The sequence below is a fragment of the Oncorhynchus keta genome, chromosome 4, assembly GCF_023373465.1.
Source record: "Oncorhynchus keta strain PuntledgeMale-10-30-2019 chromosome 4, Oket_V2, whole genome shotgun sequence".
In the NCBI taxonomy this organism is placed as follows: domain Eukaryota; kingdom Metazoa; phylum Chordata; class Actinopteri; order Salmoniformes; family Salmonidae; genus Oncorhynchus; species Oncorhynchus keta.
This window is the reverse complement of record NC_068424.1, coordinates 264,124-336,212: the sequence shown is the minus strand read 5'-3', so window position 1 is coordinate 336,212 and position 72,089 is coordinate 264,124. Positions and strand designations below refer to the sequence as shown.

General features: G+C 42.7%; 1 protein-coding gene across 2 annotated transcripts; it reads left to right on the top strand.

Annotated features, from left to right (window-relative positions):
* Positions 1 to 33,167: 33,167 nt before the first annotated feature.
* On the top strand, positions 33,168 to 67,581 carry LOC127916502 (LIM domain and actin-binding protein 1). Of its 2 annotated transcripts, none has more exons than XM_052498500.1 (10): positions 33,168 to 33,273; positions 36,923 to 37,103; positions 37,545 to 37,605; positions 37,709 to 38,464; positions 46,399 to 46,465; positions 56,643 to 56,785; positions 58,113 to 58,160; positions 65,014 to 65,144; positions 65,335 to 65,519; positions 67,005 to 67,581. In XM_052498500.1, exons 2-9 carry the CDS (start codon positions 36,967 to 36,969, stop codon positions 65,504 to 65,506), a joined length of 1,515 nt encoding a protein of 504 aa, XP_052354460.1. In that variant the 5' UTR covers positions 33,168 to 33,273; positions 36,923 to 36,966; the 3' UTR covers positions 65,507 to 65,519; positions 67,005 to 67,581. The 2 variants fall into 2 exon arrangements, with proteins under 2 accessions (XP_052354460.1, XP_052354469.1); XM_052498509.1 differs by having other exon boundaries at positions 33,201 to 33,273; positions 36,921 to 37,103; positions 37,712 to 38,464.
* Positions 67,582 to 72,089: the final 4,508 nt, after the last annotated feature.

Here is a 72,089-nt window from a genome sequence, read left to right as displayed (position 1 = left end):
GATGTCCTGGTTAACTGGAGGATGTCCTGGTTAACTGGAGGATGTCCTGGTTAACTGGAGGATGTCCTGGTTAACTGGATGTCCTGGTTAACTGGAGGATGTCCTGGTTAACTGGATGTTCTGGTTAACTGGAGGATGTTCTGGTTAACTGGAGGATGTCCTGGTTAACTGGATGTCCTGGTTAACTGGAGGATGTCCTGGTTAACTGGAGGATGTCTTGGTTAACTGGAGGATGTCTTGGTTAACTGGAGGATGTCCTGGTTAACTGGATGCCCTGGTTAACTGGAGGATGTCCTGGTTAACTGGAGGATGTCTTGGTTAACTGGAGGATGTCTTGGTTAACTGGAGGATGTCCTGGTTAACTGGATGTCCTGGTTAACTGGAGGATGTCCTGGTTAACTGGAGGATGTCTTGGTTAACTGGATGTCCTGGTTAACTGGAGGATGTCCTGGTTAACTGGAGGATGTCCTGGTTAACTGGAGGATGCCCTGGTTAACTGGAGGATGTCCTGGTTAACTGGAGGATGTCCTGGTTAACTGGATGTTCTGGTTAACTGGAGGATGTCTTGGTTAACTGGATGTTCTGGTTAACTGGAGGATGTCCTGGTTAACTGGAGGATGCCCTGGTTAACTGGAGGATGTCCTGGTTAACTGGAGGATGTCCTGGTTAACTGGATGTCCTGGTTAACTGGAGGATGTCCTGGTTAACTGGAGGATGTCCTGGTTAACTGGAGGATGTCCTGGTTAACTGGATGTCCTGGTTAACTGGAGGATCTTAAACCACATCAGACCACAGTAATGCTTAAACCACATCAGACCACAGTAATGCTTATGAGTTTGAGTTTTTACTTTACCTAAGATATTTCAATGTTTGGTTTGTTAAATGCAACTCCGGTGTATAATGTTTTTATAGTTTGCTTCTTGACTCATCTCTGTCCTGCTGCATGTCTCTAACCACACCAATCCCTGCCCAGTCACTGAAGGAGAGAGCAGGTACTGTACTGGCTCGTTGGCGATTAGCGGACAAACACTCATTATCTAAGCAACACATTCCTAACACAAACTAGCAAAACAGTAGATGGCAGACAGACAGTAAGATGCAAAAAAAGAATAGTGTAATTTGTTTTTACCTTTATTTAACTAGGCAAGTCAGTTAAGAACAAATTCTTATTTTCAATGACGGCCTAGGAACAGTGGGTTAACTGCCTGTTCAGGGGCAGAACGACAGATTTGTACCTTGTCAGCTCGGGGGTTTGAACTTGCAACCTTCCGTTTACTAGCCCAACGCTCTAACCACTAGGTTACCCTGCTGCCCCCATTGTAGAAGGCTTGTGGAAAGCAACATTGTTGGATCCATCGGATCGTGAGGAGTGTTTGAGTTGCTGCTCTCTGGTGTGGTTCGAGAGACAAGGAGTCTAAACTAGTTTAAGGAGTCTAACATTTAATTATGGTCACCTGGAAACACGGACGAAAACTTTAGTTCCTACACTGTCAATTATTCATTTGTTGTCATCTCAACCATTAATGTATTCAAGGTGCAGCCGACTACATTCCCACTATATCCATCCGGTTAGCCAGCGGTAGACCCGGTTAGCCAGCGGTAGACCCGGTTAGCCAGCGGTAGACCCGGTTAGCCAGCGGTAGACCCGGTTAGCCAGCGGTCGACCCGGTTAGCCAGCGGTCGACCCGGTTAGCCAGCGGTAGACCCGGTTAGCCAGCGGTCGACCGGTTAGCCAGCGGTAGACCCGGTTAGCCAGCGGTAGACCCGGGTAGACCGGTTAGCCAGCGGTAGACCCGGTTAGCCAGCGGTAGACCCGGTTAGCCAGCGGTCGACCCGGTTAGCCAGCGGTAGACCCGGTTAGCCAGCGGTAGACCCGGTTAGCCAGCGGTAGACCCGGTTAGCCAGCGGTAGACCCGGTTAGCCAGCGGTCGACCCGGTTAGCCAGCGGTAGACCCGGTTAGCCAGCGGTAGACCCGGTTAGCCAGCGGTAGACCCGGTTAGCCAGCGGTAGACCCGGTTAGCCAGCGGTAGACCCGGTTAGCCAGCGGTAGACCCGGTTAGCCAGCGGTAGACCCGGTTAGCCAGCGGTAGACCCGGTTAGCCAGCGGTAGACCCGGTTAGCCAGCGGTAGACCCGGTTAGCCAGCGGTCGACCCGGTTAGCCAGCGGTAGACCCGGTTAGCCAGCGGTAGACCCGGTTAGCCAGCGGTAGACCCGGTTAGCCAGCGGTAGACCCGGTTAGCCAGCGGTAGACCTCATAGTGCCCTTGCTGTCCGGTCCCACCGGGAAGGCAGAGTTTGTAATATAGTGCAGCCCACTACATTCCCACTATACAATGAGACCGGGAAGGCAGAGTTTGTAATATAGTGCAGCCCACTACATTCCCACTATACAATGAGACCGGGAAGGCAGAGTTTGTAATATAGTGCAGCCCACTACATTCCTACTATACAATGAGACCGGGAAGGCAGAGTTTGTAATATAGTGCAGCCCACATTTTATGTGTTGCCACATTCCCACTATACAATGAGACCGGGAAGGCAGAGTTTGTAATATAGTGCAGCCCACTACATTCCTACTATACAATGAGACCGGGAAGGCAGAGTTTGTAATATAGTGCAGCCCACTACATTCCCACTATACAATGAGACCGGGAAGGCAGAGTTTGTAATATAGTGCAGCCCACTACATTCCCACTATACAATGAGACTGGGAAGGCAGAGTTTGTAATATAGTGCAGCCCACTACATTCCCACTATACAATGAGACCGGGAAGGCAGAGTTTGTAATATAGTGCAGCCCACTACATTCCCACTATACAATGAGACCGGGAAGGCAGAGTTTGTAATATAGTGCAGCCCACTACATTCCCACTATACAATGAGACCGGGAAGGCAGAGTTTGTAATATAGTGCAGCCCACTACATTCCCACTATACAATGAGACCGGGAAGGCAGAGTTTGTAATATAGTGCAGCCCACTACATTCCTACTATACAATGAGACCGGGAAGGCAGAGTTTGTAATATAGTGCAGCCCACTACATTCCCACGATACGATGAGAATAACCAGAAGATTTCCTTGATTCCAACAGTTCAGTTAACTAGGCCTCGATGTGTTTGCCCATATAGTTAAATAAATATATCATGCTGCTTGGCACAACGTGGAAATAATAAAACGCAGAAAATAATTTTAGTGTCAAAGTCTCATTGAAATCACTTATAATGTATGTGTTGCCACCCTAAGGTCATGAACTACTCAGAAAGCAGATCTACTACTTGTATTATTCAAAAACATAAAATACCATAGAATTTGAAAAATATCATATGAAATTTTGTCCATATTGCCCAGCCCTATAACACTTACATACACAGGCAGACACACACACTGAATACACCACTGCCAGCTGACTCACACACTGAATACACCACTGCCAGCTGACTCACACAGTGCCAGTTCTGTCACACACATCACTCACAGACACACTCATGACTGCCTGACCTTCTGCCTGTGTGACACGGACACACCCACACAAACACACCGCTCAGTCCAGTAGATTCACACATACTAATTTCCCCACCCATCTGCCTTCTGGGTGAAACAAGACTAGAGGGGGCAACGAGAAGGTAGCAGCCAATCTGTCACGTGTATTAAGCCACATCAAACTAGATAAAACACCAGATAGACTAGGAAGATGAATAAAAGTATTCATTTGTTTTACTGACTATTTTCAGAACTATTTGGGAATTTCCAAACTCGTAAGTACTCCAAACGGGTAACACTTGTATCACAGTCAGCCTTACATTCAAAACAACCATTGATACAAAATACACAGTAAATGTACGTTTACTGTGAAATATAATGGGTACATTAATCACCAAAATACAACATAATGATATCTTCTCAATTATTTTAACAACTAGTTAATCCAATAACTAAACATGTAAGACACTATTTCAAAATGGCCTTTTGAATGTGGTAAACTACAGTACTGTAAATCCCAGTAGTTTACACTGTTTTCACATTCAATAAAACATATATATTTCTCCTTTATTTAACTAGGCAAGTCAGTTCACAACAATTCTTATTTACAATGACGGCCTAGGAACAGTGGGTTAACTGGTCTAGGAACAGTGGGTTAACTGGTCTAGGAACAGTGGGTTAACTGGTCTAGGAACAGTGGGTTAACTGGTCTAGGAACAGTGGGTTAACTGGTCTAGGAACAGTGGGTTAACTGGTCTAGGAACAGTGGGTTAACTGGTCTAGGAACAGTGGGCTAACTGGTCTAGGAACAGTGGGTTAACTGGTCTAGGAACAGTGGGTTAACTGGTCTAGGAACAGTGGGTTAACTGGTCTAGGAACAGTGGGTTAACTGGTCTAGGAACAGTGGGTTAACTGGTCTAGGAACAGTGGGTTAACCGGAAAAACACTTGCACTACCCATTTAAAATTGACTGAACAACAAACGTCCATAATTTCTAAACCATGTGTGATCATTGAAGACATCTTTCATAATGTAATCAAATGAAAGAAACCATGTTTACCAGGCACCGAGCCTGGGATCTCATCGACATCCCAGAAAATATCCTCGTTGTTCACGCACCTGGGTGAAAAACCTTTCGTTGTGGGAAATTCAAGCCTGACTTCCAACAGGTCTGGACTGATGTCTCATCTGTGGCCTGGAGGAAGGTGGTACACTCATGGGGATGGCAAATCACACATCTTCCACCTGGATTGTCACCTGTAGCTCAGTTGGTAGAGCATGGCGCTTGTAACGCCAGGGTAGTGGCTTCGATTCCCGGGACCACCCATACGTAGAATGTATGCACACATGACTGTAAGTCGCTTTGGATAAAAGCGTCTGCTAAATGGCATATACTATATACTTGTATTGTATTATACTTACTGTATGTAGTGTAGTGTAGTGGTCCTGTACATTGCTCAGATCATAAGCGCGGGGCACTAGCAACACCAGGGTTGTGGGTTCAATTCCCACTGGGGTCACATAACAAAATGCGTGAACTGTTGCCACTTTGGATAACATTGTCTGCTACGTAAATGGCATGTATTACAATATTACAGTACTCTAGTGGCCTGTATTACAGTACTGCGTTGGTCTGTATTACAATATTACAGTACTCTATTGGCCTGTATTACAGTACTGCATTGGTCTGTATTACAATATTACAGTACTCTATTGGCCTGTATTACAGTACTGTATTGGTCTGTATTACAGTACTGCATTGGTCTGTATTACAATAGTACAGTACTCTATTGGCCTGTATTACAGTATTGTATTGTCCTGTATTACAGTATTACAGTACTATATTGGCATATATTACAGTACTGCATTGGTCTGTATTACGCTATTACAGTACTGCATTGGTCTATATTACAGTATTACAGTACTGCATTGGCCTGTATTACGCTATTACAGTACTGCATTGGTCTATATTACAGTATTACAGTACTGCATTGGCCTGTATTACAGTACTGCATTGGCCTGTATTACGCTATTACAGTCCTGCATTGGTCTATATTACAGTACTATATTGGCCTGTATTACAGTACTGCGTTGGTCTGTATTACAATATTACAGTACTCTATTGGCCTGTATTACAGTATTACAGTACTGCATTGGTCTGTATTACAATATTACAGTACTCTATTGGCCTGTATTACAGTACTGCATTGGTCTGTATTACAATATTACAGTACTCTATTGGCCTGTATTACAGTACTGCATTGGTCTGTATTACAGTACTGCATTGGTCTGTATTACAATAGTACAGTACTCTATTGGCCTGTATTACAGTACTGCATTGGTCTGTATTACAATATTACAGTACTCTATTGGCCTGTATTACAGTACTGCATTGGTCTGTATTACAGTATTACAGTACTGCATTGGTCTGTATTACAATATTACAGTACTCTATTGGCCTGTATTACAGTACTGCATTGGTCTGTATTACAGTATTACAGTACTCTATTGGCCTGTATTACAGTACTGCATTGGTCTGTATTACAATATTACAGTACTCTATTGGCCTGTATTACAGTACTCTATTGGCCTGTATTACAGTACTGCGTTGGTCTGTATTACAATATTACAGTACTCTATTGGCCTGTATTACAGTATTACAGTACTGCATTGGTCTGTATTACAATATTACAGTACTCTATTGGCCTGTATTACAGTACTGCATTGGTCTGTATTACAATATTACAGTACTCTATTGGCCTGTATTACAGTACTGCATTGGTCTGTATTACAGTATTACAGTACTGCATTGGTCTATATTACAATATTACAGTACTGTATTGGCCTGTATTACGCTATTACAGTACTGCATTGGTCTGTATTACAATATTACAGTACTCTATTGGCCTGTATTACAGTACTGCATTGGTCTGTATTACACTATTACAGTACTGCATTGGTCTGTATTACAATATTACAGTACTCTATTGGCCTGTATTACAGTACTGCATTGGTCTGTATTACAGTATTACAGTACTCTATTGGCCTGTATTACAGTACTGCATTGGTCTGTATTACAATATTACAGTACTCTATTGGCCTGTATTACAGTACTCTATTGGCCTGTATTACAGTACTGCGTTGGTCTGTATTACAATATTACAGTACTCTAGTGGCCTGTATTACAGTACTGCATTGGTCTGTATTACAGTATTACAGTACTCTAGTGGCCTGTATTACAGTACTGCATTGGTCTGTATTACAATATTACAGTACTCTATTGGCCTGTATTACAGTACTGCATTGGTCTGTATTACAATATTACAGTACTCTATTGGCCTGTATTACAGTACTGCATTGGTCTGTATTACAATATTACAGTACTCTATTGGCCTGTATTACAGTACTGTATTGGTCTGTATTACAATATTACAGTACTGCATTGGTCTGTATTACAATATTACAGTACTCTAGTGGCCTGTATTACAGTACTGCGTTGGTCTGTATTACAATATTACAGTACTCTAGTGGCCTGTATTACAGTACTGCATTACTGTATTACAGTATTACAGTATTAGTGGCCTGTATTACAGTACTGCATTGGTCTGTATTACAATATTACAGTACTGCATTGGTCTGTATTACAATATTACAGTACTGCATTGGTCTGTATTACAATATTACAGTACTCTATTGGCCTGTATTACAGTACTGCATTGGTCTGTATTACAATATTACAGTACTCTATTGGCCTGTATTACAGTACTGCATTGGTCTGTATTACAATATTACAGTACTCTATTGGCCTGTATTACAGTACTGTATTGGTCTGTATTACAGTATTAAAGTACTGTATTGGCCTATATTACTGTATTGGCCTGTATTATAGTACTGTATTGGTCTGTATTACAGTATTAAAGTACCGTATTGGCCTATATTACAGTATTACAGTACTGTATTGGTCTGTATTACAGTATTAAAGTACTGTATTGGCCTATATTACAGTATTACAGTACTGTATTGGTCTGTATTACAGTATTAAAGTACTGTATTGGTCTGTATTACAGTACTGTATTGGCCTATATTACAGTATTACTGTATTGGCCTGTATTACAGTACTGCATTGGCCTGTATTACAGTATTACAGTACTGTATTGGCCTATATTACAGTATTAAAGTACTGTATTGGCCTGTATTACAGTATTACTGTATTGGCCTGTATTACAGTACTGCATTGATCTATATTACAGTACTATATTGACTGGTATTACAGTACTATATTGCCCTATATTACAGTACTCTATTGGCCTGTATTACAGTATTGTATTGGCCTGTATTACAGTATTACAGTACTGCATTGGTCTATATTACAGTACTATATTGACTGATATTACAGTACTATATTGCCCTATATTACAGTACTCTATTGGCCTGTATTACAGTATTGTATTGTCCTGTATTACAGTATTACAGTACTATATTACCCTATATTACAGTACTGCATTGGTCTATATTACACTATTACAGTACTGCATTGGCCTGTATTACGCTATTACAGTACTGTATTGGCCTATATTACGATATTATAGTACTGTGTTGGCCTATTACAGAACTATATTGACCTATACTACAGTATTGTATTGGCCTATATTACAGTATTATATTGACTGATATTACAGTACTATATTGACCTATACTACGGTACTGTATTGACCTTTTACAGTACTACAGTATTGTATTGGCCTGTATTACAGTATTACTGTATTGGCCTGTATTACAGTACTATATTGGCCTATATTACAGTACTATATTGGCCGATATTACAGTACTATATTGGCCTATATTATAGTAATGTTTTGGCCAATATTACAGTATTACAGTACTGTATTGGTCTATATTACAGTACTATATTGGCCGATATTACAGTACTATATTGGCCTATATTATAGTAATGTTTTGGCCAATATTACAGTATTACAGTACTGTATTGGTCTATATTACAGTACTATATTGTCCTATATTACAGTATCACAGTACTGTATTGGTCTATATTACAGTACTATATTGTCCTATATTACAGTATCACAGTACTGTATTGGTCTATATTACAGTACTATATTGTCCTATATTACAGTATCACAGTACTGTATTGCCAATGCAATGTTAGTAAAGCAGTGTGAAGCCACATACTTGTGAGAATATCACCCAAGCAATAAAAATCCCAGACAGTCTGTTATGCTGTTATGTCACAGCCCTAAGGATAGGTATGTGTCATTCAGGCTGGTTATTACCGTGAGATGATGTCAGCGTTAGATGAGAAGAACAGTAGCTTCTTTATGAACTTCTTCACATCACCCAGGGCTGTTTTCTCTGCTCTCACACATCACACTCTTTCCTCTCGTCTAATCTCCGCTCCTCTAGTCTCCTATCCTCCACTCCCTTTCCTCCTCTTGTCTCTTCTCCTCCCTTCCTCTCTCTTCTAATCTCTTCTCCTCTCCTGATCTCCTCTCTTCTAATCTCCTCCCTTCACTTCTCCTCAAATATCCTCTCTTCTAATATCCTCTCTTCTCCTCTATTCTCCTCTCTTCGAATCTCCTCTCTTGTCTTCTCTTCTAATCTCCTCTCTTCTAATCTCCTCTCTTGTCCTCTCTTCTAATCGCCTCTCTTCTAATCTCCTCTCTTCTGATCTCCTCTCCTCCTCTCGTCTAATCTCCTCCCTTCTCCTCTCTTCTAATCTCATCTCTTGTAATATCTTATCTTGTCCTCCCTTCTAATCTCCTCCCTTCTCCTCTCTTCTAATCTCCTCTCTTCTAATCTCCTCTCTTCTAATCTCCTCTCTTCTAATCTCCTCCCTTCTAATGTCCTCTCTTCTAATCTCCTCCCTTCTCCTCTCTTCTAATCTCCTCCCTTCTCCTCTCTTCTCTCTCTCTTCTAATCTCTTCTCTTCTAACCTCCTCCCTTCTAATCTCTTCTCTTCTAATCTCCTCTCTTCTAATCTCTTCTCTTCTAATCTCCTCTCTTCTAATCTCCTCCCTTCTAATCTCCTCTCTTCTAATATCCTCCCTTCTAATCTCCTCTCTTCTAATCTCCTCTCTTGTCCTCTCTTCTAATCTCTTCTAATCTCCTCCCTTCTAACCTCCTACCATCTCCTCTCTTCTATTCTACTCTCTTCTCCTCTCTTCTAATCTCCTCTTTTCTAATATCCTCCCTTCTAATTTACTCTCTTCTAATCTCCTCCAAACTCCTCACTCTAATCTCCTCCCTCTAATCTCCTCCTCTCGTCTAATCTCCTCCCTTCTCCTCTCTTCTAATCTCATCTCTTCGAATATCTTCTCCTCCCTTCTAATCTCCTCCCTTCTCCTCTCTTCTAATCTCCTCCCTTCTAATCTCCTCTCTTCTAATAAATATATTCTCTTCTCCTCCCTTCTCCTCTCCTCCTCTTGTCTAATCTCCTCCCTTCTCCTCTCTTCTAATCTCTTCTCTTAATATATATATATGCCATTTAGCAGACGCTTTTATCCAAAGCGACTTACAGTCATGTGTGCATACATTCTACGTATGGGTGGTCCCGGGAATCGAACCCACTACCCTGGCGTTACAAGCGCCATGCTCTACCAACTGAGCTACAGAAGGACCATCTAATCTCATCTCTTCTAATATCTTCTCTTCTCATCCCTTCTAATCTCCTCTCTTCTCCTCTCTTCTAATCTCATCTCTTCTAATCTCTTCTCTTCTAATCTCCTCTCTTCTAATCTCTTCTCTTCTAATTGCCTCTCTTCTAATCTCCTCTCTTCTAATCTCATCTCTTCTAATATCCTCTCTTCTAATCTCCTCTCTTCTAATCTCTTCTCTTCTAATTGCCTCTCTTCTAATCTCCTCTCTTCTAATCTCATCTCTTCTAATATCCTCTCTTCTAATCTCCTCCCTTCTAATCACCTCTCCTAATCTCCTCGCTTCTAATCTCATCTCTTCTAATCTCTTCTCCTCTCCTCTAGCCTAATCTCCTCCCTTCGCCTCCCTTCTATACTCCTCCCTTCTCCTCTCTTCTAATCTCCTCTCTTCTAATCTCTTCTCCTCTCCTCTCTTCTCTTATAATCTCCTCTCTTCTCCTCTCTTCTAATCTCCTCTCTTCTAATCTCTTCTCTTCTAATCTCATCTCTTCTAATATCTTATCTTCTCCTCCCTTCTAATCTCCCCCTTCTCCTCTCTTCTAATCTCCTCCCTTCTAATAAATATATTCTCTTCTCCTCCCTTCTAATCTCCTCTCTTCTCCTCTCCTCCTCTTGTCTAATCTCCTCCCTTCTCCTCTCTTCTAATCTCTTCTCTTCTAATATCTTCTCTTCTCATCCCTTCTAATCTCCTCTCTTCTAATCTCCTCTCTTATCCTCTCTTCTAATCTCCTCCCTTCTAATCACCTCTCCTAATCTCCTCGCTTCTAATCTCATCTCTTCTAATCTCTTCTCCTCTCCTCTAGCCTAATCTCCTCCCTTCTCCTCTCTTCTAATCTCCTCCCTTCTAATCTCCTCTCTTCTAATAAATATATTCTCTTCTCCTCCCTTCTAATCTCCTCTCTTCTCCTCTCCTCCTCTTGTCTAATCACCTCCCTTCTCCTCTCTTCTAATCTCTTCTCTTCTAATCTCATCTCTTCTAATATCTTCTCTTCTCATCCCTTCTAATCTCCTCTCTTCTAATCTCCTCTCTTCTAATCTCTTCTCTTCTAATTGCCTCTCTTCTAATCTCATCTCTTCTAATCTCCTCTCTTCTAATCTCATCTCTTCTAATCTCCTCTCTTCTAATCTCCTCCCTTCTAATCACCTCGCTTCTAATCTCATCTCTTCTAATCTCATCTCTTCTAATCTCCTCTCTTCTAATCTCCTCCCTTCTAATCACCTCTCTTCTAATCTCATCTCTTCTAATCTCCTCTCTTCTAATCTCCTCTCTTCTAATCTCCTCCCTTCTAATCTCCTCTCTTCTAATCTCCTCTCTTCTCCTCTCTTCTAATCTCCTCCCTTCTAATCACCTCTCCTAATCTCCTCGCTTCTAATCTCATCTCTTCTAATCTCTTCTCCTCTCCTCTAGCCTAATCTCCTCCCTTCGCCTCCCTTCTATACTCCTCCCTTCTCCTCTCTTCTAATCTCCTCCCTTCTAATCTCCTCTCTTCTAATAAATATATTCTCTTCTCCTCCCTTCTAATCTCCTCTCTTCTCCTCCTCTTGTCTAATCACCTCCCTTCTCATCTCTTCTCTTCTCTTCTAATCTCATCTCTTCTAATATCTTCTCTTCTCATCCCTTCTAATCTCCTCTCTTCTAATCTCCTCTCTTCTAATCTCCTCTCTTCTAATCTCCTCCCTTCTAATCACCTCGCTTCTAATCTCATCTCTTCTAATCTCATCTCTTCTAATCTCCTCTCTTCTAATCTCCTCCCTTCTATACTCCTCCCTTCTCCTCTCTTCTAATCTCCTCTCTTCTAATCTCTTCTCCTCTCCTCTCTTCTCTTATAATCTCCTCTCTTCTCCTCCCTTCTCCTCACTTCTCCTCTCTTCTAATCTCCTCTCTTCTAATCTCTTCTCCTCTCCTCTCTTCTCTTATAATCTCCTCTCTTCTCCTCCCTTCTCCTCTCTTCTAATCTCCTAATCTCTTCTCTCTCCTCTCTTCTTCTTATCCTCGTCTAATCACTTAATCACTTCTCTCTTTTCCTTTCCTCTCTTCTTCTTTCTCCTCTTCAGTCTTCCTTGCACTGTTACACTCTTGTCTCCAATTGTGACAACAATACAAAGGGTGGCAGCGTAGCCTAGTGGTTAGTGTGTTGGACTAGTAACCGGAAGGTTGCGAGTTCAAACCCCCGAGCTGACAAGGTACAAATCTGTCGTTCTGCTCCTGAACAGGCAGTTAACCCACTGTTCCCAGGCCGTCATTGAAAATAAGAATATGTTCTTAACTGACTAGCTTCCCAGCCTCCTCAGGAGAAGTGTGTGTCAGACAGACAGACAGTCTGGATCCCAATAGACAGACAGACAGACAGACAGACAGACAGACAGACAGACAGACAGACAGACAGACAGACAGACAGACAGACAGACAGACAGACAGACAGACAGACAGACAGACAGACAGACAGACAGACAGACAGACAGACAGACAGACAGACAGACAGACAGACAGACAGACAGACAGACAGACAGACAGACAGTGTGTGTAAGGCAAGGATTGTCTGAGGGTCCCCCTAGCTGGCACTACCAGGGACCAAGAGAGAGTATGTGTCTACTGTAGACGATGTTATTGGGATCCAGAGTGTCTGTCTGTCTCCCTAGCTGGCACTACCAGGGACCAAGAGAGAGTATGTGTCTACTGTAGACAATGTTATTGGGATCCAGAGTGTCTGTCTGTCCCCCTAGCTGGCACTACCAGGGACCAAGAGAGAGTATGTGTCTACTGTAGACAATGTTATTGGGATCCAGAGTGGCGCAGTGGTTTAAGGTACTCAGTGCCAGAGGTGTCACTACAGTCCCTGGTTCAATTCCAGGCTGTATCACAATTCCAATCCCATAGGGCGGTGCACAATTGGCCCAGTGTCATTAGGGTTTGGCTGAGGTAGGCTGTCATAGTTAATAAGAATTTGTTCTTAACTGGCTTGCCTAGTTAAATATAATTTATCATTTTGTTTTCAATGGAGAGGCTTGTCTTTTTGATAGAGAATCAACAGTATTTGTTTGATACATATTATCACTGCAGGAAAATAAATCCCTTTGTTCATACTATTGTTTCCTTGTTCTCAGCTAACTTCAGTAAAGGACTGAGAGAGAGAGACCGAACCCAGCTGTAGCGTTACATGGGTTTTACTGCCCTCTGCTGGTTATAATGAGCCAATACAATTTTTATTAAAGGCAAACGTGACATCAGGCATGCAGAGGAGACTTCCCCCAGTCACACACAGGGTTCCCAGTCAAACACATTGCTCTGTTCTCTACCACTGCCTAGAGACAGGGGAGGGGAAGAAAAGGGGAGGGGTGTTATGGTGAGAGGAGGATTAGGCAAGGGGCCCGCTGTGAAGCAAGCAAGAATAACTCAGTACTTATGAGTCATGGATTTTTGGAGTCTTTTCAGAATAAGAGTCCCATCCCCTAAGCTTTGTAAATTAATAATTAGGGCAAAAGTGATGGGAAATGTGCAGAATTATTCATATATTTCATACTAGTTATCATGCAAAGAAGAATTCAAGTATTTATATCAAATTTGCTTTAATTTTTCAAGCCTAAATGGTGTGTACTCTTATAATTTATTGTGCCGTACATAATTGTCATTGTTGTGTCACAGTAACAAAACAAAAGGGGGGTCCATTCTACTCAGGAGCTAGTTCACACCCAGAATAAAAACGAAATAAGCATCATGAAACTCCAGTCAATTTGGTGAAAGCCTATGTTCAATCGGTGTTTAAAATAAACACTTTCCCCGTGATGTAAATCAAATGTTTCCGTGATTTAACTTAACTGAAGTGGTCCTTCTGTGAAGTAAATCAAATGTTTCCGTGATTTAACTTAACTGAAGTGGTCCTTCTGTGAAGTAAATCAAATGTTTCCGTGATTTAACTTAACTAAAGTGGTCCTTCTGTGAAATCAGGAAATCATAGCTATATTATGGGGTCAATTTCACAACATGTGTATGGATTCAAAATCAAATACATTGTGAACATGAAAAATAAAGTTGAGAATGTAAACATTATTTTTTTATTTAATTTATTTCACCTTTATTTAACCAGGTAGGCTAGTTGAGGACAAGTTCTCATTTAAAACTGCGACCTGGTCAAGATAAAGCAAAGCAGTTTGACACAAACAACACAGAGTTACACATGAACAAACGTACAATAACACAATAGAAAAAATGAAAGTCTATATACAGTGTGTGCAAAAGGCGTGAGGAGGTAGGCAATAAGTAGGCCATAGGAGCAAGTAATTACAATTCAGCAAATTAACACTGGAGTAGAAATATTGGTGTGCAAAAGAACAGAAAAGTAAATAACAACAGTATGAGGATGAGGTAGGTAGATTGGGTGGGCTATTTACAGATGGGCTGTGTACAGCTGCAGCGATCGGTTAGCTGCTCAGATAGCTGATGTTTAAAGTTGGTGAGGGAAATAAAAGTCTCCAGCTTTAGCGATTTTTGCTATTTGTTTCAGTCATTGGCAGCAGAGAACTGGAAGGAAAGGCAGCCAAAGGAGGTGTTGGCTTTGGGGATGACCAGTGAGATACACCTGCTGGAGCGCGTGCTACGGGTGGGTGTTGTTATCGTGACTTTACCTTGCAAAGACTTGTCAATGACTTTGGAACGAATATGTAATGAGGGCCAGTCGATTAGAGCATACAGGTCGCAGTGGTGGGTAGTATATGGGGCTTTGGTGACAAAACGGATGGCACTGTGATAGACTGCAGCCAGTTTGCTGAGTAGAGTGTTGGAGGCTATTTTGTAAATGACATCGCCAAAGTCGAGGATCGGTAGGATAGTCAGTTTTACGAGGGTATGTTTGCGATAGAGGGTGATGAGAGTTCTTCTTGGTCTTCATGGTGCTTAGTGGTGTTAACTCTGGGGCCTTTCAGAACAGGTGTATATATATACTGAGATCAAGTGACACTTAGATTGCACACAGGTGTTTAACTAATTATGTGACTAATTATAATTATTTAATTAATTATGTGTCTTCTGAAGGTAATTGGTTGCACCAGATCTTATTTAGGTGCTTCGTAGCAAAGTCTCATACATACACCACTTTTCAGTTTTTAATTTTTTAGAATGTTTTGAAAATATATATTTTTTTAAATTTCGCTACACAAATTTGGACTATTTTGTTCATTATAGGAAATCCAAATATATATATATATTTTAATTACAGGTTGTAATGCAACAAAATTGGAAAAACGCCAAGGGGGATGAATACTTTTGCAAGGCACTGTATACAGTTGAAGTCAGAAGTTTACATACACTAAGTTGACTGTGCCTTCAAACGGCTTGGAAAATTCCAGAAAATGATGTCATGGCTTTAGACGCTTCTGATAGGCTAATAAAAATAATTTGAGTCAATTGGAGGTGTACCTGTGGATGTATTTCAAGGACTACCTTCAACTACCTGTGAAGATGCTAGAGGAAACAGGTACAAAAGTATCTATATCCACAGTTAAACAAGTTCTATATCTACATAACCTTGAAATGCCGCTCAGCAAGGAAGAAGCCACTGCTCCAAAACCAACATAAAAAAAGCCGGACTACGGTTTGTAACTGCACATGGGGACAAAGATCATACTTTTTGGAGAAATGTCCTCTGGTCTGATGAAGCAAAAATAGAACTGTTTGGCCATAATGACCATCGTTATGTTTGGAGGAAAAAGGGGGAGGCTTGCAAGCCGAAGAACACCATGGGGGTGGCAGGGTAGCCTAGTGGTTAGAGCGTTGGACTAGTAACTGAAAGGTTGCAAGTTCGAATCCCACAATGTACACATCTGTCTTTCTGCCTCTGAACAGGCAGTTAACCCACTGTTCCTAGTCCGTCATTGAAAATAAGAATTTGTTCTTAACTGACTTGCCTGGTTAAATAAAGTTTAAAAAAATAAATAAATAAAATGTTGTGGGGGTGCTTTGCCGCAGAAGGGACTGGTGCACTTCACAAAATAGATGGTATCATGAGGCTGGAAAATTATGTGGATATATTGAAGCAACATCTCAAGACATCAGTCAGGAAGTTAAAGCTTGGTCGCAAATGGGTCTTCCAAATGGACAATGACACCAAGGATACTCCCAAAGTTGTGACAAAATGGCTTAAGGACAACAAAGTCAAGGTATTGGAGTGGCCATCACAAAGCCCTGACCTCAACCCTATAGAAAAAACTGCTCTGTCAGTAGGAATGGGCCAAAATGCAACCAACTTATTGTGGGAAGCTTGTGGAAGGCTACCCGAAACATTTGACCCAATTTAAAGGCAACGCTACCAAATACTAATTGACTGTATGTAAACTTGTGACCCACTGGGAATGTGAAGAAATAAAAGCTGAAATAAATAAATCATTCTCTCTACTATTATTCTGACATTTCACATTCTTAAAATAAAGTGGTGATCCTAACTGACCTAAAACAGGGATTTTTTTACTAGGATTAAATGTCAGGAATTTTGAAAAACTGAGTTTAAATGTGTTTGGCTAAGGTGTATGTAAACTTCAGACTTCAACTGTATATTTAGGTTGCCCAAGTTTCATACAGTTTTTCACCACATAGAGGTGAGGGATTGAATTACACCTTGAAAATATGATGAACAGTTGTCTTGATGATCTTCTTAGTGTCTGTATGTCAACATCTAGGGTGAGAGCAGACTAAGGAGAATGTGGACATCGGAAGATGCATGTTTCATGTCCGTGGGAAGCTTTATCTCTGGTAAAAGCATTCAAAACCAACGTTAATTTCCACAGATTATTAATATATTATTAATGAAATGAAACATATTACTGAAATGGCACCGTTACTACTCTTTCTGGTTAGGCAGGTGGCCTACACCTAAATTATAATCTCTACACTGAGTCTAATCTGAGTAGAGAAGACAAGCTGTTTCATGACTGATATTTAAGTGCTTAGACAATGTTTCCATTCAGTCTTCAGCCAAGTACGGTATGAAAATGTATGACGGCTGTGATGGAAGTTTCGGTACAATTTGATAAATGCCGACAGGTCGTTTGTTGGACATGGTGCGATCTTCTTGCCGGTAAAATGTTTTGCGTAAATATTGATATAATAATCATCATATGGAAGTAAACTTGGAGTCACGGTTCAGTGTTGTGTCCCACTACGTCTCTGGAAACCGTGCTGTTTATCAGACTACAGATTTAATAAGTGATGAACTTCACAGGGTGGTGAAAGTGCACGGGGTGGAGGAATGGGCCAAAATACCAGCAACAGTGTGTGAAAACCACGTGAAGACTTACAGAAAACGTTTGACCTCTGTCATTGCAAAGGGTATATAACAAAGTATTGTGATCAATTTTTATTATTGACCAAATGCTTATTTTCCACCATAATTTGCAAATAAATTAATTAAAAATCCTACAATGTGATTTTCTGGATTTTTCTTCTCTCATTTTGTCTGTCACAGTTGAAGTGTACCTATGATGAAAATTACAGGCCTCTCTCATCTTTTTAAGTGGGAGAACTTGCACAATTGGTGGCTGACTAAATACTTTTTTGCCCCCACTGTACCAGGAGTCTATGAAAGCCACAGTCCAACACAGAACAGCTCACCTGTTTTACCACAATTCTACCACAACACTATGGACAATTCTTTTTTTTTTTAAATACTAAAAATGGAAGTGTTTGAATACAAATAGTTTCAGTGATTAAATGTGAAAATGTTCACTTTTTACTTTTTTACTATATATGGGAAAAGGTCCTTTTGACGGAAAATAAACCTTCACATAGAAACAATCAACAGAATGTAAGCAGATGGAGTAATGAGTAGGATTCTGTGTTCAGACTTTATCTGCCATCCCAATAAAAACCAGTTTAAAAATCCGGACATTTTATGGGAAAGATTTGCATGTTTGTGGACGATCCGCTGCTTCACGGGACGTAGATCGGTGACCTGCGGCTTCATTTGGGATGTGCCTCTGCTGTATGAGGTCAAAAAAAGGAGGTAAAATACTGGCTCTTATTTTATAGTGAGTGTCTAAGGCCTACATTTATAAAATATTTGTATAAAATACTTCAACTAATTTCTTATGTGCCCCTGACCCATCAGCCATGGCATAACGTTAGGAACAGTGTTAGAACTGTTGGACTGGATGGCTCCACTTCCTGTCCATCTTCTTCCTGCTCTCCTGCTGGAGTTTCATCCTTTCTCTCCTGCTAGTTCACTGAGCTTCTGGATTTTCCTGTCCATCCTGAAACAGGTTACCGGATGGCTGTCCATCTTCTTTCTCTCCTGTAGTTTGATAGTTGACAATGTAAATGTGAAAAACAATGCTGTGTTCATGTTCCAGGTGTTTTGAAGGCACAGTAATTGGACTGTTTACTCGGTGAGTAAATCCAAAGAGATGTTACCATTATAAAGTGGTAATCAGCAACTGAACACAGTCGATTATGTTCCCAACTATGTTGGTTTATGACCAATGTTGACAAAGGCTGAGGCTCAGCTGCAGGTTCCACATCTTGAACAAAGTCCTTAAAGTTTCTGACTGTGGCGGCCCTGCAGGTTCCTCTCCTGCTCATTTCAGGAGCGACGAGGTCGACTACATGAGTCAGCATCCGGCTGAAAAAAGGACAGATAAGATACATCCGACTGTCTCATACAACATAACTAATAATAAAACAAATTCACTAACTGCAATCTTCCCCAGGGGCAGAGACTCTTGCAGATATTTTTGTCTGATTCTGACAGATGTCCAGGAAGCCGTACAACTCATTTGGGAGGTGAATAAAAGGTTCACTGAATAAAAGGTTCACTGAATAAAAGGTTTTCAGGCCTTTGTATTCTTGCCTGGTGTTCTGGAAGAAGGGTTCATTATTATTTGTCCAGAGGCAGCCTGCCCTCCGGAAGAGGTTCAGAAAGGACCTGCACATAAAAGGGATGGAATTCACATTGATAAGTCTACGTTTGAGGTGATTTAATCTCAAAATTGTAATGAGAAACAGTGTAGGGAAGTGGAAGAAGTATACGAGAGTTAGGTGTGTGTCACTATCAGAGAGTTAGGTGTGTGTCACTATCAGAGAGTTAGGTGTGTGTCACTATCAGAGAGAGTTAGGTGTGTGTCACTATCAGAGAGAGTTAGGTGTGTGTCACTATCAGAGAGAGTTAGGTGTGTGTCACTATCAGAGAGAGTTAGGTGTGTGTCACTATCAGAGAGAGTTAGATGTGTGTCACTATCAGAGAGTTAGGTGTGTGTCACTATCAGAGAGTTATGTGTGTCACTATCAGAGAGAGTTAGGTGTGTGTCACTATCAGAGAGAGTTAGGTGTGTGTCACTATCAGAGAGAGTTAGGTGTGTGTCACTATCAGAGAGAGTTAGATGTGTGTCACTATCAGAGAGAGTTAGGTGTGTGTCACTATCAGAGAGAGTTAGGTGTGTGTCACTATCAGAGAGAGTTAGGTGTGTGTCACTATCAGAGAGAGTTAGGTGTGTGTCACTATCAGAGAGTTAGATGTGTGTCACTATCAGAGAGAGTTAGGTGTGTGTCACTATCAGAGAGAGTTAGGTGTGTGTCACTATCAGAGAGAGTTAGGTGTGTCACTATCAGAGAGAGTTAGGTGTGTGTCACTATCAGAGAGAGTTAGGTGTGTGTCACTATCAGAGAGAGTTAGGTGTGTGTCACTATCAGAGAGTTAGGTGTGTGTCACTATCAGAGAGAGTTAGGTGTGTGTCACTATCAGAGAGAGTTAGGTGTGTGTCACTATCAGAGAGAGTTAGGTGTGTGTCACTATCAGAGAGAGTTAGGTGTGTGTCACTATCAGAGAGAGTTAGGTGTGTGTCACTATCAGAGAGAGTTAGGTGTGTGTCACTATCAGAGAGAGTTAGGTGTGTGTCACTATCAGAGAGAGTTAGGTGTGTGTCACTATCAGAGAGTTAGGTGTGTGTCACTATCAGAGAGAGTTAGGTGTGTGTCACTATCAGAGAGAGTTAGGTGTGTGTCACTATCAGAGAGAGTTAGGTGTGTGTCACTATCAGAGAGAGTTAGGTGTGTGTCACTATCAGAGAGTTATGTGTGTCACTATCAGAGAGAGTTAGGTGTGTGTCACTATCAGAGAGAGTTAGGTGTGTCACTATCAGAGAGTTATGTGTGTCACTATCAGAGAGTTAGGTGTGTGTCACTATCAGAGAGTTATGTGTGTCACTATCAGAGTTAGGTGTGTGTCACTATCAGAGAGAGTTAGGTGTGTGTCACTATCAGAGAGAGTTAGGTGTGTGTCACTATCAGAGAGAGTTAGGTGTGTGTCACTATGTATCAGAGAGAATGTCTATTAATCTTAGTGTGTAAAGTACCAAACTAACAACTTGGGATGCATAACAGTTTCAAAGTGTGAGAGCTGTATGATAATGATTAAAGTAATGCATCATTTACAGATTGGCTGAATTGATTAATCATCAAAACAGGGTATATCCTATGATGGGTTGGGCACAGACAGCAAAATGACACGTTTCCTGTATTCTGGGACCATTGACGATGCCCATGACCATCTCCTGGATATTAGAGGAATGGTTTGTTCCTGGGTCTGTTCCTGCACCCCTGTCAGCTGATGATGCCCCTGACCATCTCCTGGATATTAGAGGAATGGTTTGTTCCTGGGTCTGTTCCTGCACCCCTGTCAGCTGATGATGCCCCTGACCATCTCCTGGATATTAGAGGAATGGTTTGTTCCTGGGTCTGTTCCTGCACCCCTGTCAGCTGATGATGCCCCTGACCATCTCCTGGATATTAGAGGAATGGTTTGTTCCTGGGTCTGTTCTCAATCGATGCACCGGAGCTTGCTGATGCAGTGGCACTAGACTTTGACCCAGCACAAAGATGAGGCTATAGGTGCAGCCGAAACCCACCTCTGAATTCTCTCTGCTGAACACAAACATCAGCTGGATATTTGGGGAACTGTATTAACATACTTGACCAAATGTGAATGCCTCTAGTTTAAATAGCTAACTAGTCCAGAACATAAGGGTAATTCAGATATAATCACATGACTATGTTTGATAGTATACTTTCAGAAAAATAAATAAAGTTGCTGTACATAAAGGGCGAAATGTGATTTCAATCTCGTGATGTAAGAGGGTCGTCATGGTGAATACATTTAACGTTACCTAGCAACCTGGTGGTATACATTAGTGATGTGTCTGAAAACCACAATGTATTTTATCGACGTGACTTGGTTTAATAAAAACACATTGAAACCCCTGGTTAAACTACTAGTGTCTTGCGATTCATTCCATTTGTTTAGCGAGTCAGACAACTTAACCCAGCCGACTAAACTCGTTAAGTATCAGTTCCCCATATATTAAGCGTATCTTTAAAATAAAATTTTTTTAGGCTAGATTGGGTCTAGGCGTCAGGTATCGTTATGGGTAAAGCTATTTAGGGTTTGATATATATACCTCACATACACAACTACGCCCGACAGTGGCTGACGTTCAGCTGTAACGTTACAAGTATACAATGAGGTCGTGTCCATTTGGCTCGCTAGTCCGACACCAAAGCCAGCCAACTACGCTAACGTAATTCACAATTGTTACGCGTGCCTCGTGTAATACATTCAATAACGAACCAATCCAGCAACTTTCCCAAAGTTCGGTGCAGGTGATAAGTGGTTCGCCATGTTTAAAACATTCATCAGACACAGTGGTAGTGATGACGTCAGACCGTCTGGTTCAGTAGCCAATAGAAAAATAGCCCCGTCTATCATCTTCATTGATTGGGTTAAGATGAACTGTCACTCCAAAACCAGTGGACCAATGGGGACTCATTGTCTTCGCCTCCCTCTAAGCTCCGCCCTTCACGGAAAAATAATGCCCAAACTCCCAATGGAAAAGACTGGTAGTTAAAGCTGAGATTACGAGTAGCGTAACCAAAAGGGAGAACATGCAGGCAAGAGGCAAAATGTATTCAATAGGATTGGTTGCTGGGAAAGTTTAAATGAAAAAGATTTTTGAATTTGTTTTCAATTTTTTTATTTTATTATTTGTCATAGAGTTTTGCTCTCGCTTTAAAATGATTTGCTTACAAGTTTTGGGGTTTTTGATTTTGATATCTTATTTTTGTTAACAATTCTATACATTTTGCTTTCAATTGTTTGGTTTTTGATTTCAACATCCATTATTTCACCCGTCCTTCGACAATATAATGTTTACATTCTCAACTGTATTTTTCATGTTCGGGATGTATTTTATTTTTTGAATTCAATACATATGGTGTGAAATTGACCCATAGACTCGTTAAATAAAGGTCACATAAAATATATATAAAAACGTGAAATTCGTTGTGGGAATCTGGTTGCAGCTCAAGTCGAACATGAAAAATAAAGTTGAGAATGTAAACATTATATTCTCGAAGGACGGGTGAAATAATGGATGTTGAAATCAAAAACCAAACAATTGAAACCAAAATGTATAGAATTGTTAACAAAAATAAGATATCAAAATCAAAACCCCTAAAACTTGTAAACCCTGGGTTGTCACAATACATATGCCGTGAAATTGACCCCAGTCTTGCTACCAACCTTGTTATAAGGATCAAATGAAAAATGTGTTTCACATATTAATGCTATTTAACACTTTTTATAATAGGAATTAGTGGTTTGGGGTGGATTATCCCTTTCAATACAATGTTTTATCATATTAGACAGTACAATATTTTCTGTACATTGACACTGGTCCTTCTGTAGCTCAGTTGGTAGAGCATGGCGCTTGTAACGCCAGGGTAGTGGGTTCGATTCCCGGGACCACCCATACGTAGAATGTATGCACACATGACTGTAAGTCGCTTTGGATAAAAGCGTCTGCTAAATGGCATATATTATTATTATATATTATTGTGTCACAGTAAAAGTGAAACATAATTCTACTCAGGACACTTCTCATTTCCAGATCTACAGAGTTTACAACCAGAAGAGCATCACTACTCATTTTGCAACCTTTAAAGAGGGGTCAATCAAATCATATTTTATTTGCCACATGCGCCAAATATAACAGGTGTTGCTTACTTAAAGTCTATAACCAACAATGCAGTTTTAAGAAGAGGTTGTTGTCCTGGCACCACACTGCCAGGCCTCTGACCTCCTCCCTGTAGGCTGTCTCAACGCCACCGTTGTGTCATCGGCAAAACTAAATGATGGTGTTGGAGTCGTGCGTGGCCACACGGTCATGGGTGAACAGGGAGTTCAGGACGGGAGCCAGCCCACCTGTTGAGGACCAGACCACCTGTTGAGGACCAGCCCACGTGTTGAGGACCAGCCCACCTGTTGAGGACCAGCCCACGTGTTGAGGACCAGCCCACGTGTTGAGGACCAGCCCACGTGTTGAGGACCAGCCCACCTGTTGAGGACCAGCCCACCTGTTGAGGACCAGCCCACGTGTTGAGGACCAGCCCACGTGTTGAGGACCAGCCCACCTGTTGAGGACCAGCCCACCTGTTGAGGACCAGCCCACGTGTTGAGGACCAGCCCACCTGTTGAGGACCAGCCCACCTGTTGAGGACCAGCCCACGTGTTGAGGACCAGCCCACGTGTTGAGGACCAGCCCACCTGTTGAGGACCAGCCCACGTGTTGAGGACCAGCCCACCTGTTGAGGACCAGCCCACGTGTTGAGGACCAGCCCACCTGTTGAGGACCAGCCCACGTGTTGAGGACCAGCCCACGTGTTGAGGACCAGCCCACCTGTTGAGGACCAGCCCACGTGTTGAGGACCAGCCCACCTGTTGAGGACCAGCCCACCTGTTGAGGACCAGCCCACGTGTTGAAGACCAGCCCACCTGTTGAGGACCAGCCCACGTGTTGAGGACCAGCCCACGTGTTGAGGACCAGCCCACGTGTTGAGGACCAGCCCACGTGTTGAGGACCAGCCCACCTGTTGAGGACCAGCCCACGTGTTGAGGACCAGCCCACGTGTTGAGGCCAGCCCACGTGTTGAGGACCAGCCCACGTGTTGAGGACCAGCCCACGTGTTGAGGACCAGCCCACGTGTTGAGGACCAGCCCACCTGTTGAGGACCAGCCCACGTGTTGAGGACCAGCCCCCGTGTTGAGGACCAGCCCACGTGTTGAGGACCAGCCCACGTGTTGAGGACCAGCCCACGTGTTGAGGACCAGCCCACGTGTTGAGGACCAGCCCACGTGTTGAGGACCAGCCCACGTGTTGAGGACCAGCCCACGTGTTGAGGACCAGCCCACCTGTTGAGGACCAGACCACGTGTTGAGGACCAGCCCACGTGTTGAGGACCAGCCCACGTGTTGAGGACCAGCCCACGTGTTGAGGACCAGCCCACGTGTTGAGGACCAGCCCACCTGTTGAGGACCAGCCCACGTGTTGAGGACCAGCCCACGTGTTGAGGACCAGCCCACGTGTTGAGGACCAGCCCACGTGTTGAGGACCAGCCCCCGTGTTGAGGACCAGCCCCCGTGTTGAGGACCAGCGTGGCAGATGTGTTGTTGTCTACCCAATCAGGTTAAATCCAATTTTGAACATACAAATTGCACAGTACACAATTTTCTGAACAAATGGAAGCTACAGAGACTAGAGAGTCTACAATAGAGTGGGGGCTACAGAGACTAGAGAGTCTACAATAGAGTGGGGGCTGCAGAGACTAGAGAGTCTACAATAGAGTGGGGGCTACAGAGACTAGAGAGTCTACAATAGAGTGGGGGCTGCAGAGACTAGAGACTCTACAATAGAGTGGGGGCTGCAGAGACTAGAGACTCTACAATAGAGTGGGGGCTACAGAGACCAGAGAGTCTACAATAGAGTGGGGTCTGCAGAGACTAGAGAGTCTACAATAGAGTGGGGGCTACAGAGACCAGAGAGTCTACAATAGAGTGGGGGCTGCAGAGACTAGAGAGTCTACAATAGAGTGGGGGCTGCAGAGACTAGAGAGTCTACAATAGAGTGGGGGCTACAGAGACCAGAGAGTCTACAATAGAGTGGGGGCTGCAGAGACTAGAGAGTCTACAATAGAGTGGTCGTTACAGAGACTAGAGAGTCTACAATAGAGTGGGGGCTGCAGAGACTAGAGAGTCTGCACCATAGGAGTGGTAGTTACAGAGACTAGAGAGTCTGCACCATAGGAGTGGTAGTTACAGAGACTAGAGAGTCTGCACCATAGGAGTGGTAGTTACAGAGACTAGAGAGTCTGCACCATAGGAGTGGTAGTTACAGAGACTAGAGAGTCTGCACCATAGGAGTGGTAGTTACAGAGACTAGAGAGTCTGCACCATAGGAGTGGTAGTTACAGAGACTAGAGAGTCTGCACCATAGGAGTGGTAGTTACAGAGACTAGAGAGTCTGCACCATAGGAGTGGTAGTTACAGAGACTAGAGAGTCTGCACCATAGGAGTGGTAGTTACAGAGACTAGAGAGTCTGCACCATAGGAGTGGTAGTTACAGAGACTAGAGAGTCTACACCATAGGAGTGGTAGTTACAGAGACTAGAGAGTCTGCACCATAGGAGTGGTAGTTACAGAGACTAGAGAGTCTACACCATGGGCGTCAAACTCTGGCCCGTGGGCCAAATTTGGCCCGCGGGGTAATTATATTTGGCCCGCGAGACAATACCAAATTACTACTAGAGCTGGCCCGCCGGTATTATACAGCGCATTCACCACTAATACTACGAATCCCATAATGCTCTGCTGTTTTCGCGCGCCAATCAGGACAGGACCCAGAAACGCTCTCTCCTCTGTGACAGTAGTCATAGCAACATAGACGCTACAACTGTCAGCGAGCTAACCCTTCCCAAAAATGGCGAAAAGAAAGGCAGAAAACAGGAGCTTTCTGGACAAGTGGGAGGCAGAATATCTGTTTACATATGTAAAAGACAAACCTGTTTGTCTTGTTTGTGGAGTCAACGTGGCTGTAAGTAAGGAGTACAACATTAGACGACACTATGAAACGAAACACCATGACAAATACAAGGACCTGGACATGACTCAAAGGAGCCAGAAAGTAGAGGAGATGAAAAGAAGTTTGGTTTCACAACAGAATATGTTTAAAAAAGCCACATCACAAAGCGAGGCTGCTGTAAAGGCTAGTTATATAGTGGCAGCAGAGATCGCAAAATCAGCCCGGCCCTTTAATGAGGGAGAGTTCATGAAAAAGTGCATGATGAAGGTTTGTGACCTCGTATGCCCAGAGAAAAAACAAGCATTTTCAAACGTGAGCCTGAGCAGGAACACAGTAGCTGATCGCACATGTGATCTTGCCACCAATCTGTATGACCAGCTGATGGAAAAGGGAAAAGATTTTGTTGCGTTCTCCCTCGCTGTGGATGAGAGCTGCGACGCATCTGATACTGCTCAGCTGTCAGTCTTCATCCGTGGAGTGGACTCAAATCTGTGTGTTACGGAGGAGCTATTAGGATTCAAATCAATGCATGGCACAACCACAGGAAAGGAAATCTTTGAGGAGGTTTCCAAATGTGTAACTGAAATAAAGCTGCCGTGGGATAAACTCGTTGGATTAACGACAGATGGTGCGCCAGCGATGTGCGGTAAAAAGAGTGGACTGGTGGGCATGGTTCGGGAGAAGATGCGGGAAGGGAACTGTGCAGGTGAGCTAACTGTTTACCACTGCATCATACATCAGGAAGCACTGTGTGCCAAAGCCCTAAAGATGGAACATGTTATGACCACAGTAACACAGGTAGTTAACTTTATAAGAGCCAAAGGTCACCGCCAGTTTAAATCTTTTCTGGAGGAGTGTGGTTTGGAATACGCAGACGTGCCGTATCACACAGAGGTGAGATGGCTAAGCAGAGGAAGAGTACTGAACAGATGTTTCGAGCTGCGTGAGGAAATATGTCAATTCCTGGAAACCAAAGGGAAGGATACAGCAGAGCTCCGGGAGCAAAAGTTCCTGTGTGAGCTGGCCTTTTTCTGTGACATCTCGAGCCATCTCGATGCGCTGAACCTGCAGCTTCAGGGGCGGGGGCGCATCATCACAGACATGTACGCTGCAGTGAGGGCCTTCAAAACTAAACTGTGCCTGTGGGAGAATCAGATGCTGCAAGGAAACCCTTGCCATTTTCCCTGCTGCCAATCCATAAAAGCGCAGATCTCTACCGCCGTGTTCCCATGCGCACAGTTTGCTGAAAAACTCAGTGTTCTCGCCGCTGAGTTTAGCCGGCGATTTGCCGACTTTGATGCCCAGAAATGCAAGTTTGAACTGCTTAGTAATCCCTTCGCAGTTGATGTGGAAAATGCACCAACCAACATCCAAATGGAGCTGATTGAACTCCAGTGCAACGACACGCTGAAGTCAAAGTATGATGCTGTGGGCGCCGCACAGTTTCCACGGTTCATCCCTGACACAATGCCTCAGCTCCGCACCCAAGCTGCTCAGATGCTCTCCATGTTCGGCAGCACTTATCTATGCGAGCAACTTTTCTCCTCGATGAAGATGACCAAAACAACTCACAGGAGACGTCTGACTGATGAACATCTTCGCTCGATACTGAGGATTTCTTCAGCTCAGAGCTTGAGCCCAGACATTGATGAACTAGCATCCAAGAAGAGATGCCAGGTATCTGGCTTGGGCACATCAGATTAGACCAGTGTGCAATAATTAATGTTTTCTTTATGCACTTTTTCTTGCTACAAGGCATGGGCTTGAATGGTTGATTGATTTATTATCATTTTATTTGTAAAATTTTTAGCCAGTGGAAAAAGTTGATTTTGGTATTTAAATCAGAAGGCTGCAAATAGAAAAGAGGCATACAATTTTTATTTAAATTTTATTTATTTAATAAATGAATGCCATTGATGTGTTTTTTCATTTAAAATTCGATTTTGCATGTCTCCACTATTAAATTATATATTGTATGGTAATAAGCGATGCTTGTTCCATATTCAATGTTAAAGCAAAACTTGTTTGGGTCCATATTAAAAGGTTAATTTGTTCAATGTTGGCCCGTGACTTTGTTCAGGTTTTACATTTTGGCCCACTGGGTATTTGAGTTTGACACCCCTGGTCTACACCATAGGAGTTGTAGTTACAGAGACTAGAGAGTCTGCACCATAGGAGTGGTAGTTACAGAGACTAGAGGGTCTGCACCATAGGAGTGGTAGTTACAGAGACTAGAGAGTCTGCACCATAGGAGTGGTAGTTACAGAGACTACAGAGTCTGCACCATAGGAGTGGTAGTTACAGAGACTAGAGACTCTACAATAGAGTGGGGGCTACAGAGACTAGAGGGTCTGCACCATAGGAGTGGTAGTTACAGAGACTAGAGAGTCTGCACCATAGGAGTGGTAGTTACAGAGACTAGAGAGTCTGCACCATAGGAGTGGTAGTTACAGAGACTAGAGAGTCTGCACCATAGGAGTGGTCGTTACAGAGATTAGAGAGTCTGCACCATAGGAGTGGTAGTTACAGAGACTAGAGAGTCTGCACCATAGGAGTGGTAGTTACAGAGACTAGAGGGTCTGCACCATAGGAGTGGTAGTTACAGAGACTAGAGAGTCTGCACCATAGGAGTGGTAGTTACAGAGACTAGAGAGTCTGCACCATAGGAGTGGTAGTTACAGAGACTAGAGAGTCTGCACCATAGGAGTGGTAGTTACAGAGACTAGAGAGTCTGCACCATAGGAGTGGTAGTTACAGAGACTAGAGAGTCTACAATAGAGTGGGGGCTGCAGAGACTAGAGGGTCTACACCATAGGAGTTGTAGTTACAGAGACTAGAGGGTCTGCACCATAGGAGTGGTAGTTACAGAGACTAGAGAGTCTGCACCATAGGAGTGGTAGTTACAGAGACTAGAGAGTCTGCACCATAGGAGTGGTAGTTACAGAGACTACAGAGTCTGCACCATAGGAGTGGTAGTTACAGAGACTACAGAGTCTACACCATAGGAGTGGTAGTTACAGAGACTACAGAGTCTACACCATAGGAGTGGTAGTTACAGAGACTAGAGAGTCTTCACCATAGGAGTGGTAGTTACAGAGACTAGAGAGTCTACACCATAGGAGTGGTAGTTACAGAGACTAGAGAGTCTGCACCATAGGAGTGGTAGTTACAGAGACTAGAGAGTCTGCACCATAGGAGTGGTAGTTACAGAGACTAGAGAGTCTGCACCATAGGAGTGGTAGTTACAGAGACTAGAGAGTCTGCACCATAGGAGTGGTAGTTACAGAGACTACAGAGTCTGCACCATAGGAGTGGTAGTTACAGAGACTACAGAGTCTACACCATAGGAGTGGTAGTTACAGAGACTACAGAGTCTACACCATAGGAGTGGTAGTTACAGAGACTAGAGAGTCTTCACCATAGGAGTGGTAGTTACAGAGACTAGAGAGTCTACACCATAGGAGTGGTAGTTACAGAGACTAGAGAGTCTGCACCATAGGAGTGGTAGTTACAGAGACTAGAGAGTCTGCACCATAGGAGTGGTAGTTACAGAGACTAGAGAGTCTGCACCATAGGAGTGGTAGTTACAGAGACTAGAGGGTCTGCACCATAGGAGTGGTAGTTACAGAGACTAGAGAGTCTACACCATAGGAGTGGTAGTTACAGAGACTAGAGAGTCTGCACCATAGGAGTGGTAGTTACAGAGACTACAGAGTCTGCACCATAGGAGTGGTAGTTACAGAGACTACAGAGTCTGCACCATAGGAGTGGTAGTTACAGAGACTAGAGAGTCTACACCATAGGAGTGGTAGTTACAGAGACTACAGAGTCTGCACCATAGGAGTGGTAGTTACAGAGACTAGAGAGTCTGCACCATAGGAGTGGTAGTTACAGAGACTAGAGAGTCTTCACCATAGGAGTGGTAGTTACAGAGACTAGAGAGTCTGCACCATAGGAGTGGTAGTTACAGAGACTAGAGGGTCTGCACCATAGGAGTGGTAGTTACAGAGACTAGAGGGTCTGCACCATAGGAGTGGTAGTTACAGAGACTAGAGGGTCTGCACCATAGGAGTGGTAGTTACAGAGACTAGAGAGTCTGCACCATAGGAGTGGTAGTTACAGAGACTAGAGAGTCTACACCATAGGAGTGGTAGTTACAGAGACTAGAGGGTCTACACCATAGGAGTGGTAGTTACAGAGACTAGAGGGTCTGCACCATAGGAGTGGTAGTTACAGAGACTACAGAGTCTGCACCATAGGAGTGGTAGTTACAGAGACTACAGAGTCTGCACCATAGGAGTGGTAGTTACAGAGACTAGAGGGTCTGCACCATAGGAGTGGTAGTTACAGAGACTAGAGAGTCTACACCATAGGAGTGGTAGTTACAGAGACTAGAGGGTCTACACCATAGGAGTGGTAGTTACAGAGACTAGAGAGTCTTCACCATAGGAGTGGTAGTTACAGAGACTAGAGGGTCTGCACCATAGGAGTGGTAGTTACAGAGACTAGAGGGTCTGCACCATAGGAGTGGTAGTTACAGAGACTAGAGAGTCTTCACCATAGGAGTGGTAGTTACAGAGACTAGAGGGTCTACACCATAGGAGTGGTAGTTACAGAGACTAGAGAGTCTTCACCATAGGAGTGGTAGTTACAGAGACTAGAGGGTCTGCACCATAGGAGTGGTAGTTACAGAGACTAGAGGGTCTGCACCATAGGAGTGGTAGTTACAGAGACGAACTACACAACAACTAGATAATAACTAGATAATAACGACATAACTACATAATAACTGCATAACTAAACTACACAACAGCTAGATAATAACTAGATAATAACTAGATAATAACTAGATAATAACTAGATAATAACTAGATAATTACTACACAACAACTAGATAATAACTAGATAATAACTAGATAATATCTAGATAATAACTACATAATAACTAGATAATAACTACACAACAACTAGATAATAACTACACAACAACTAGATAATAACTAGATAATAACTACACAACTAGATAATAACTACACAACAACTAGATAATAACTAGATAATAACTACACAACAACTAGATAATAACTACACAACAACTAGATAATAACTAGATAATAACTAGATAATAACTAGATAATAACTACATAATAACTAGATAATAACTACATAATAACTACACAACAACTAGATAATAACTACATAATAACTAGATAATAACTACATAACTAGATAATAACTAGATAATAACTACATAATAACTAGATAATAACTACATAACTAGATAATAACTACATAATAACTACATAATAACTACATAATAACTACACAACTCTCCCCCAGCAGGAAATGACCCAGCAGTAATAATGTGCAGTTAGATGTGTTTGTGACACCAGATGAACCATTTCTCTGTAGGGTCACTGTTCTGCACTGTATTCCATGTAATAACTACATAATAACCAGATAACTAGATAATAACTAGATAATAACTAGATAACTAGATAACAACTACACAATAACTAGATAATAACTACATAACTAGATAATAACTAGATAATAACTACATAACTAGATAATAACTAGATAACAACTAGATAATAACTACATAACTAGATAATAACTAGATAACAACTAGATAACAAATACATAACTAGATAATAACTAGATAACAACTAGATAACAACTAGATAACAACTAGATAATAACTAGATAATAACTAGATAATAACTAGGTAATAACTAGATAATTACTACACAACAACTAGATAATAACTAGATAACTAGATAATATCTAGATAATAACTACATAATAACTAGATAATAACTACACAACAACTAGATAATAACTACACAACAACTAGATAATAACTAGATAATAACTACACAACAACTAGATAATAACTACACAACAACTAGATAATAACTAGATAATAACTACACAACAACTAGATAATAACTACACAACAACTAGATAATAACTAGATAATAACTACACAACAACTAAATAATAACTACACAACAACTAGATAATAACTAGATAATAACTAGATAATAACTAGATAATAACTAGATAATAACTACATAATAACTAGATAATAACTACACAACAACTAGATAATAACTACATAATAACTAGATAATAACTACATAACTAGATAATAACTAGATAATAACTACATAATAACTACATAATAACTACACAACTCTCCCCCAGCAGGAAATGACCCAGCAGTAATAATGTGCAGTTAGATGTGTTTGTGACACCAGATGAACCATTTCTCTGTAGGGTCACTGTTCTGCACTGTATTCCATGTAATAACTACATAATAACCAGATAACTAGATAATAACTAGATAATAACTAGATAACAACTACACAATAACTAGATAATAACTACATAACTAGATAATAACTAGATAATAACTACATAACTAGATAATAACTAGATAACAACTAGATAATAACTACATAACTAGATAATAACTAGATAACAACTAGATAACAAATACATAACTAGATAATAACTAGATAACAACTAGATAACAACTAGATAACAACTAGATAATAATTAGATAATAACTAGATAATAACTAGGTAATAACTACATAACTACATAATAACTACATAATAACGACATAACTAGATAATAACTACATAATAACTACATAATAACTAGAAACATGTCTGAAGGTTAATGAGTACTCAGGCCATAGGGCCAAAGGGTTAGAGTTAAATAGTGTGAGAGAGAGCACATTTAAACCTAACCTCATTCATACCTTCCTGTTCAGAGCAGAGAGAGAGAGAGAGAGAGAAGGGCCCAAGGCCGTGACACGGTACTGCCTCCACAGCCGTCCTGGTCACCCTACCTCAGTAACCCTCTGTAACTGTACAGTACAGTGTCAAAATGGGTGCTTAAAACACCTCTCGTTTGAGGACCGGGGTCTCCACAACTCTACTTTTGATACAGCATACTAGAGTTAATGATAGTACCTGTATCAAGGTGAGAGGATCTTAAAAGAGGAAGCTCCGGGGTATTTTTTATTGGTCACCATCATGGGTACATCTGCTATTGGACTGCAGAGATTCCATCTGTGTTGTAAACCTATAAACATTCTCTCGTCAGCTGTAATAAGGAAGGACAGAGGACTTTGGTCCGAGACGCTGGTTTGAAGCAGTACGTAACGTGTGTCCTCTGACTGCGACGAGGAGAGACGACCAGCGGACTTCACTAAAGGTAAAGGCCAGATTGATAATAATGGTGTGATGTTGAGTAATATATCATATACAATAACAAATCCTCATTTGAATCAATGGACAAACAACTATCTGCATTTTTGATCTGTTTTGATGACGAAGTGTTTCACTCCACTGCCGAACTCTGCTGTGTGTCTGAATGCGCTTGTCTCTTAATCATTCCAAAGCAAGTAAAGTGGAGAGGCATTGTTTGGTCTTTGAGAGTTACATTGTAACATTGTAACAGTAACAATATCATAGTAGAGTACTGTAATGTATTATATTCACACTGTTCTGGTGAATGGAGACTGATTCCTCCACACTGTTCTGGTGAATGGAGACTGATTCCTCCACACTGTTCTGGTGAATGGAGACTGATTCCTCCACACTGTTCTGGTGAATGGAGACTGATTCCTCCACACTGTTCTGGTGAATGGAGACTGATTCCTCCACACTGTTCTGGTGAATGGAGACTGATTCCTTCACACTGTTCTGGTGAATGGAGACTGATTCCTTCACACTGTTCTGGTGAATGGAGACTGATTCCTTCACACTGTTCTGGTGAATGGAGACCGATTCCTCCACACTGTTCTGGTGAATGGAGACTGATTCCTCCACACTGATCTGGTGAATGGAGACTGATTCCTCCACACTGTTCTGGTGAATGGAGACTGATTCCTCCACACTGATCTGGTGAATGGAGACTGATTCCTCCACACTGTTCTGGTGAATGGAGACTGATTCCTCCACACTGTTCTGGTGAATGGAGACTGATTCCTTCACACTGTTCTGGTGAATGGAGACTGATTCCTTCACACTGTTCTGGTGAATGGAGACTGATTCCTTCACACTGTTCTGGTGAATGGAGACTGATTCCTTCACACTGTTCTGGTGAATGGAGACTGATTCCTCCACACTGTTCTGGTGAATGGAGACTGATTCCTCCACACTGTTCTGGTGAATGGAGACTGATTCCTTCACACTGTTCTGGTGAATGGAGACTGATTCCTCCACACTGTTCTGGTGAATGGAGACTGATTCCTCCACACTGTTCTGGTGAATGGAGACTGATTCCTTCACACTGTTCTGGTGAATGGAGACTGATTCCTTCACACTGCTGTGGTGAATGGAGACTGATTCCTTCACACTGTTCTGGTGAATGGAGACTGATTCCTCCACACTGTTCTGGTGAATGGAGACTGATTCCTCCACACTGTTCTGGTGAATGGAGACTGATTCCTCCACACTGTTCTGGTGAATGGAGACTGATTCCTTCACACTGCTCTGGTGAATGGAGACTGATTCCTTCACACTGATCTGGTGAATGGAGACTGATTCCTCCACACTGTTCTGGTGAATGGAGACTGATTCCTCCACACTGTTCTGGTGAATGGAGACTGATTCCTTCACACTGTTCTGGTGAATGGAGACTGATTCCTCCACACTGTTCTGGTGAATGGAGACTGATTCCTCCACACTGTTCTGGTGAATGGAGACTGATTCCTCCACACTGTTCTGGTGAATGGAGACTGATTCCTCCACACTGTTCTGGTGAATGGAGACTGATTCTTCCACACTGTTCTCGTGAATGGAGACTGATTCCTCCACACTGTTCTCGTGAATGGAGACTGATTCCTCCACACTGTTCTGGTGAATGGAGACTGATTCCTCCACACTGTTCTGGTGAATGGAGACTGATTCCTTCACACTGCTCTGGTGAATGGAGACTGATTCCTTCACACTGATCTGGTGAATGGAGACTGATTCCTCCACACTGTTCTGGTGAATGGAGACTGATTCCTCCACACTGTTCTGGTGAATGGAGACTGATTCCTTCACACTGTTCTGGTGAATGGAGACTGATTCCTCCACACTGTTCTGGTGAATGGAGACTGATTCCTCCACACTGTTCTGGTGAATGGAGACTGATTCCTCCACACTGTTCTGGTGAATGGAGACTGATTCCTCCACACTGTTCTGGTGAATGGAGACTGATTCTTCCACACTGTTCTCGTGAATGGAGACTGATTCCTCCACACTGTTCTCGTGAATGGAGACTGATTCCTCCACACTGTTCTGGTGAATGGAGACTGATTCCTCCACACTGTTCTGGTGAATGGAGACTGATTCCTCCACACTGATCTGGTGAATGGAGACTGATTCCTCCACACTGTTCTGGTGAATGGAGACTGATTCCTCCACACTGTTCTGGTGAATGGAGACTGATTCCTCCACACTGTTCTGGTGAATGGAGACTGATTCCTCCACACTGTTCTGGTGAATGGAGACTGATTCCTTCACACTGTTCTGGTGAATGGAGACTGATTCCTCCACACTGTTCTGGTGAATGGAGACTGATTCCTCCACACTGTTCTGGTGAATGGAGACTGATTCCTCCACACTGTTCTGGTGAATGGAGACTGATTCCTCCACACTGTTCTGGTGAATGGAGACTGATTCCTTCACACTGTTCTGGTGAATGGAGACTGATTCCTCCACACTGTTCTGGTGAATGGAGACTGATTCCTCCACACTGTTCTGGTGAATGGAGACTGATTCCTCCACACTGTTCTGGTGAATGGAGACTGATTCCTTCACACTGTTCTGGTGAATGGAGACTGATTCCTCCACACTGTTCTGGTGAATGGAGACTGATTCCTCCACACTGTTCTGGTGAATGGAGACTGATTCCTTCACACTGTTCTGGTGAATGGAGACTGATTCCTCCACACTGTTCTGGTGAATGGAGACTGATTCCTCCACACTGATCTGGTGAATGGAGACTGATTCCTCCACACTGATCTGGTGAATGGAGACTGATTCCTCCACACTGTTCTGGTGAATGGAGACTGATTCCTCCACACTGCTCTGGTGAATGGAGACTGATTCCTCCACACTGTTCTGGTGAATGGAGACTGATTCCTTCACACTGTTCTGGTGAATGGAGACTGATTCCTCCACACTGCTCTGGTGAATGGAGACTGATTCCTCCACACTGTTCTGGTGAATGGAGACTGATTCCTCCACACTGATCTGGTGAATGGAGACTGATTCCTCCACACTGATCTGGTGAATGGAGACTGATTCCTCCACACTGATCTGGTGAATGGAGACTGATTCCTCCACACTGTTCTGGTGAATGGAGACTGATTCCTCCACACTGTTCTGGTGAATGGAGACTGATTCCTCCACACTGTTCTGGTGAATGGAGACTGATTCCTCCACACTGATCTGGTGAATGGAGACTGATTCCTCCACACTGTTCTGGTGAATGGAGACTGATTCCTCCACACTGTTCTGGTGAATGGAGACTGATTCCTCCACACTGTTCTGGTGAATGGAGACTGATTCCTCCACACTGTTCTGGTGAATGGAGACTGATTCCTCCACACTGTCCTGGTGAATGGAGACTGATTCCTCCACACTGTTCTGGTGAATGGAGACTGATTCCTCCACACTGTTCTGGTGAATGGAGACTGATTCCTCCACACTGTTCTGGTGAATGGAGACTGATTCCTCCACACTGATCTGGTGAATGGAGACTGATTCTTCTCCTGTGAGACTCTGTTCCCAACAATGAGTGCTATCTATGACAGCTGACTCTTCCATGTCGATCAGGTGTTGAGGTTTGGTGTCCTGTGTTTTGAGAGGTGCTGTGACATCATTAAGGGGTGCTGTGACATCATCATCGGCCATGGAGGGGAGGAGTGTTCTGAGGCGTGCCCAATCTCTACGGAGCGTCTCTATGGGTGACGGAGACAAGCCTGCCTGGGCGGAGGCGGGGTTTAGAGACAGGATGAAGTCCATCTCCGTATCTCAGATGTTGACCAGGTGAGAGGAACCAGAACCAGAACCTTTACCATTTAACCACTAACTCAATTACAAGCTCCATAGGCACCAGGTTTTAAGTCAATTCCAATTGAAGTCAGTCAATTCAGGAAGTAAACTGAAAATCACAATTCAATGAAAACCTCCTTTTATTTTCAATGACTTCACAATAAACCGAAGGAGGAGAAACTATTCCTTTGACTGACTGAAACGTACTGGTCTCTGACCCAGCTTTTAGCACATGACCAGCTCCATAGGTACAGGGGACCAGCTGGCATTTCTCAAATACTAACCTTAACCATTAGGTGAGGGACATGCAACACTGACATTTCAATGTCTGGGGTAAACTTCATCCCACACCGCATTGCTTGAGCATTGCAATGTCTGTTTTGGTGAATAAGCTTACAGAGTATTGATGAGGGATTTGTCTTGTTCACATAACAGATACCAAGCCAGCCCTTCAGTAGAGGTCCCTACCCTGAACCATGTGGAGCACAAGACTGAGGTAAAACATCACACCACATTTCATGTCATCAACTTCTGATTGTCGACTGTCTCCGGATGGACACTAAGCAGCACCTGTCTTCTTCTTCTGATTCTTTCTCCAGCAGATAACCAAGCATCAGACCTCCTTCTCAACCGTCCGCGAGAAAACAAGGAGACAACTGGCAGAGAGCGCACAGGAGCTGGAGTCCCTGATGACAAACAACGGAGTGAGAGAGAAGACCAGGATCCAGCCCAGTGTGTCAGAAGTGAGAGAGAAGACCAGGATCCAGCCCAGTGTGTCAGAAGTGAGAGAGAAGACCAGGATCCAGCCCAGTGTGTCAGAAGTGAGAGAGAAGACCAGGATCCAGCCCAGTGTGTCAGAAGTGAGAGAGAAGACCAGGATCCAGCCCAGTGTGTCAGAAGTGAGAGAGAAGACCAGGATCCAGCCCAGTGTGTCAGAAGTGAGAGAGAAGACCAGGATCCAGCCCAGTGTGTCAGAAGTGAGAGAGAAGACCCGTGGGTCAACTAGCCTGTTAGGAAAGACGTCCCAGGGGTCGGCCAGCCTGTCAGGGGAGAAGTCCCAGAGGTCGACCAGTCTCTCCCGCAGTAAGTCCATGTCCAGTCTCCCTGGCCCCTCTCCCAGAGTCGACCCGGCCGGGAGTATCGGAGCCCTGAAGGCTCTCTTCGAGTCAAAGGTCACCAAGGAGAAGGTGAAGAGCATCATGGGAGCTGTAGGCCAAACACCATCACGTCCCAAGATGGCAGCTGCGGCCCCAGCCTTCAACGGGTTGGTGGAGGAGAGAAAGGGCCCTATAGAGGAGAAAGCCGTACCTTCACCTGCACCTGCATCCCCGGCTAGAGAGGAGGTCACTACACAGGTGAGCCAAACAAATCAAAACAATCAAATCACATTTTGATTTGTCACATGCCCCAAATACAACAGGTGTAGACAGTCACATGCCCCAAATACAACAGGTGTAGACAGTCACATGCCCCAAATACAACAGGTGTAGACAGTCACATGCCCCAAATACAACAGGTGTAGACAGTCACATGCCCCAAATACAACAGGTGTAGACAGTCACATGAAATGCTTACTTACGAGCCCTTTCCAAACAATGCAGAGTTAGAAAGTAAGATAAGAAAATAAAGGAAATAGTAACAAAATAACAATAACATGGCTATATACAGGAAGTACCAGGTAATAACATAGTTATATACAGGAAGTACCAGGTAATAACATGGCTATATACAGGAAGTACCAGGTAATAACATGGCTATATACAGGAAGTACCAGGTAATAACATGGCTATATACAGGGAGGTAATAACATGGCTATATACAGGAAGTACCAGGTAATAACATGGTTATATACAGGAAGTACATACATTACATTTAAGTCATTTAGCAGACGCTCTTATCCAGAGCGACTTACAAATTGGTGCATACACCTTATGACATCCAGTGGAACAGCCACTTACAATAGTGCATCTAAATCTTTTTAGGGGGGTGAGAAGGATTACTTACCCTATCCTAGGTATTCCTTGAAGAGGTGGGTAGTACCGGGTAATAACATGGCTATATACAGGAAGTACCAGGTAATAACATGGCTATATACAGGAAGTACCAGGTAATAACATGGCTATATACAGGAAGTACCAGGTAATAACATGGTTATATACAGGAAGTACCAGGTAATAACATGGCTATATACAGGAAGTACCAGGTAATAACATGGCTATATACAGGAAGTACCAGGTAATAACATGGCTATATACAGGAAGTACCAGGTAATAACATGGTTATATACAGGAAGTACCAGGTAATAACATGGCTATATACAGGAAGTACCAGGTAATAACATGGTTATATACAGGAAGTACCAGGTAATAACATGGTTATATACAGGAAGTACCAGGTAATAACATGGCTATATACAGGAAGTACCAGGTAATAACATGGCTATATATTATTATATACAGGAAGTACCAGGTAATAACATGGTTATATACAGGAAGTACCAGGTAATAACATGGTTATATACAGGAAGTACCAGGTAATAACATGGTTATATACAGGAAGTACCAGGTAATAACATGGTTATACACAGGAAGTACCAGGTAATAACATGGTTATACACAGGAAGTACCAGGTAATAACATGGTTATATACAGGAAGTAGCATGTAACATGGCTATATACAGGGAGGTAATATATGCCACTTAGCAGACGCTTTTATCCAAAGCATGTGTGCATACATTCTACGTATGGGTGGTCCCGGGAATCGAACCCACTACCCTGGCGTTACAAGCGCCATGCTCTACCAACTGTGCTACAGAAGGACCACGTAATAGGACCAGGTAATATAATAATAATATAATAATATATGCCATTTAGCAGACGCTTTTATCCAAAGCGACTTACAGTCATGTGTGCATACATTCTACGTATGGGTGGTCGCGGGGATTGAACCCACTAATAACATGGTTATATACAGGGAGTACCAGGTAATAACATGGTTATATACAGGAAGTAGCAGGTAATAACATGGTTATTAGTCCAGTCAGTGTGTGGGTAGAGTCCAGTCAGTGTGTGTGGGTAGAGTCCAGTCAGTGTGTGGGTAGAGTCCAGTCAGTGTGTCGGTAGAGTCCAGTCAGTGTTGGTAGAGTCCAGTCAGTGTGTGGGTAGAGTCCAGTCAGTGTGTGGGTAGAGTCCAGTCAGTGTGTGGGTAGAGTCCAGTCAGTGTGTGGGTAGAGTCCAGTCAGTGTGTGGGTAGAGTCCAGTCAGTGTGTGGGTAGAGTCCAGTCAGTGTGTGGGTAGAGTCCAGTCAGTGTGTGGGTAGAGTCCAGTCAGTGTGTGGGTAGAGTCCAGTCAGTGTGTGGGTAGAGTCCAGTCAGTGTGGGTAGAGTCCAGTCAGTGTGTCGGTAGAGTCCAGTCAGTGTGTGGGTAGAGTCCAGTCAGTGTGTGGGTAGAGTCCAGTCAGTGTGTGGGTAGAGTCCAGTCAGTGTGTGGGTAGAGTCCAGTCAGTGTGTGGGTAGAGTCCAGTCAGTGTGTGGGTAGAGTCCAGTCAGTGTGTGGGTAGAGTCCAGTCAGTGTGTGGGTAGAGTCCAGTCAGTGTGTGGGTAGAGTCCAGTCAGTGTGTGGGTAGAGTCCAGTCAGTGTGTGGGTAGAGTCCAGTCAGTGATTTAAAAAAATTACACTACTAGACCATGTCTGTGTCCCACCGTTAACTATGAGTTAATAGGGTACACTACACTACTAGACCATGTCTGTGTCTCACCGTTAACTATGAGTTAATAGGGTACACTACACTACTAGACCATGTCTGTGTCTCACCGTTAACTATGAGTTAATAGGGTACACTACACTACTAGACCATGTCTGTGTCTCACCGTTAACTATGAGTTAATAGGGTACACTACACTACTAGACCATGTCTGTGTCTCACCGTTAACTATGAGTTAATAGGGTACACTACACTACTAGACCATGTCTGTGTCTCACCGTTAACTATGAGTTAATAGGGTACACTACACTACTAGACCATGTCTGTGTCTCACCGTTAACTATGAGTTAATAGGGTACACTACACTACTAGACCATGTCTGTGTCTCACCGTTAACTATGAGTTAATAGGGTACACTACACTACTAGACCATGTCTGTGTCTCACCGTTAACTATGAGTTAATAGGGTACACTACACTACTAGACCATGTCTGTGTCCCACCGTTAACTATGAGTTAATAGGGTACACTACACTACTAGACCATGTCTGTGTCCCACCGTTAACTATGAGTTAATAGGGTACACTACTAGACCATGTCTGTGTCTCACCGTTAACTATGAGTTAATAGGGTACACTACACTACTAGACCATGTCTGTGTCCCACCGTTAACTATGAGTTAATAGGGTACACTACACTACTAGACCATGTCTGTGTCCCACCGTTAACTATGAGTTAATAGGGTACACTACACTACTAGACCATGTCTGTGTCTCACCGTTAACTATGAGTTAATAGGGTACACTACACTACTAGACCATGTCTGTGTCTCACCGTTAACTATGAGTTAATAGGGTACACTACACTACTAGACCATGTCTGTGTCTCACCGTTAACTATGAGTTAATAGGGTACACTACACTACTAGACCATGTCTGTGTCTCACCGTTAACTATGAGTTAATAGGGTACACTACACTACTAGACCATGTCTGTGTCTCACCGTTAACTATGAGTTAATAGGGTACACTACACTACTAGACCATGTCTGTGTCTCACCGTTAACTATGAGTTAATAGGGTACACTACACTACTAGACCATGTCTGTGTCTCACCGTTAACTATGAGTTAATAGGGTACACTACACTACTAGACCATGTCTGTGTCCCACCGTTAACTATGAGTTAATAGGGTACACTACACTACTAGACCATGTCTGTGTCTCACCGTTAACTATGAGTTAATAGGGTACACTACACTACTAGACCATGTCTGTGTCTCACCGTTAACTATGAGTTAATAGGGTACACTACACTACTAGACCATGTCTGTGTCTCACCGTTAACTATGAGTTAATAGGGTACACTACACTACTAGACCATGTCTGTGTCTCACCGTTAACTATGAGTTAATAGGGTACACTACACTACTAGACCATGTCTGTGTCTCACCGTTAACTATGAGTTAATAGGGTACACTACACTACTAGACCATGTCTGTGTCCCACCGTTAACTATGAGTTAATAGGGTACACTACACTACTAGACCATGTCTGTGTCTCACCGTTAACTATGAGTTAATAGGGTACACTACACTACTAGACCATGTCTGTGTCTCACCGTTAACTATGAGTTAATAGGGTACACTACACTACTAGACCATGTCTGTGTCTCACCGTTAACTATGAGTTAATAGGGTACACTACACTACTAGACCATGTCTGTGTCCCACCGTTAACTATGAGTTAATAGGGTACACTACACTACTAGACCATGTCTGTGTCTCACCGTTAACTATGAGTTAATAGGGTACACTACACTACTAGACCATGTCTGTGTCTCACCGTTAACTATGAGTTAATAGGGTACACTACACTACTAGACCATGTCTGTGTCTCACCGTTAACTATGAGTTAATAGGGTACACTACACTACTAGACCATGTCTGTGTCCCACCGTTAACTATGAGTTAATAGGGTACACTACACTACTAGACCATGTCTGTGTCTCACCGTTAACTATGAGTTAATAGGGTACACTACACTACTAGACCATGTCTGTGTCCCACCGTTAACTATGAGTTAATAGGGTACACTACACTACTAGACCATGTCTGTGTCTCACCGTTAACTATGAGTTAATAGGGTACACTACACTACTAGACCATGTCTGTGTCTCACCGTTAACTATGAGTTAATAGGGTACACTACACTACTAGACCATGTCTGTGTCTCACCGTTAACTATGAGTTAATAGGGTACACTACACTACTAGACCATGTCTGTGTCCCACCATTTGTCAGGTAAAGTGACCAAAAACATAGTAATTTATGGTTCTCACAAAATGCAACATGGACTACTAGCTCTGCAATGGCAAGGCGTAGGCCTCGTACCCTCTCAAACACCTTTAACTCTTAGAGAAAAACCACAACATACATGGTCTAGTAGTGTACCCTATTAACTCATAGTGAAAACCCTCAACAGACATGGTCTAGTGGTGTAGTGTACCCTATTAAACCTTGGGACCTGGATAGGGTATGGTGAGAAGAATGAAGGGAGTCTGAAACCTTGAAGATTTAAAAAACGTTTATCAGGTGCTTCTCTCTTCAATACAGTTTTCAGTTGTCTCTTTCTAAATCAACTGACTTGGCTTCTCAATTATAATTGTAAATAACCAACATACCAAAACACAAAAAGGTCTTCATTATCATCTTAGGTATTCATTATCATCTTAGGTCTTCATTATCATCTTAGGTATTCATTATCATCTTAGGTATTCATTATCATCTTAGGTATTCATTATCATCTTAGGTCTTCATTATCATCTTAGGTCTTCATTATCATCTTAGGTCTTCATTATCATCTTAGGTATTCATTATCATCTTAGGTATTCATTATCATCTTAGGTATTCATTATCATCTTAGGTATTCATTATCATCTTAGGTATTCATTATACTCTTAGGTATTCATTATCATCTTAGGTATTAATTATCATCTTAGGTATTCATTATCATCTTAGATACATTTTCATCATGTAAATTCTCAACATATTATCCCTAAAACTGTTAGTTATAATGTTTACACCGTGTGGACGTTCCTTGGTCCTGTCGCCATGACTACAACAGGCTAGCTTGACTGGAGCTAACTTTAGCTGATGTTAGCTTCTATGCTAACAGACTTTTACATTAAAACGTTTAAAAAATATATATATTATATCATTACACTCCACTTAACTTGGTGTCTCCTATCCTCTGCTTTATAACTCGCTCACCGTGATGATGAGGTTTAAAATTCAGTTGGCTCTCGTTCAACTGACTCACTGACTAGGCAGGTTAGTGTGAGAGTGAGAGTGAGTGAGGCAACCACTAGAGCGAAACAAAGGCAACACCCCTTGACTATAAATACTGTAAATGATTACAACATGCCAGAGATTAAACTGGCATATATCTGACATTCTCCCACATATAATTAAGCAATAAGACACGAGGGGATGAGGTGTGTGGCCTATATACCGCGGCTTCTTATGCACGACGCATCGTGGAGTGCCTGGACACAGCCCTTACCGTGGTATTATTGGCCATCTACCACAAACCCCAGAGGTGCCTTATTGCTATTATAAACTGGTTACCAACGTAATTAGAGCAGTAAAAATACAAGTTTAATCATACCCGTGGTCTACGGTCTGATATACCAATCAGCATTCAGGGTTGGAACCACACGGTTTATAATGTGTGGTGGTTCACACATATAATGTGTGGTGGTTCATGAGGAGAGATGGGGACCAATGGGGAGAGATGGGGACCAATGGGGAGAGATGGGGACCAATGGGGAGAGATGGGGAGAGATGGGGACCAATGGGGAGAGATGGGGACCAATGAGGAGAGATGGGGACCAATGAGGAGAGATGGGGACCAATGGGGAGAGATGGGGACCAATGGGGAGAGATGGGGACCAATGGGGACCAATGAGGAGAGATGGGGACCAATGAGGAGAGATGGGGACCAATGAGGAGAGATGGGGACCAATGGGGACCACCAGTATAACTGCTAAACTGCTTTCTGACTGTACACTGTACTGCATGATTGTAGCGGGTTTACTAACGCGTGACGGTAGCTAACTAATATGGTGACAACGATGTCAGCTGTGTGTGTAGCAGTTCGTGGTTATGGTATGAAGGTTTGGCTTGAAAAGGTGTTTTTTCGCCTGGCAGCTCTTGTGTTGTGCAATGATGTTCACAAGTATAGGGAAAAGGTGAGAGATAGATGCATAGATGCCAGAAGGAATTATACAATGAGCAAAGGGATCATGTATGTGGCTGCTAAGAAATGGAGCTGTGTTTGCGTGTGATCAGGGGTGTATTAATTCCGCGGATTCTGTTGAAAAACATTTCTTAAATGGAAACAAACGGAACCTAACGGGGATAAACATACCTGCATTTGTCCAATAGAAACTCTCGTTTGCGACTTGGATTAATGATAACACCCTAGATCAACTAGATGCAGGCAAGAATGTGCAAGGCGGTATTGAATGTGTCACCTTGATTACTAACATATTTCTCTCGACCTGTGCACATAGGCTAGGTTGTAGCAACCTCTTGATGGTTATACAGAAAATTTGAGTATCATGTAGTAGCCTAAACCTATCGATGTTACATTGAACTGGGTGAATGGAATATGAATGACAGTCATCCAATATACTGTAATAGAAATAAGGACATGCTCATTAAAAAAATGTCTCGTCCTCCCTGATCTTAAATGGCACGGGCCGCCACTGGTCTACAGGTGTGTGGAGGTTAGCCAATCTAAAGGTGCGTGTGTATTGATTAATCACTTTACTGGGTTAATTTGGCTAGCAGAGGACAGTGTCCATGGTATTATTCCAGTTACCATGGTATTATTCTAGTAATCACGATATTATTCTAGTAATCATGATATTATTCCAGTAATCATGGTATTATTCTAGTAATCATGGTATTATTCAGTTACCATGGTATTATTCTAGTAATCACGATATTATTCTAGTAATCATGATATTATTCCAGTAATCATGGTATTATTCTAGTAATCATGGTATTATTCAGTTACCATGGTATTATTCCAGTTATCATGGTATTAATGTAGTAATCATGGTATTATTCAGTTACCATGGTATTATTCCAGTTATCATGGTATTATTCCAGTAATCATGGTATTATTCCAGTAACCATGGTATTATTCCAGTAACCATGGTATTATTCCAGTAACCATGGTATTATTCAGTTACCATGGTATTATTCCAGTTATCATGGTATTATTCCAGTAATCATGGTATTATTCCAGTAACCATGGTATTATTCCAGTAACCATGGTATTATTCCAGTAACCATGGTATTATTCCAGTAATCATGGTATTATTCCAGTAACCATGGTATTATTCCAGTTACCATGGTATTATTCCAGTAACCATGGTATTATTCCAGTAACCATGGTATTATTCCAGTAACCATGGTATTATTCCAGTAACCATGATACTGTTCTACTGCTAATATACCGTATCATGTCTGGTGGTTAGCAGTGACATCATACAAACTTTGTCATGTCTGTCCCCCGAGGTTGGGAGAATGACGCGCTCAGAGAGGAGAAAGACCATCAGTGGTATCACTACAGCATCTCAGGATGGTGAGTAACTACAGAACTGTCCTAGTCATCATATCACGTGATTACATTTCATCAGCAATGTATATATCTCACTCATGTCATACAGACCCCCACAACAGTCAACCTACTGTATCTACACTATATATACACAAAAGTATGTGGACACCCCTTCAAATGACTGGATTCGTCTTTATCAGCCACACCCGTTGCTGACAGGTGTATAACATTGAGCACACAGCCATGCAATCACCATAGACAAACACTGGCAGGAGAATGGACTAACTGAAGAGCTCAGACTTTCAACGTGGCACCGTCATAGGATGCCACCTTTCCAACAAGTCAGTTCGTCAAATTTCTGCCCTGCTAGAGCTGCCCCAGTCAACTGTATGTGCTGTTATTGTGAAGTGGAAAAGTCTTTGAGCAAAAACAGCTCAGCCGCGAAGTAGGCCACACAAGCACACAGAGTGAGACCGCCGAGTACTGAAGCGCATAGAGCATAAAAATCATGTCCTCGGTTGCAACACTCACTACAGAGTTCCAAACTGCTTCTGGATGCAACTTCAACACAATAACTCTTCGTTTGGAGCTTCATGAAATTAGTTTCCATGGCCGAGCAGGCTCACACAAGCCTAAGATCACCATGCGTGATGCCAAGCGTCGTCTGGAGTGGTGTAATGCTCACCACCATTGGACTCTGGAGCAGTGGAAACACGTTCTCTGGAGTGATGAATCACACTTCACCATGTGGCAGTCCGACGGACAAATCTGGGTTTGGAGGATGCCAGGAGAACACTTCCTGCCCAAATGCATAGTGCCAACTGTAAAGTTTGGTGGAGGAGGAATAATGGTCTGGAGCTGTTTTTCATGGTTTGGACCCCTTAGTTCCAGTGAAGGAAAATCAATGCTACAGCATACAATGACATTCTAGACGATTCTGTGTGTTGTGGTAACATTCTGGAGAAGGCCCTGTCCTGTTTCAGCATGACAATGCCCCCGTGCACAAAGCGATGTCCATACAGAAATGGTTTGTTGAGATCGGTGTAGAGGAACTTGACTGGCTTGCACAGAGCCCTGACCTCAACCCCATCGAACACCTTTGTGATGAATTGGAATGCCGAAAGGCAGCCTAATCACCCAACATCATTACCCGACCTCACTAATGCTCGTGGCTGAATGGAAGCAAGTCCCACAGGAATGTTCCAACATCTAGTGGAAAGCCTTCCCAGAAGAGTGGAGGCTGTTGTAGCAGCAAAGGGGGGACCAACTCCATATTAAAGCCTTCCCAGAAGAGTGGGAGCAGTATCACATAGGTTTCTTAGCAGATGTTATTGGTCACATACACATGGTTAGCAGATGTTATTGGTCACAAACACATGGTTAGCAGATGTTATTGGTCACATACACATGGTTAGCAGATGTTAATGAGACTGTATGAAATGCTTGTGCTTCTAGTTCCGACCGTGCAGTAATCTAACAATTTCACAACAACTACCTAATACACAAAATACCCACAAGTGTAAAGGATTGAATAGAATATGTACATATAAATATATGGATGAGCGATGGCCGTGCGGCATAGGCAAGATGCAGTAGATGGTATAGAGTAGAGTATATACAGTGGGGCAAAAAAGTATTTAGTCAGCCACCAATAGTGCAAATTCTCCCACTTAAAAAGACTAGAGAGACCTGTAATTGTTACGGTTTTCATGTGGTGAAGGAGAGTCGGACCAAACTGCAGCGTGTATATTGCGATCCATGTTTAATAAACAACGTAGACATGAAAAAACACAAACACTACAAAACAATAAACGTAACGAAAACCGAAACAGCCTATACTTTGTGTAAACTAACACAGACCAAGGACATCTGGACACTAAGGACAATCACCCACAACACAACCAAAGAATATGGCTGCCTAAATATGGTTCCCAATCAGAGACAACGATAAACACCTGCCTCTGATTGAGAACCACTCCAGACAGCCATAGACTCTGCTCGATCACCCCACTAGCTACAATCCCACTATATACCAAAACCCCAAGACAAAACACACCACAATACAAAAACCCCATGCCACACCCTGGCCTGACCCAATACATAAAGATAAACACAAAATACTTCGACCAGGGCGTGACAGTAATTTTCATCATAGGTCCAATTCAACTGTGACAGACAAAATGAGAGAAAAAAACCCAGAAAATCACATTGTAGGATTTTTTATGAATTTATTTGCAAATTATGGTGGAAAATAAGTATTTGGTTGATTTCCCCATGATGTCAAGCAAAGAGACACTGAGTTTGAAGGTAGGCCTTGAAATACATCCACAGGTACACCTCCAATTGACTCAAATGATGTCAATTAGCCTATCAGAAGCTTCTAAAGCCATTACATAATTTTCTGTAATTTTCCAAGCTGTTTAAAGGCACAGTCAACTTAGTGTATGTAAACTTCTGACCCACTGGAATTATGATACAGTGAATTATAAGTGAAATAATCTGTCTGTAAACAATTGTTTGTATCGTGCACAAAGTAGTTGTCCTAACCGACTTGCCAAAACTATAGTTTGTTAAAACAAGAAATTTGTGTAGTGGTTGAAAAACAAGTTTTAATGACTCCAACCTAAGTGTATGTAAACTTCTGAATTCAACTGTAGGTATTCCTCTTGTTCAGTTGGGATAGGGCAGTGTGCAGTGTAATGGCTTTAGAAGCTTCTGATAGGCTAATTGACATCATTTGAGTCAATTGGAGGTGTACCTGTGGATGTACTTCAAGGGCAGTGTGATGGTGATTGCACCGGCAGTGGACCTATTGGGGCGGTAAGCAAATTGGAGTGGGTCTAGGGTAAGGTGGAGGTGATATGATCCTTGATTTGTATGTCATAGCACTTCATGATGACAGAAGTGAGTGCAATGGGGAGATAGTAATTTATTTCAGATACGTTATCTTTCCTGGGAACAGGAACAATGGTGGCCATCTTGAAGCATGTGGGGAAAACAGACTGGGATAAGAAGAGATTGAATATGTCCGTAAATACACCAGCCAGATGGTCTGCGCATGCTCTGAGGACGTGGCTAGTTTGGGCAGACAGCCTTGAGAGGGTTGACTGCGGCGAAGGAGAGCTCGCAGGTTTTGGTAGCGGGCTGTGTCAGAGGCACTATATTGTCCTCAAAGCGGGCAAAGAAGTTGTTTAATTTGTCTGGGAGCAAGATGTCGATGTCCACGACTTGGCTGGATTTCTTTTTGTAATCTGTGATTAACTGTAGTCCCTGCCAAGTACGTCTCATGTTTGAGACGTTGAATTGCGACTCTACTTTGTCTCTATACTGACACTTTCCTTGTGGAGGGAATTGCTGCACTGTTTGTATTCTGTCATGTTTACGTTCGCCTTGCCATAATTAAAAGCGGTGGTTCGTGCTTTCAGTTTTGCGCGAATGCTGCCATTAATCCACAGTGTCTGATTTCAAATATGCTTTACAGCAAAAGCACCACAAACGACTATGTTAGGTCACCACCAAGCCACAGAAAAACACAGCCATTTTTCCAGCCAAAGATAGCGATCACAAAAAGCACAAATAATGATCAAATTAATCACTAACCTTTGATGATCTTCATCAGGTGACACTCATAGGACTTCATGTTACACAATACATGTATGTTCTGTTTGATAATGTGCATATTTATATCAAAATATGAGTTTACATTGGCGCGTACATTCACTAGTTCCAAAAACATTCAAGTGATTTTGCATAGCCACATTGTTTCAACAGAAATACTCATCATAAATGTAGATGATAATACAAGTTATACACATGGAATTATAGATATACCTCTCCTTAATGCAACCGCTGTGTCAGATTTTTTTTTTTAACTTTACGGAAAAAGCAAACCATGCAATTATCTGAGACGGAATTAGTCAAATTAGCCGCCATGTTGCCGTCAACATAAACAAGAAATTACATGATAAATATTCCCTTAACTTTGATGATCTTCATCAGAAAGCACTCCCAGGAATCCCAGGTCCACAATAAATGTTTGTTTTGTTCGATAATGTCCGTTATTTATGTCCAAATACCTCCTTTTGTTAGCGTGTTTGGTTTACATATCCAGACGCTCGTTCTGGTCAGCGTTACGTCGGACAGAAACTTCAAAAAGTTATATTACAGGTCGAAGAAACATTTCAAACTAAGTACAAAATCAATCATTAGGATCTTTTTAACATATATCTTCAATAAAGTTCCAACTGGAGTATCTAGTGGAAGCCCTAGGAAGTGCAACTTCATTAATATCTCAAGTGGATTTCAATGAGAACTGTGTTGAATACATACCCGCCTCAGATTTCTCACTTCCTTTTTTGATTTTGCCTCAGGTTTTTACCTGCCATATGAGTTCTGTTATACTCACAGACGGCATTCAAACAGTTTTAGAAACTTCAGAGTGTTTTCTATCCAATCCTAATAATAATATGCATATATTAACAACTGAGACTGAGGAGCAGGCTGTTTACTTTGGGCACCTTATTCATCCAAGCTACTCAATACTGCCCCCCAGCCATAAGAAGTTAAAATCCCCAGCTACAATACATGCTACCTCAGAATATGTGGTTTCCAGTGTACATACAGTCCAGTGAAGTTCTTTCAGGGCCAACGAGGTATCTGCTGGGGGTGGGGATATACACGGCTGTGACTATAATCGAAGAGATATCTCTTGGAAGATAATGCGGTCGGCATTTGATCATAAGGAATTATAGGTCAAGTGAACAAAAGAACTTGAGTTCCTGTATGTTGTTGTGATTACACCATGAGCCGTTAATCATAAGGCATACAACCCCGCCCTTCTTCTTACCGGAGAGATGTTTGTTTCTGTCGGCGCGACGCATAAATAAACCAGGTGGCCGACTCTGACAACATATCCAGAGTGAGCCATGTTTCCGTGAAATAGAGAACGTTATAATCTCTGATGTCTCTCTGGAAGGCAACTCGTGCCCTAATTTCGTGTACCTTGTTGTCTAGAGATTGGACATTGGCGAGTAATATGCTAGGAAGCGTATTACAGTAGTTGTCTATGTTGTCTTTGGGTTTTTATAAGCCAATAGATCTAGGGCTGAAGTGAGGTGAGGTTCTTCTATAGTCTCTACTGTGTGAATCACAAGGCCCCGATTCTTCTATAGACTATACTGTGTGAATCACAAGGCCCTGATTCTTCTATAGACTATACTGTGTGAATCACAAGGCCCTGATTCTTCTATAGACTCTACTGTGTGAATCACAAGGCCCTGATTCTTCTATAGACTCTACTGTGTGAATCATAAGGCCCTGATTCTTCTATAGACTCTACCGTGTGAATCACAAGGCCCTGATTCTTCTATAGACTCTACCGTGTGAATCACAAGGCCCTGATTCTTCTATAGACTATACTGCGTGAATCACAAGGCCCTGATTCTTCTATAGTCTCTACTGTGTGAATCACAAGGCCCTGATTCTTCTATAGACTCTACTGTGTGAATCACAAGGCCCTGATTCTTCTATAGACTATACTGCGTGAATCACAGGGCCCTGATTCTTCTATAGACTCTACTGTGTGAATCACAAGACCCTGATTCTTCTATAGACTATACTGTGTGAATCACAAGGCCCGGATTCTTCTATATACTCTACTGTGTGAATCAGAAGGCCCTGATTCTTCTATAGGCTCTACAACATTTGCATAGAAGAAACAATCTCTTCTTTTCGAAAAGTGTGTGCTGTGTCTTTAAGAAATTAATGACTTCATTCTTGAGGCAGAATGTGGCTGTGGAATCTGACTTTGTGGCTGTGGAATCTGACTCTGTGGCTGTGGAATCTGACTTTGTGGCTGTGGAATCTGACTTTGTGGCTGTGGAATCTGACTTTGTGGCTGTGGAATCTGACTTTGTGGCTGTGGAATCTGACTTTGTGGCTGTGGAATCTGACTTTGTGGCTGTGGAATCTGACTTTGTGGCTGTGGAATCTGACTTTGTGGCTGTGGAATCTGACTTTGTGGCTGTGGAATCTGACTTTGTGGCTGTGGAATCTGACTTTGTGGCTGTGGAATCTGACTTTGTGGCTGTGGAATCTGACTTTGTGGCTGTGGAATCTGACTCGGTGGCTATGGAATCTGACTTTGTGGCTGTGGAATCTGACTTTGTGGCTGTGGAATCTGACTTTGTGGCTGTGGAATCTGACTTTGTGGCTGTGTAATCTGACTCGGTGGCTGTGGAATTTGACTCTGTGGCTGTGGAATCTGAATTTGTGGCTGTGGAATCTGACTCGGTGGCTGTGGAATTTGACTCTGTGGCTGTGGAATCTGAATTTGTGGCTGTGGAATCTGACTTTGTGGCTATGGAATCTGACTTCGTGGCTGTGGAATTTGAATTTGTGGCTGTGGAATCTGAATTTGTGGCTGTGGAATCTGACTTTGTGGCTGTGGAATCTGACTTTGTGGCTGTGGAATCTGACTTTGTGGCTGTGGAATCTGAATTTGTGGCTGTGGAATCTGACTTTGTGGCTGTGGAATCTGACTTTGTGGCTGTGGAATCTGACTTTGGCTGTGGGATATGACTTTGTTTCTGTGGTACCTAGTGGAAACCAGACGGGAGGAAAAAATGATGAAGAAGTGAATGACCTTTGGTGACTAGTGAGACAGAGTGAATTAATAAAGTTTTTAGTGACAGTCAGCTTTGAAATCAGCATATTTTGTGTTATGGTTTGGTTATCACAAATAAAGTACTACAGTACTGAAGTCAGCTGTAAGCTAACACAGAAAGTTAGACTACAATTACAGCTGGAAGCTTCCGGTTTCGTCTTGCATTGGAAAGTGTTCTAGCCTGTAGGGACATTGTTTTGTGAACAGTAATTAACAGTTCTACATGTTATGTTGCATTATTCAAGTTTGTTAACTTGTGTACCACATGATTGGGGACTGGGGAGCTAAGGCAGGCCAGACAGCTGCAGCAGTGAATGAGTAGGTGGAGCAGGCTGTTGGCTCTATAAAGGGGCTGCAGCAGTGAATGAGTAGGTGGAGCAGGCTGTTGGCTCTATAAAGGGCCTGTAGCAGTGAATGAGTAGGTGGAGCAGGCTGTTGGCTCTATAAAGGGGCTGCAGCAGTGAATGAGTAGGTGGAGCAGGCTGTTGGCTCTATAAAGGGGCTGCAGCAGTGAATGAGTAGGTGGAGCAGGCTGTTGGCTCTATAAAGGGCCTGCAGCAGTGAATGAGTAGGTGGAGCAGGCTGTTGGCTCTATAAAGGGCCTGCAGCAGTGAATGAGTAGGTGGAGCAGGCTGTTGGCTCTATAAAGGACCTGCAGCAGTGAATGAGTAGGTGGAGCAGGCTGTTGGCTCTATAAAGGACCTGCAGCAGTGAATGAGTAGGTGGAGCAGGCTGTTGGCTCTATAAAGGGCCTGCAGCAGTGAATGAGTAGGTGGAGCAGGCTGTTGGCTCTATAAAGGACCTGCAGCAGTGAATGAGTAGGTGGAGCAGGCTGTTGGCTCTATAAAGGACCTGCAGCAGTGAATGAGTAGGTGGAGCAGGCTGTTGGCTCTATAAAGGGCCTGCAGCAGTGAATGAGTAGGTGGAGCAGGCTGGTGGCTCTATAAAGGACCTGCAGCAGTGAATGAGTAGGTGGAGCAGGCTGTTGGCTCTATAAAGGGGCTGCAGCAGTGAATGAGTAGGTGGAGCAGGCTGTTGGCTCTATAAAGGGCCTGCAGCAGTGAATGAGTAGGTGGAGCAGGCTGTTGGCTCTATAAAGGGCCTGCAGCAGTGAATGAGTAGGTGGAGCAGGCTGTTGGCTCTATAAAGGACCTGCAGCAGTGAATGAGTAGGTGGAGCAGGCTGTTGGCTCTATAAAGGGCCTGCAGCAGTGAATGAGTAGGTGGAGCAGGCTGTTGGCTCTATAAAGGACCTGCAGCAGTGAATGAGTAGGTGGAGCAGGCTGTTGGCTCTATAAAGGGCCTGCAGCAGTGAATGAGTAGGTGGAGCAGGCTGTTGGCTCTATAAAGGGCCTGCAGCAGTGAATGAGTAGGTGGAGCAGGCTGTTGGCTCTATAAAGGACCTGCAGCAGTGAATGAGTAGGTGGAGCAGGCTGTTGGCTCTATAAAGGGCCTGCAGCAGTGAATGAGTAGGTGGAGCAGGCTGTTGGCTCTATAAAGGACCTGCAGCAGTGAATGAGTAGGTGGAGCAGGCTGTTGGCTCTATAAAGGGCCTGCAGCAGTGAATGAGTAGGTGGAGCAGGCTGTTGGCTCTATAAAGGGCCTGCAGCAGTGAATGAGTAGGTGGAGCAGGGTGTTGGCTCTATAAAGGGCCTGCAGCAGTGAATGAGTAGGTGGAGCAGGCTGTTGGCTCTATAAAGGACCTGCAGCAGTGAATGAGTAGGTGGAGCAGGCTGTTGGCTCTATAAAGCACCTGCAGCAGTGAATGAGTAGGTGGAGCAGGCTGTTGGCTCTATAAAGGGCCTGCAGCAGTGAATGAGTAGGTGGAGCAGGCTGTTGGCTCTATAAAGGACCTGCAGCAGTGAATGAGTAGGTGGAGCAGGCTGTTGGCTCTATAAAGGGCCTGCAGCAGTGAATGAGTAGGTGGAGCAGGCTGTTGGCTCTATAAAGGGCCTGCAGCAGTGAATGAGTAGGTGGAGCAGGCTGTTGGCTCTATAAAGGACCTGCAGCAGTGAATGAGTAGGTGGAGCAGGCTGTTGGCTCTATAAAGGGCCTGCAGCAGTGAATGAGTAGGTGGAGCAGGCTGTTGGCTCTATAAAGGGCCTGCAGCAGTGAATGAGTAGGTGGAGCAGGCTGTTGGCTCTATAAAGGACCTGCAGCAGTGAATGAGTAGGTGGAGCAGGCTGTTGGCTCTATAAAGGACCTGCAGCAGTGAATGAGTAGGTGGAGCAGGCTGTTGGCTCTATAAAGGGCCTGCAGCAGTGAATGAGTAGGTGGAGCAGGCTGTTGGCTCTATAAAGGGCCTGCGCTGTGTCAGGGGATTATTACATAATGACCTGATTTGTTTGATATTAATAGTAAACTGTTATATATTTAACTAAGAGTAAGACTGGCCTGCTAAGGCTGAGTTTTATGGTGTACACTTTAGCACCCTGCAGTTAGTCTGGGCGTCTGGTTAAGGAATGGGTTTTGCTAAGGATAGCTTGAGCTGACAATGGACTTGGTGATAAATATCTAAAAGCTGGCATTCTATAGACAAGATGTGATGTGTGTGACCCGAGACAGAGAGAGCCTGGAAGAGTTCAGTCAACAATGCCTCATTGTCTCATCTTCCTGGCATCTGGGAAACTAAGCCGGGTTGGTGGTAAATCAACATCCCGTGCAGATAACCAACCAGGAGATGGACCAAGGTGGCTTATGGGAAGGGTAGAAATGACCGACTGAGCATTTAGGGCCAATATAAGATCTCTGCTTTTTTCATTATCAGCTAAGCTCTCAGCAACACAACTTGGAGTGTGCGGTCGACGGTTTTATCATTGCAATAACTAATCGATGTTGAATAAAGACGATTGTTTGAATAATTGTCCAAGTTTCTCTCAGTACGGAAATGTCCACTACAGCTGATACAGACTCGATCCTCTCAATCACACGAGACACATTTGGCAGAAGTAAAGACACTGCAGTATGAAGATAGGCAGAAACTGCTTGTCCAATAGAAATCCCCGATCACACTTGTAGGTGATGTCATTGCCGCGTTGGCTAGCTAAGCTCGTGCGTAGAAGCAGGTCATCGTGTCTAACGGTCGTGCAGGCCATCAAATCAAAGGCAGTCCGTCGATATAAAGCTGTTTTTTGACGAAGATGAAAACGTTGGAGTGATAACAGGTTCACCTACTGAAGACATCCAATCAGAGCCTTTAGATTTGGAGAAAATAAACAGCTAAGGAAGAATTCTTCACTTCTCTCATTGACTTTCCCAAACCACTGCCTGATCTGCTTGGTCTGCTTCACAAGCGTTCCCGGAAGTCTCACCATGTTGCTCCTCTGGGTTTAGAAACGCTGTGAGTGGACGGAGGCGTAATAGGTTAGGGTTACACACAGTACATTAAGATACGCTATCATCACAATGATGTGGGGTAAAACTGTGAAATGGTATAAATTTGCTGTGCATCACAGCTAAGAATGTCTTGTAAGATATCAATGTGTCAGATATCAGTGTGTGCAAAATAAAACTGTTTGTCCCTCTGATATTTCCGTAGATGACAAGAGGAAGTCGATCTCAGACCTCAGTGACGCCGGTTCCTCCTCCTTCAGCCCAGAGAGGGAGAAACCGTCCGCTTCTGTCTCTGTCAGAGTCATATCTGCTCTCTATCTGTCCAAGGTAGCAGCTGCAGAGTCAACGGTCAGTACTCCTTCCCTCGCTCCTCTGAGATGTGTCTCATTGGCCCTGGGGTTAGGGGTGTTACAGTATTTTATCTATGACCTATAGAACCATGTCCATCTTATCTCAAGGATCTATACATCAGGACTCTCCAACCATGTTCCTGGAGATCTATCGTCCTGTAGGTTTTAACTCCAACCATGCTCCTGGAGATCTATCGTCCTGTAGGTTTTAACTCCAACCATGTTCCTGGAGATCTACCCTCCTGTAGGTTTTAACTCCAACCATGTTCCTGGAGATCTACCCTCCTGTAGGTTTTAACTCCAACCATGCTCCTGGAGATCTATCGTCCTGTAGGTTTTAACTCCAACCATGTTCCTGGAGATCTACCCTCCTGTAGGTTTTAACTCCAACCATGTTCCTGGAGATCTACCCTCCTGTAGGTTTTAACTCCAACCATGTTCCTGGAGATCTACCCTCCTGTAGGTTTTAACTCCAACCATGTTCCTGGAGATCTACCCTCCTGTAGGTTTTAACTCCAACCATGTTCCTGGAGATCTACCCTCCTGTAGGTTTTAACTCCAACCATGTTCCTGGAGATCTACCCTCCTGTAGGTTTTAACTCCAACCCTGTTCCTGGAGATCTATCGTCCTGTAGGTTTTAACTCCAACCATGTTCCTGGAGATTCACCCTCCTGTAGGTTTTAACTCCAAACCTGTTCCTGGAGATCTATCGTCATGTAGGTTTTAACTCCAACCCTGTTCCTGGAGAGTCACCCTCCTGTAGGTTTTAACTCCAACCATGTTCCTGGAGATCTATTGTCCTGTAGGTGAGGTGGAGTGGGATCTCCAGGAACATGGTTGGAGTTAAAACCTACAGGACGATAGATCTCCAGGAACATAGTTGGTCTCCACAACACACAGAAAACATGAAGGCCTCTGGTGTCCACAACACACAGAAGACATCAAGGCATCTGGTATCCACAACACACAGAAGACATCAAGGCATCTGGTATCCACAACACACAGAAAACATGAAGGCCTCTGGTGTCCACAACACACAGAAGACATCAAGGCATCTGGTATCCACAACACACAGAAGACATCAAGGCATCTGGTATCCACAACACACAGAAAACATGAAGGCCTCTGGTGTCCACAACACACAGAAAACATGAAGGCCTCTGGTGTCCACAACACACAGAAAACATGAAGTCAGATCACTGAGAAGCCAGTCGAAAAATATACAGTACTATAACTGTTATGTAATTATAGTGATTATCCTTACAAATAATAATAATTATATTAGTTTGTCATATTGAACTAATATTATGATGTTTCCCTGCAGGCTCAAGATCCATCCTCTCCAACCAAGAGAGGAGTGAAACCCTCCAAGGTAGGCATAGGAGTCCTGTTGTCTTCTTAAACGTCTCAGAGTTGGCATGACATGGTGTATTTTAGAAGGATTGTTTGTTTGGCTTGAAGGTAATGTTGTTTTGCTGTTGATTTTGTTGTAATATAATGGGATTTTGTCAAACCATAACCATACAAACACTGAAAAATATGAATAAGCCTGCTTTCACTGAGGAATGTGACTTACGGCACCGATTGTTTTGGAGTTCAGCGAACAGAATGTTTAGAGTTCAGCTCACAGAATGTTTGGAGTTCAACTAACAAAATGTTTGGAGTTCAGCGAACAGAATGTTTGGAGTTCAGCTAACAGAATGTTTGGATTTAAGCTAACAGAATGTTTGGAGTTCAGCTAACAGAATGTTTGGAGTTCAGCTAAGAGAATGTTTGGAGTTCAGCTAACAGAATGTTTGGAGTTCAGCTAACAGAATGTTTGGAGTTCAGCTAACAGAATGTTTAGAGTTCACCTAACAGAATGTTTGGAGTTCAGCTAACAGAATGTTTGGAGTTCAGCTAACAGAATGTTTGGAGTTCAGCGAACAGAATAATTGGAGTTCAGCTAACAGAATGTTTAGAGTTCACCTAACAGAATGTTTGGAGTTCAGCGAACAGAATGTTTGGAGTTCAGCTAACAGAATGTTTGGAGTTCACCTAACAGAATGTTTGGAGTTCAGCTAACAGAATGTTTGGAGTTCAGCGAACAGAATGTTTGGAGTTCAGCGAACATAATGTTTGGAGTTCAGCTAACAGAATGTTTGGAGTTCAGCTAACAGAATGTTTGGAGTTCAGCTAACAGAATGTTTGGAGTTCAGCTAAGAGAATGTTTGGAGTTCAGCTAACAGAATGTTTGGAGTTCAGCTAACAGAATGTTTGGAGTTCAGCTAACAGAATGTTTGGAGTTCAGCTAACAGAATGTTTGGAGTTCAGCGAACAGAATGTTTGGAGTTCAGCTAACAGAATGTTTGGAGTTCAGCTAACAGAATGTTTGGAGTTCAGCTAACAGAATGTTTGGAGTTCAGCTAACAGAATGTTTGGAGTTCAGCTAACAGAATGTTTGGAGTTCAGCTAACAGAATGTTTGGAGTTCAACTAACAGAATGTTTGGACTTCAACTAACAAAATGTTTGGAGTTCACCTAACAGAATGTTTGGAGTTCAGCTCACAGAATGTTTGGAGTTCAACTAACAGAATGTCTGGAGTTTAGCTAACATAATATGACTTGGTTTGTAGAAGCTGTTTGCAAAGAAGTATCTTAGTGACTTGGTTGGAGCTGGGGTTGGAGTTGGGGCTGGGGTTTGGGGAAATGTGAAGAGAACATCAGCTTTGTTTCAGCAGCCATTGGATAGCCAGAACATTCAAGAGGAGAGGGTTAACGGGGCCACGGACAAGGAGGAGAGGGTTAACGGGGCCACGGACAAGGTGGAGAGGGCTGATGCTGCTCATGGGGAACTTACTGAGTGTGAGGAGGAGGAGTTGGTCACATTGGACGTTCAATCTGCTAAGAGGGTGTTTGAGAGCCAGCAGCTCGACACCCTTTGGCCAGCCAAGATTAACTTGTAGCCCTGAACAAGGCCACCGTGTCGGAGGACAAGTGAGGAGCAATTCCTAAGAGAAAACAAGTGTTTGAGAAGAGAAGCAGTAAGACAGTTCAGAGAGTGATTAAAAGCACATTTGTTTTACAAATCTTGATGTGAGTTCTCAATCCGGGGAGAAGCTCTGGATGCCGGATGTAACAATGCACACACTTAGTGAGGTCCATGATGGGGTCTCCACAGTCAAACACGTCTTTGAGAGAGTCACAGTGCGCTTCAACAGCAGACGTTGACATTGAAACCAGTCTAACAAGTCAAAAGTGTCAGTGCACTCTATTTGAAAGCAGTCCTTTCAGAGAAATGAACATAACAGGATGTCGATCACATCTGTAGGAACCAAAGCCCCAGAATAACCCTTCACCTCAAGGAGACTTAGCTCCAGACAGATGGGTCCAGGAGGAGACGTTGGTGTTCGAGGCTACTGTTAGGAACAGAGCTCAGCTGTTTAACTCCATGCTGTTCAACCTGATCAAGCACCAGAGTGGAGATAGAGACAGTGGCAGAGAGCATCAACAACACAATGAACTCTCTCCATCACTTCAACGTCCTCCATTCCCACGGATCCATCATCGAGGGTAGTGAGACAAGAAGGGGTCAGAAGGCTAGGTATGGGCTGACCTCCGTCCCAACGCCAGAGATAGAACAGGATGAGGTGGCTGAGGGCAGGGTTAAGAACTTTATCCTCCAGCTGTTGCCCCGGGCAACCCTTAAGCCTCAGGTAGCAGGGGAATGTGGAGGTCACCACGGTGACAATACCTGTCTATCGGGTACCTCTGGTTTTAAAGATAAAGAGTACAAAACAACTAATATTCTCCAACTCACTGAGGACATCCTCAGTCAGGACAGCTCTCTGAGGAAAGTAGTAGTTATACAGGAGGATGGTCAGGAACGGGCTGAGGTCACCGTTAACTCCTTGTAGAGGAGAGGTGGAGAGGTACCTCCCACCCACAGGAACAGAGGATGGAGACAAACGTCCTAGACGTAGCTGCAGGAGGTGACAAGAATAAAACAGAGACTAGTCATGTAAGGAGAGGCGATGTGAATGGAACTCTATTCCACAGTACTACATAGAGCCATGACTACAAGGAACTCTATTCCACAGTACTACATAGAGCCATGACTACATGGAACTCTATTCCACAGTGCTACATAGAGCCATGACTACATGGAACTCTATTCCACAGTACTACATAGAGCCATGACTACATGGAACTCTATTCCACAGTACTACATAGAGCCATGACTACATGGAACTCTATTCCACAGTACTACATAGAGCCATGACTACATGGAACTCTATTCCACAGTACTACATAGAGCCATGACTACATGGAACTCTATTCCACAGTACTACATAGAGCCATGACTACATGGAACTCTATTCCACAGTACTACATAGAGCCATGACTACATGGAACTCTATTCCACAGTACTACATAGAGCCATGACTACATGGAACTCTATTCCACAGTACTACATAGAGCCATGACTACATGGAACTCTATTCCACAGTACTACATAGAGCCATGACTACATGGAACTCTATTCCACAGTACTACATAGAGCCATGACTACATGGAACTCTATTCCACAGTACTACATAGAGCCATGACTACATGGTACTCTATTCCACAGTACTACATAGAGCCATGACTACATGGTACTCTATTCCACAGTACTACATACAACCATGACTACATGGAACTCTATTCCACAGTACTACATAGAGCCATGACTACATGGTACTCTATTCCACAGTACTACATAGAGCCATGACTACATGGTACTCTATTCCACAGTACTACATAGAGCCATGACTACATGGTACTCTATTCCACAGTACTACATACAGCCATGACTACATGGTACTCTATTCCACAGTACTACATAGAGCCATGACTACATGGTACTCTATTCCACAGTACTACATAGAGCCATGACTACATGGTACTCTATTCCACAGTACTACATAGAGCCATGACTACATGAAACTCTATTCCACAGTACTACATAGAGCCATGACTACATGGAACTATATTCCACAGTACTACATAGAGCCATGACTACATGGAACTCTATTCCACAGTACTACATAGAGCCATGACTACATGGAACTCTATTCCACAGTACTACATAGAGCCATGACTACATGGAACTCTATTCCACAGTACTACATAGAGCCATGACTACATGGAACTCTATTCCACAGTACTACATAGAGCCATGACTACATGGAACTCTATTCCACAGTACTACATAGAGCCATGACTACATGGAACTCTATTCCACAGTACTACATAGAGCCATGACTACATGGAACTCTATTCCACAGTACTACATAGAGCCATGACTACATGGAACTCTATTCCACAGTACTACATAGAGCCATGACTACATGGAACTCTATTCCACAGTACTACATAGAGCCATGACTACATGGTACTCTATTCCACAGTACTACATAGAGCCATGACTACATGGTACTCTATTCCACAGTACTACATACAACCATGACTACATGGAACTCTATTCCACAGTACTACATAGAGCCATGACTACATGGAACTCTATTCCACAGTACTACATAGAGCCATGACTACATGGAACTCTATTCCACAGTACTACATAGAGCCATGACTACATGGTACTCTATTCCACAGTACTACATAGAGCCATGACTACATGGTACTCTATTCCACAGTACTACATAGAGCCATGACTACATGGTACTCTATTCCACAGTACTACATAGAGCCATGACTACATGGTACTCTATTCCACAGTACTACATAGAGCCATGACTACATGGAACTCTATTCCACAGTACTACATAGAGCCATGACTACATGGTACTCTATTCCACAGTACTACATAGAGCCATGACTACATGGTACTCTATTCCACAGTACTACATACAACCATGACTACATGGAACTCTATTCCACAGTACTACATAGAGCCATGACTACATGGAACTCTATTCCACAGTACTACATAGAGCCATGACTACATGGAACTCTATTCCACAGTACTACATAGAGCCATGACTACATGGAACTCTATTCCACAGTACTCTATCACAGATCTCTATCATGTTGGAGTCAGATCTCTATCATGTTGCAACAGGAGTCAGATCTCTATCATGTTGGAGTCAGATCTCTATCATGTTGCAACAGGAGTCAGATCTCTATCATGTTGCAACAGGAGTCAGATCTCTATCATGTTGCAACAGGAGTCAGATCTCTATCATGTTAGAGTCAGATCTCTATCATGTTGGAGTCAGATCTCTATCATGTTGCAACAGGAGTCAGATCTCTATCATGTTGGAGTCAGATCTCTATCATGTTGGAGTCAGATCTCTATCATGTTGCAACAGGAGTCAGATCTCTATCATGTTGGAGTCAGATCTCTATCATCTTGCAACAGGAGTCAGATCTCTATCATGTTGGAGTCAGATCTCTATCATGTTGCAACAGGAGTCAGATCTCTATCATGTTGGAGTCAGATCTCTATCATGTTGGAGTCAGATCTCTATCATGTTGCAACAGGAGTCAGATCTCTATCATGTTGGAGTCAGATCTCTATCATGTTGGAGTCAGATCTCTATCATCTTGCAACAGGAGTCAGATCTCTATCATGTTGGAGTCAGATCTCTATCATGTTGCAACAGGAGTCAGATCTCTATCATGTTGGAGTCAGATCTCTATCATGTTGGAGTCAGATCTCTATCATGTTGCAACAGGAGTCAGATCTCTATCATGTTGGAGTCAGATCTCTATCATGTTGCAACAGGAGTCAGATCTCTATCATGTTGGAGTCAGATCTCTATCATGTTGCAACAGGAGTCAGATCTCTATCATGTTGCAACAGGAGTCAGATCTCTATCATGTTGCAACAGGAGTCAGATCTCTATCATGTTGCAACAGGAGTCAGATCTCTATCATGTTGGAGTCAGATCTCTATCATGTTGCAACAGGAGTCAGATCTCTATCATGTTGGAGTCAGATCTCTATCATGTTGCAACAGGAGTCAGATCTCTATCATGTTGGAGTCAGATCTCTATCATGTTGGAGTCAGATCTCTATCATGTTGGAGTCAGATCTCTATCATCTTGCAACAGGAGTCAGATCTCTATCATGTTGGAGTCAGATCTCTATCATGTTGCAACAGGAGTCAGATCTCTATCATGTTGGAGTCAGATCTCTATCATGTTGGAGTCAGATCTCTATCATGTTGCAACAGGAGTCAGATCTCTATCATGTTGCAACAGGAGTCAGATCTCTATCATGTTGCAACAGGAGTCAGATCTCTATCATGTTGCAACAGGAGTCAGATCTCTATCATGTTGCAACAGGAGTCAGATCTCTATCATGTTGGAGTCAGATCTCTATCATGTTGGAGTCAGATCTCTATCATGTTGCAACAGGAGTCAGATCTCTATCATGTTGCAACAGGAGTCAGATCTCTATCATGTTGCAACAGGAGTCAGATCTCTATCATGTTGCAACAGGAGTCAGATCTCTATCATGTTGGAGTCAGATCTCTATCATGTTGCAACAGGAGTCAGATCTCTATCATGTTGCAACAGGAGTCAGATCTCTATCATGTTGCAACAGGAGTCAGATCTCTATCATGTTGCAACAGGAGTCAGATCTCTATCATGTTGCAACAGGAGTCAGATCTCTATCATCTTGCAACAGGAGTCAGATCTCTATCATGTTGCAACAGGAGTCAGATCTCTATCATGTTGGAGTCAGATCTCTATCATGTTGCAACAGGAGTCAGATCTCTATCATGTTGGAGTCAGATCTCTATCATGTTGCAACAGGAGTCAGATCTCTATCATGTTGGAGTCAGATCTCTATCATGTTGGAGTCAGATCTCTATCATCTTGCAACAGGAGTCAGATCTCTATCATGTTGCAACAGGAGTCAGATCTCTATCATGTTGCAACAGGAGTCAGATCTCTAGTCTAAGAAAATATTAATTGTTTTCAGTCTTTGACTTCATCATTAAACAATTAGCGTCTCTTTAGTTCAACTTGGCATGACAGCTGTTTGCCATGTAATAGCTCATATCTAGAGTTGTAAAATGTGTTGGAAGATTACAGATTTCTCTGCTTATTCCCTTACGATTCCGGGAATCTTCCAACCAGTATTTCACAAAAACCTGGGAATTTTAGTAAGGTTACCGGAATTTTGCTCCCCTACTCATATTAGTGTTATAACACCCATCCCTGTCCCTCCAGTTCCTGCCATGTAAACAGGACGTGTGTTCATCCTGTCTGAAGCCAGTCTACCCTATGGAGAAAATGGCCGCTGATAAATTCATATTTCACAAGAACTGTTTCTGCTGTAAACACTGTCAGAAGAAGCTCAGGTGAGACAATGAGATCAGATCAACAGTGGAAACTAATCAAACGTATATCATACACTTTGATTATTCACCCAACCCTCAGTGAATATGAATTCATCACCCACAGTGTGTGTGTGTGTGTGTGTGTGTGTGTGTGTGTGTGTGTGTGTGTGTGTGTGTGTGTGTGTGTGTGTGTGTGTGTGTGTGTGTGTAGCATGCACAGCTATGCTCCACTGTACGGGGAGTTCTACTGTGTATTCCACTACCAGCAGCTGTTCAGGAGGAAAGGGAACTATGACGAGGGCTTTGGCCACACCCAACACAAAGACCGCTGGCTGCAGAGAACCAATGAGACGCCGGGGTCTAACAGCGCTGATGTCATATAGAGCTCCCTGATTGGTGAGTTTAGTGACCACGCAGACAGTGTAGTGACCACGCAGACAGTTTAGTGACCACGCAGACAGTTTAGTGACCACGCAGACAGTTTAGTGACCACGCAGACAGTTTAGTGACCACGCAGACAGTTTAGTGACCACACAGACAGTTTAGTGACCACACAGACAGTGTAGTGACCACGCAGACAGTTCAGTGACCACGCAGACAGTTTAGTGACCACGCAGACAGTTTAGTGACCACGCAGACAGTTTAGTGACCACGCAGACAGTTTAGTGACCACGCAGACAGTTTAGTGACCACGCAGACAGTGTAGTGACCACGCAGACAGTTCAGTGACCACGCAGACAGTTTAGTGACCACGCAGACAGTTTAGTGACCACACAGACAGTTTAGTGACCACACAGACAGTTTAGTGACCACACAGACAGTGTAGTGACCACACAGACAGTTTAGTGACCACACAGACAGTTTAGTGACCACACAGACAGTTTAGTGACCACACAGACAGTTTAGTGACCACACAGACAGTGTAGTGACCACACAGACAGTTTAGTGACCACACAGACAGTTTAGTGACCACACAGACAGTTTAGTGACCACACAGACAGTTTAGTGACCACACAGACAGTTTAGTGACCACACAGACAGTTTAGTGACCACACAGACAGTTTAGTGACCACACAGACAGTGTAGTGACCACACAGACAGTGTAGTGACCACACAGACAGTTTAGTGACCACACAGACAGTTTAGTGACCACACAGACAGTTTAGTGACCACACAGACAGTGTAGTGACCACACAGACAGTTTAGTGACCACACAGACAGTGTAGTGACCACACAGACAGTTTAGTGACCACACAGACAGTTTAGTGACCACACAGACAGTGTAGTGACCACACAGAAAGTTTAGTGACCACACAGACAGTTTAGTGACCACACAAACAGTTTAGTGACCACACAGACAGTGTAGTGACCACACAGACAGTTTAGTGACCACACAGACAGTTTAGTGACCACACAGACAGTTTAGTGACCACACAGACAGTTTAGTGAACACACAGACAGTGTAGTGACCACACAGACAGTTTAGTGACCACACAGACAGTTTAGTGACCACGCAGACAGTTTAGTGACCACACAGACAGTTTAGTGACCACACAGACAGTTTAGTGACCACACAGACAGTGTAGTGACCACACAGACAGTTTAGTGACCACACAGACAGTTTAGTGACCACACAGACAGTTTAGTGACCACACAGACAGTTTAGTGACCACACAGACAGTGTAGTGACCACACAGACAGTGTAGTGACCACACAGACAGTTTAGTGACCACACAGACAGTTTAGTGACCACACAAACACAGTACAAGGTGTTTATCTATCATTTAATGAATGTAAGGTAGTAACTGTATAAAGTGTGGGAGAGTTTCATTTTTATGGAGAGGATAACTGGTAAAAGTGTGCTGTTTTGTGTGTTCTCAGCTGACGCGGTGACCATGACAACACTGAATCACAGCACTGAATCACAGCATCGTTGGAGTCACCTGGGTTATGTACTCCATGTACACACTGTATACACTGAGTCGCTTGACAGTAATCAGCACCAGAGTCCCACTTTATGGCCTCAATTACAGAGAAATTATATGATGTTTTATTTCTGAGCCAAGATCTCTCCTGATTCTGATTTCATCTTTTCTATTTTAGCAAAATGATTCTGATTTCATCTTTTCCATATCGGCAAAATGTTGGAAATGTTGGTATCTTAGTAGGATCCCCCATTAACTGTTGCAAAAGCAGCAGCTACTCTTCCTGGAGTCCACACAAAACATGACATAATACAGAACGTCAATAGACAAGAACAGCTAAAGGACAGAAGTACATCAATTAAAACATTTGACATGTGGCTCCATATGAATACACACACTATCTTGGTCAATATCAATACATACACACTATCTGGGTCCATATCAATACACACACTATCTGGGTCCATATCAATACACACACAAAATATCTGGGTCCATATCAATACATACACACTATCTGGGTCCATATCAATATATACACACTATCTGGGTCCATATCAATACACACACACACTATCTGGATCCATATCAATACACACACAAAATATCTGGGTCCATATCAATACATACACACTATCTGGGTCCATATCAATACACACACAAAATATCTGGGTCCATATCAATACACACACACTATCTGGGTCCATATCAATACATACACACTATCTGGGTCCATATCAATACATACACACTATCTGGGTCCATATCAATACACACACACTATCTGGGTCCATATCAATACACACACACTATCTGGGTCCATATCAATACACACACACACTATCTGGGTCCATATCAATACACACACAAAATATCTGGGTCCATATCAATACATACACACTATCTGGGTCCATATCAATACATACACACTATCTGGGTCCATATCAATACACACACAAAATATCTGGGTCCATATCAATACATACACACTATCTGGGTCCATATCAATACACACACACACTATCTGGATCCATATCAATACATACACACTATCTGGGTCCATATCAATACACACACATACTATCTGGATCCATATCAATACATACACACTATCTGGGTCCATATCAATACATACACAACATATCTGGGTCCATATCAATACACACACACACTATCTGGATCCATATCAATACATACACACTATCTGGGTCCATATCAATACATACACACTATCTGGGTCCATATCAATACATACACACACTATCTGGGTCCATATCAATACATACACACTATCTGGGTCCATATCAATACATACACACTATCTGGGTCCATATCAATACACACACACTATCTGGATCCATATCAATACATACACACTATCTGGGTCCATATATATACATACACACTATCTGGGTCCATATCAATACACACACACTATCTGGGTCCATATCAATACACACACTATCTGGGTCCATATCAATACACACACACTATCTGGGTCCATATCAATACATACACACTATCTGGATCCATATCAATACATACACACTATCTGGGTCCATATCAATACATACACACTATCTGGGTCCATATCAATACATACACACTATCTGGATCCATATCAATACATACACACTATCTGGGTCCATATCAATACACAGACACTATCTGGATCCATATCAATACATACACACTATCTGGGTCCATATCAATACATACACACTATCTGGGTCCATATCAATACACACACACACTATCTGGGTCCATATCAATACATACACACTATCTGGATCCATATCAATACATACACACTATCTGGGTCCATATCAATACACACACACACTATCTGGGTCCATATCAATACACACACACACTATCTGGGTCCATATCAATACATACACACTATCTGGGTCCATATCAATACATACACACTATCTGGGTCCATATCAATACACACACTATCTGGGTCCATATCAATACACACACTATCTGGGTCCATATGAATACACACACACACTATCTGGGTCCATATCAATACACACACACACTATCTGGGTCCATATCAATACACACACACACTATCTGGGTCCATATCAATACATACACACTATCTGGGTCCATATCAATACATACACACTATCTGGATCCATATCAATACATACACACTATCTGGATCCATATCAATACACACACTATCTGGATCCATATCAATACATACACACTATCTGGATCCATATCAATACACACACTATCTGGATCCATATCAATACATACACACTATCTGGATCCATATCAATACATACACACTATCTGGGTCCATATCAATACACACACACTATCTGGGTCCATATCAATACATACACACTATCTGGATCCATATCAATACATACACACTATCTGGGTCCATATCAATACACACACACTATCTGGGTCCATATCAATACATACACACTATCTGGGTCCATATCAATACACACACACTATCTGGGTCCATATCAATACATACACACTATCTGGATCCATATCAATACATACACACTATCTGGGTCCATATCAATACACACACACTATCTGGGTCCATATCAATACATACACACTATCTGGGTCCATATCAATACACACACACTATCTGGGTCCATATCAATACACACACTATCTGGGTCCATATCAATACACACACACTATCTGGGTCCATATCAATACATACACACTATCTGGGTCCATATCAATACACACACACTATCTGGGTCCATATCAATACACACAACTATCTGGGTCCATATCAATACACACACACTATCTGGGTCCATATCAATACATACACACTATCTGGATCCATATCAATACATACACACTATCTGGGTCCATATCAATACATACACACTATCTGGGTCCATATCAATACATACACACTATCTGGATCCATATCAATACATACACACTATCTGGGTCCATATCAATACACACACACTATCTGGGACCATATCAATACACACACACTATCTGGGTCCATATCAATACATACACACTATCTGGATCCATATCAATACATACACACTATCTGGGTCCATATCAATACACACACACTATCTGGGTCCATATCAATACATACACACTATCTGGGTCCATATCAATACACACACACTATCTGGGTCCATATCAATACACACACACTATCTGGGTCCATATCAATACACACACACTATCTGGGTCCATATCAATACATACACACTATCTGGGTCCATATCAATACATACACACTATCTGGGTCCATATCAATACATACACACTATCTGGGTCCATATCAATACACACACTATCTGGGTCCATATCAATACACACACACTATCTGGGTCCATATCAATACATACACACTATCTGGGTCCATATCAATACACACACACTATCTGGGTCCATATCAATACATACACACTATCTGGGTCCATATCAATACACACACACTATCTGGGTCCATATCAATACACACACACTATCTGGGTCCATATCAATACACACACACTATCTGGGTCCATATCAATACATACACACTATCTGGGTCCATATCAATACATACACACTATCTGGGTCCATATCAATACATACACACTATCTGGGTCCATATCAATACACACACTATCTGGGTCCATATCAATACACACACACTATCTGGATCCATATCAATACATACACACTATCTGGGTCCATATCAATACATACACACTATCTGGGTCCATATCAATACACACACACACTATCTGGGTCCATATCAATACATACACACTATCTGGATCCATATCAATACATACACACTATCTGGGTCCATATCAATACACACACACACTATCTGGGTCCATATCAATACACACACACACTATCTGGGTCCATATCAATACATACACACTATCTGGGTCCATATCAATACATACACACTATCTGGGTCCATATCAATACACACACTATCTGGGTCCATATCAATACACACACTATCTGGGTCCATATGAATACACACACACACTATCTGGGTCCATATCAATACACACACACACTATCTGGGTCCATATCAATACACACACACACTATCTGGGTCCATATCAATACATACACACTATCTGGGTCCATATCAATACATACACACTATCTGGATCCATATCAATACATACACACTATCTGGATCCATATCAATACACACACTATCTGGATCCATATCAATACATACACACTATCTGGATCCATATCAATACACACACTATCTGGATCCATATCAATACATACACACTATCTGGATCCATATCAATACATACACACTATCTGGGTCCATATCAATACACACACTATCTGGGTCCATATCAATACATACACACTATCTGGATCCATATCAATACATACACACTATCTGGGTCCATATCAATACACACACACTATCTGGGTCCATATCAATACATACACACTATCTGGGTCCATATCAATACACACACACTATCTGGGTCCATATCAATACATACACACTATCTGGATCCATATCAATACATACACACTATCTGGGTCCATATCAATACACACACACTATCTGGGTCCATATCAATACATACACACTATCTGGGTCCATATCAATACACACACACTATCTGGGTCCATATCAATACACACACACTATCTGGGTCCATATCAATACACACACACTATCTGGGTCCATATCAATACATACACACTATCTGGGTCCATATCAATACACACACACTATCTGGGTCCATATCAATACACACACACTATCTGGGTCCATATCAATACACACACACTATCTGGGTCCATATCAATACATACACACTATCTGGATCCATATCAATACATACACACTATCTGGGTCCATATCAATACATACACACTATCTGGGTCCATATCAATACATACACACTATCTGGATCCATATCAATACATACACACTATCTGGGTCCATATCAATACACACACACTATCTGGGTCCATTTCAATACACACACACTATCTGGGTCCATATCAATACATACACACTATCTGGATCCAT

Bases quoted from the DNA above. Each gene is read 5' to 3' on its own strand.
- LOC127916502 (XM_052498500.1), top strand. From the start codon at position 36,967: ATGGAGGGGAGGAGTGTTCTGAGGCGTGCCCAATCTCTACGGAGCGTC. The intron at 46,466-56,642 runs GTGAGTAACTAC...ATATTTCCGTAG, and splicing joins CACTACAGCATCTCAGGATG to ATGACAAGAGGAAGTCGATC. The intron at 65,145-65,334 runs GTGAGACAATGA...GTGTGTGTGTAG, and splicing joins CACTGTCAGAAGAAGCTCAG to CATGCACAGCTATGCTCCAC.